The sequence below is a fragment of the Arachis ipaensis genome, chromosome B7 (genome assembly GCF_059453495.1).
Source record: "Arachis ipaensis isolate K30076 ecotype BB chromosome B7, ASM5945349v1, whole genome shotgun sequence".
Lineage (NCBI taxonomy): Eukaryota > Viridiplantae > Streptophyta > Magnoliopsida > Fabales > Fabaceae > Arachis > Arachis ipaensis.
In genome coordinates this window covers 28673663-28745751 of record NC_142442.1, presented here as the reverse complement: position 1 = coordinate 28745751, position 72089 = coordinate 28673663, and the positions used below count along the sequence as shown (strand labels likewise).

The 72089-nt window shown below is 35.0% G+C and overlaps 3 protein-coding genes across 4 annotated transcripts; 2 read left to right on the top strand and 1 right to left on the bottom strand.

The window, feature by feature from the left end:
• Positions 1-33042: 33042 nt before the first annotated feature.
• Positions 33043-34555, top strand: LOC107606971 (ABC transporter A family member 8-like). Its single transcript, XM_021106687.2, has 4 exons — positions 33043-33103; positions 33274-33408; positions 33483-33595; positions 34345-34555. The coding sequence occupies exons 1-4, from the start codon at positions 33094-33096 to the stop codon at positions 34363-34365; spliced, it is 279 nt and encodes a 92-aa protein (XP_020962346.2). The 5' UTR covers positions 33043-33093; the 3' UTR covers positions 34366-34555.
• Positions 34556-52035: 17480 nt separating this feature from the next.
• On the bottom strand, positions 52036-53989 carry LOC107608333 (uncharacterized). The gene is made up of 3 exons (XM_016310152.3): positions 53726-53989; positions 53122-53290; positions 52036-52139 (listed from the first exon to the last, which is right to left on the bottom strand). The coding sequence occupies exons 1-3, from the start codon at positions 53987-53989 to the stop codon at positions 52036-52038; spliced, it is 537 nt and encodes a 178-aa protein (XP_016165638.1).
• A 13278-nt stretch (positions 53990-67267) lies between these two features.
• On the top strand, positions 67268-69575 carry LOC107609530 (Quinone reductase family protein). Of its 2 annotated transcripts, none has more exons than XM_016311530.3 (5): positions 67268-67400; positions 68158-68254; positions 68397-68490; positions 68612-68877; positions 69151-69575. In XM_016311530.3, exons 2-5 carry the CDS (start codon positions 68229-68231, stop codon positions 69374-69376), a joined length of 612 nt encoding a protein of 203 aa, XP_016167016.1. In that variant the 5' UTR covers positions 67268-67400; positions 68158-68228; the 3' UTR covers positions 69377-69575. The 2 variants fall into 2 exon arrangements, with proteins under 2 accessions (XP_016167016.1, XP_016167018.1); XM_016311532.3 differs by lacking the exon at positions 67268-67400 and adding an exon at positions 67582-67606.
• Positions 69576-72089: the final 2514 nt, after the last annotated feature.

Sequence of the window (72089 nt, the reverse complement as noted above, 5' to 3'; positions counted from 1 at the left end):
GAATACTGAAACTTGGAGGAAGCTGACTAGTTGAATTTTGAGGGGCTGCCTTGATTTTGAATAAATAGCTTTGGTCATTACGTAGAAATCGGCCAAGGTATAGTTTAGGTTTCTTGCATTTAACATATAATGTTCTGTGAAAACTTAGGCTAGATGACCATAGGATAAGTTGGAATGCAGGTGTATATTTAATGTTTAGTAATTGGTTGATGAACATGCTTGGTTTGGTTTGGTGATTTTGTTTGTAAGATGATATTGGTTGCTAGATGGATATTTGAAAGGATATGTGATTGAATTGTTAATTGTATGGCTATATTTTAGTTTGGTTGAATGGTGATTGATGAAAAGATATGGAGCTTGTTGAGGATTGTTGTTGGTAATTTGAGTTGGTGGTAATAGGTTTGAAAATGATTGGAATGGAAATTTTGAATGAAAAATGAAGTTTTGAAGAATTTACAAAAGTTGGTTTTTGGCCGAACTTCGACGAGGTATAACGTGGCCTTCGGACCTTCAATTTGTTTCTAACTTGTTTTAAAATGAAAATTGGGTTCATGATGTTTATGCCACTCGAAGAACGGTTGAAAAATGTTGCAAATCGAATAAGTTATGTTGGTTGGAAGATTAACTTTATAAATGGTCCCTTAACAGGATTTTGCAGCTTTGTTTCCTCAACTCTGCTACTGCATCTGCTTCTGGGTTTTTTCAAAGAACATATGCCCACGCGTACGCGTGACGTGGAGTGGATTTTCAGCGATGCGTAAGCGATGAGTCCATGCGTGCGCGTGACATGAAGATTTCACCTACGCTTACGCATGACGAGGGACACGCACGTGAGCGGCGTTTTTACAATTCCACGCGTACGCGTGGCACCTTTTCCAGCAAACTTGATTTTAAGGTTTTTAAAACCTATTTCAAATTACAAATCCTCTATTTTCATTCCATTGGTCATAAATAATTGTGTTAAACTTGATAATCAGATGAAGCTAGGAAATGGGGATAACTTGAAGGTGAAGTAAAGTTGAAAAGAGATTAATTGATTATGAAATATTATGGATAAGTCATATATGATACTTGAATGGATGTTCTGATGAAAGATTATGTATGAAATTTGGTTTGAAAGATTTAATGATCTGAGATACGAGATTTCCTGGATAAAGTGCCGTGACTTGCCACCACGTGTACCAGGTTGAAAACTCGATACTCTGTTGACCCTACGACGTAAGTGTGACCGGGAACTATATAAATTTCTGGGAATGTTACCCCCATTGAGTAATATTGATTATTTGAGAAAAAGCTATGCATAGACTCTTGGGGATGCACGTCGGGGGACAGTCTAAGTTTAATTTAGACTTGTCGGGTTGGCTGGATAACCGACAGATGAGCCTCATCAGCCATAGGACAGGCATGCATCATATGCACATTACTTGAATTACTTGATTGTGCTTTAATTGGGTATGCCTAGATGTACTTGCCATGTTAAATGTGTATTTGTTACTTGTAGTAGTTGTAACTTTCTTGTGCTTGCCTTTATCTGTTTATTTGTATGTGAAAATGCATGATGGAGTTGGAGGTATGGAGGAATGACAGTATGGGACTTAGATTTAAGGTTAAGTTAAGTTAGGTTTAAATATTCTTAGAAAACCACCTTTTATGGCTCCTGTTTAATACTTTAAGCTCTATAATCTGAGTGTCAGCGTTCTAGGATTGCCCCTGGCATTCCTAGGACCTTATATATTATGTGTGTGGTACCTTTACCATACTGAGAACCTCCGGTTCTCATTCCATACTATGTTGTTATTTTTTAGATGCAGGTCGAGAGACATCCCGTTAGGTATCTGGACCTCTGAGGCGAAGTGGTTATTGGGTTATTTTGTTGTGCAGTGATGTATATATATGTACTTAGCTTTCTCTCCGCATAACTTATTCTTTTTATCCTCTTAGAGGTTTATGGAGAGACAGGATTGTGTATATGTACTTTTGGGTTTTGGATATGTATGTATATATATGTAAATATTCTCCGGCCAGTCTTGACTTCGCAGGCTGAGTTAGGAGCTTGTTATTTTGTATCTTTGGCACTCTATTCCTACTTCTGCTACCTTATATTTAATAGTTATAGTTTTCTTAGCACGCAAGTTAACTCGTTCCTTGAGCGTTGCACTTTTATTTCGCGATTTCTATTTCCTCTATTCTTCAAGCCTCCTAGCATATTATAATTCTTCTACTATTATATGTACTCATTTTATTTTAGAGGTTGTAATACCACACCACCCCTGTTTTACGAGTTAAGCATAAAGCTTAGTGTGGTAGGGTGTTACAGCAGCAGCCTTAGAGTCTCCTATGTTAGCCTTCTTTAGCAAATCATTAATGTACTTCGTCTGGGACAATAGTAGGCCCCCGCAAGATGTTCGAGTGACTTCAATGCCCAAAAAATACTTTAATTCTCCCATATCTCGAAGTGAGAACTTGGAGTGAAGTTGTTGCACTAATTTGGCAATAGCCTCTTTTGAAGTTCCAGTGACGATAATATCGTCCACATACACAAGGAGGAACACTGTGGCTTCACTAGTGTGTTTGAAGAACAGGAAGACATGTGATTTGGTAGAAGAGAATCCCAGAGTGTATAATGCTTCTCTTAGAGTATTGAACTAAGATCTGGGTGCCTGCTTTAGACCATAAAGCGACCTAGTTAGTTTGCACACAACCTCCGAGCCACCAATTTCAAAGCCTTGCGGCTGTCTCATATATACTTCTTCTTGCAGGCTCCCATTCAAGAATGCATTATTATTCACATCAAGTTGAGTTAGGGGCTAGTGATTTTGCGATGCTAGAGTGAGAATAACCTGAATAGTGGCTGGCTTGACAACAGGGCTAAAGGTCTCCTTGAAGTCTATGCCTAGCCTTTGATTGAAGCCCTGAGCAACAAGCCGGGCTTTAAATTTGTTGATGGAACCATCTGGATTCTGTTTAACACGAAACACCCATTTGCTACCAATTGCACGTCTGTTCGGAGGCAGAGCGGTGAGCTGCCAGGTACTGTTCTTCATCAATGCTACATATTCGTCTTCCATTGCTTGTCGCCAATGTGGTATTGTCATGGCTTCTTTGGCTGTTTTGGGTAAAAGGAAGGAGTGTAGTTTAGAATTGAAGAGTTTAGGTTTGGTGATTCCGTTCTTGGCACGGGTAGTCATGGAATGAGTGTTAGATGGTGCAGAGAGTATGGAAACAGCTGCAGGTCTTGAAGGGTTGATGGAATTAGTGGTGTTAGCATGTGAATTGCTGACTTGACAGGCCAAATCTGTAGATTGGGGATTTGAGTTAATAGATTGGTGAGGAGAAACTGAACTGGGCAAGGTGGAATGAATGAGAGGGATAGTTGGGAGAGTGGAGGATAAGAGTGATTCTGGAGAAGGTAATGAACGAGGACTAAAGCCAAGAGTTGGGTCTTTGAAGGGAAAATGATCTTCTTGAAATATGACATTTCTTGTGATAAGAATCTTGCCATCTGTTTTGAGGCATTTGAACCCCTTGTGGTGAATTGCTGGGCCAAGATAGACACAGGGCTCAGACCTGAATTGCAGCTTGTGTTTGTTGTAAGGGCAAGTGTTAAGGAAGCATAAGTAGCCAAATACTTTCAACATTTGAAGAGAGGGAACTTTGCCAAACAATTTGTAGCTTGGAGATTGGAAATTTAACACTGGTGTAGGTAGTAGGTTTATTAAGATTGCAGCAGTCATGAAGGCATCAGGTCAATACTGAACAGGCACTACTGCTTCTGCCAACAATGTGAGCCCCATGGTTGTGATGTGCTTGTGCTTTCTTTTTGCTACACCATTCTGTTGGTGAACGTGTGGACAAGAGAACCTATGCACAATTCCTTCAGACCTCAAGTAGTTAGATAAATACAAAAATTCTTTTGCATTATTAGATTGTAATGCTTTTATCCTAGTACCTAATTAGAGTTCCACCATTTTCTTAAAAGCAAGGAAGACAGAATAAATTTGTGATCTATTTTGAAGAATATAAATCCATGTAAATTTGGAAAATGCATCAATAAAGTGAATGTAATAACGTGAGCCATTTATTGAAGGGATAGGGGAGGGACCCCAAATGTCTGTGTACAATAATTCTAAAGGCGCAAAAAAGTTGAGGAAGAAGTAGGGAAAGGAAGCTGTTGGGATTTCCCCATACAGCAAGAGCTACAAAGTGATGAGGGAATTTGATAGGGTATTTTACAATTATTAAGAATCTTGGACAGAATTTGAGAAGAAGGGTGACCTAATCTCCTGTGCCACAGCTTGAAGTTGGATAATTTCTGCACATGGGCAGTAAGTGCAGCTGGACTTAGGCTTTGTGCTTTAGCTTGGCCAAAATTATATAGACTCTGCTTAACAGTTCCTTGGAGGAGCGTCTCCTTGGAATCCTGACATTTCTCCAAACACTTGTTAGGATGAAATTCAAGCCATACATTATTATCACAAACGAATTGATGAACACTTAAAAGATTCTTCGTGAGTTCAGGAACATGTAGCAATTTGTTTAGCGTAAAAATGTGCTTTGAAGAAAATGGTTTTAAGACGGAACTTCCAACATTAGATATTTGTAAGGCATTACCATCACCCACAATTACTTGCTCATTGCCATTGTAGCCTGTAAATTCAGAGAAGTTGCTTCTGTCATGAGTGATATGGTGTGTTGCGCCAGAATCTGGGTACCAATTTGGATCATAAATTGTTGCTTGATCTAGAGGAATGTTGCTCGTAGCAATATTAGCACTAGTTCTGCCAGTTGACTGAGTGCTTCCACCTCCACTACTGTTCTGATTATTGTATCTATACCAGCAATCACGAGCACTGTGACCTGCCTTGTCGCACACTTGACAAACTATTCTATCATAATTTCTTCCATAGCTGCCATAGTTTCCTCTTCCTCGTCGCGGATTTGCTCGACCAGAGTTCATTCTGCCATTTTCTCGTCCTCTTTGCAAGAAACTGCCTTTATTGCTTGAAAAATTCCTATATCCTTCTCTATTACCATAGGTAGATTCAGAATTGTATCTGCGCTATTGAGACGAATGAAACTTTGCGACGTTTGCCATCATTGGTTCTGGTTTCTTGAATTTCTCTAACCACTCTTCTTGTGCCATCAGCATTGCTTCTAACGCTCCAATTTGAAGAGGCGTGTCTCTGGTGTTGATTGATGTGATAAAGGAGCTATATTCTTCAGAGAGGCCTTCAAGAATGGCTTTAACATGTGCTGATTCATCAATTTTAGCTCCTACTGACACTAATGCATCCACAGTTTTCTTTATTTCTAACAAGTAATTTGCCATTGTACCTTCTTTCTTTGTGTTGCTGAGCTTTGCTTCAATTGCCTGACCTTGGCTTTCATTTGTGCAGCGAAAAAGCGCTGAAGTCTCTGCCAGATCTGATGAGAGATTGTACATCCTACCATTCTTGTTGCAAATGACGGAGTCATTGAGGCTAGGAGTCAGGTTTTCAAGAAAGAATCTTGCCTCTTCTAAATCTTGAATTCTGCAGTTACTATGCCATTTTTTTATCTTCTTCTGATCGAAATTGTGTTGGAACATTCACTCCATTGATGAAATCCACAAGCTCATGAGCTTCGATGGAGGCTTCAGCTTGATCCTTCCAAGGAAAATAGTTTTTCTCATCTAACTTGATTGAAATCAGAATTGAAAAACTATGTACCACTGCTGCTGGTTGATTTATAGCAATGCTTCCACTTACTGGTGGTGGAATAGCTATGGCTTGAGATGTTTCTGTCATTGAACCCTAGAGCTCTGATACCATGAAATGGTATCGGTAACTCAGAGTGTTGAGAGAGAGAGAGAGAGAGAGAGAGATGAAGCTTAGATGAATAAATGAGAGAATGAGAATGTGATTATTGTGTAGCAGCTACAACTAATAGGAGTTTATATACATATGTTAAAACACGTGACTTGCTGCACTTGTTGCCACTAACTAGTTACTAACTAATTGCTAAGTGACTCTAACAAACTTCCGTTATTCTGTTCTATTATCCTATCAAGTATATAAGAAAAGGCGAGTCCGTGTAATCCGCTAAAAAAGGCGAGTCAGGTTGGAAAATTGGGACTGCTAAAGAGGAAAAGCCTGCCTAACTCGCACCGCTTAAATCGCAGGCTTTGACGGGGTGGGCTTTCCCGCCGGACTTAGTTTTTTTTTTGCAAGAGAGTATTTTTGTAATTTTTTTTGTCAAAATCCAACTTCTTCCAACCCAACTTACAAGAGTATGAAGATAAAAATTGAGTGTTTTGGATTATGTTTATGTTACTTTGGAGTCAATATTTATAATTATGTTTTGGATTATGTTTATTTTGCTTTGGAGACAATATTTATAATTATGTTTTGATGAAAATTTGGTTTTATAATTATGTTTATTAGATATTTATAATTACAAAGACTTTAGTGTTTGTGAATATAAAAAATATAAATTTTTTATGCCTTTAGAAATTATAAATTTATTAATATGATTGTAAAATTATATATATTATTTAGTAGTTAATAGTAAAAAAAAGAGAAATTTTGGCAGGCTTAACCCTCCAATCCGCAGTTAGGCGGGACGAGGTGGGATTTTAGAACCGCCTCACTAGACGAAATGGGGTGGGCCAGCCCGCCAAAAGACGAGCTTCTGGCGAAATGGGGCAGGCTTTCTTGCTTGCCACTCCTAACTGTATGCATTATTATCAATGTTTTGAAAACCGGTTCGGACTGGCTGGTCAAACCGGTCGAACTGTGAACCGGACTTAAAAACGACTCGGGCAATCAGCAAAACCGCAAAATCCAAAAACCAAAATTGAACCGATGAACCGGCCGGTAACCGGTCGGTCGAACCGAACCGTTACCTAGCGGGTTTTTTGGCTGGCAACAAAACGCTGTCGTTTTCTGCCTTTGAAACCCTAAATATCTAAATCAGTTACCAAATGTCCAAATCCCTAATTGCCTTCTCTGCTTCTCATTCATCGAGCTTCACTGAAGCTGCTTCAGAGGTGAAGTGAACTGAGAACTTGAAAAGTGAGAACTGAGAACGCCTCACTCTCACACGGGTCGAGCCACCACTGTCGAGCCACTGCAGCAACCGTCGAGAACTGAGAACGCCTCACTCTCACCATCGAGAACTGAGAATGCCTCACTCTCACCGTCGTCCCTTCGCTGTCTCCCACTCTCCCTATTGCATATTCTGTTGAAGCCTTGAAGGTGCCTTCGAGCTTCCAAAGTTCCAGGTAATATTTTTTTTAGTTATGATTGTTTGATTCCTGATGAGTTTGATTGAGTATTTCTTTGAATCTTTGATTTTGTGAAGCTCTGTGACAGTCACATGATGAACACCGAAACTGTAAACTTTGAAACTCTGTCTCTCTATTTTATTTTTCTTTGAACTGTGTAGTGTGAAACTATGACTTGATTCAAGATTCAACTGATCCTGCTAAACTGAAATGTGAACTTTGGTTAATAATTTTTGTTTACTGAGTAGTGATTACTGAAACTGAACTGATTTTGCTTTGTTTACTGAACTGGATTTTGTTGTTTGTTGAATAATTGTGAATAATTTTGAATAATTTTGGATGTTGTTTGTTTACTGAACTGATTTTGCTCTTCCTTTTCTTCCCGTTGGCGCTCTCCCTCTTCCGTTTCTCTTCTCCTTCCCATTCACTCTCGCCTCCAATCCAGTAACTATCTAACTAACTACTCTCCAATTTTGTTCTACTTATTTATTTATTATCATAATTTGATTGCATGTTGTACTTTGATATTATTTAATTGAAGCTAGAACTATGCTTTTGGATTGTTCAGATTCTTAATTTGATATAGGATTAGGTGAAATTTGTGTTAATTTTTTGCCTTTATTCTATTTGCTACTGCACCTTCTGCAAATGGGGATATTGGAGTTGAATTACCTGGTGATATATTCACGGGGACTGGAACTAGTGAAGGGATACCTAGAGTTAGCTGTTTGACTAATCCTCTGAAAAAATGTTTGGTACAATGAAGAAAAAAACAATCTTTGTGGAAAAAATAATTAAGATTTTGCTGCAATGGAAGTGAATATTCAGGGTTTTGTTAAGATTTCTATATTTCATGATTGTTGTAGGTATGTTCAAACTTCAAAGGCTGCTCAGCCGGGCAATAAGAATAGGAGACTTAAACATATAAAGACTGCTCAGCCTGACAAATTGGTAGAATATTTTTTAGCATATAAAGACTTGCTGGAATACGTACTGGATTACAATAAGCAGACAATAGATAATTTAGTTAAATTATTTGGGATATTTTGATACAGCAATGAATCATATTAAAACTTTAGACCTATGCAGGTAGTAATTAGAATAAGTGAGGTAACGGTTGAGAATTTAGGTTGGGAATATAAGGTGCTCCCAATGGCCTTTAGACTATAATTATATTTTAATGTGTTTATTTATATTTTATTTATTATTTTATTAAAAAACGGTTTTTTCGGTTTAACTACGATCAAATCGGTTGAATCTATGAACCAATAAATCAGTAACTAGAACGGTTTGATGACTGGTTCGATTTTCAGAACCTTAATTATTATGACATAATACTAAATCGTACTACTCTCCATGGAGAGAAAGGAGAGTGGGGACAAACTCCCCCTTTTCTTTCTTTTTTTTTTATTTGTAAAAATTGTTATTTGGGAGTTTGTTTTTATTCGATAAAATGAGATGTGTAAAACTCAAGATTTTAAAAATCAAATTTTTGATCCAACCATTTCTAACTATTATTTTATTAATTCAAGATTTAGCCATGTTTAAATCGAAATAATTAAATTATAATAAATTATATATAAAATTATAAAAAAACTTAATTTATGTTCGTATATATTCCATATAATTTTTTATTGAAAATTTTAATTTAGCCATAAACTATACTCATATTATGAATTTATTTTGAGCACATATATAGTATTGATGAGCATTACTAAATTGATATTTTGAATTAGCTTTACATTTATTTTGAGTATGTAGTATATTTTTATTTTATGTAAATTTATAAATATTTTATTTATAATATTAAGTTTATTTATGATTATTTACAATTAGTGTACAGCAAAGTAACCAAATTATTAAGAAAATATCAGCATAGTTAAACAACGTGTTTATTAATTTTAGAATAAAATTTATTCGAAAAAATATTCTTTATAATTAATATACTTGAAAGTGAAAATTCATTATTCTTGAGTCAGATAGTATATATATGATAGAGACTTTTAAGTTTCAAATATGATAAATATAGAATTTATTTGTATGTTAGTATATTATAAAATTTATCTAAAGTGAACTATGATATAATGTGTTTTGTAATATGAATATAGGATCAAATTAATATGAATATTATATGATTAAATTATAGGTATTTCGATTCATGGACAAACTTTATTTGTTATAATGTTTAATGGTTTAAATTTTTTTGAGTGGAGTGAACAAGTGAAGTTCCATTTAAGTCTTTCAAATCTTAATCACTTTTGAAAAAAAATTTATTGTCACTAATGACAATGATGATGAGAATCACAAGCATGTACTTAAAATATTGGAACGTTCTAATAGATTAAGCTTTATATTTATGCAAATAATTATTGCAAGTAATATTATGAATTTTCTTCTACAAATAAAAAATGCTAAAAAATATCTTGTGTTTATGAAATGTCTCTTTTAATATGTTGATACTACTTGTTAGTACACTAATGCCATAACTCACAACCATAAAATTTGGTAGGTCTAAAAGCATGCTAGAACGTACTATTATTTAGCCTCAAAACAATGTCAACGAGTGACTTAACTATTGGATGATGATGATTTGTCAAGAACGGTTACGTGGTAGTTATGCTCAATTAGAGAAGGAGAAAGGGAGGAACTAAGAAGAGAAAATGAAAAAAGTTAAGGTTGCAATAGATGGTGGTAGTGTGGAGGTAGAAAAGGATGGTGGCGGTAGCAAAAGTGGCAAGTAAGGAAATGAGGTAGATAATTGAGAAAAAATAGAGAATGAGAAGGTTATATGAGAGGTGTTAGTCTACTACTAGTTATAAGTTGTAACTTACATGAAAATTATATATGTATACCAAGTTGCAATAGTTCTATTGATAAAATAAGATTTATTTCGCGCATTGAGTAAAACTAAAATAAATTGAATTTTATATATGAGAAGTTTTTTATTAAAAAACCTTTAAATTAATATTTTATATATATATATATATATATATATATATTCGTCAAGTTATTTGAAAAAATTATATGTAACTAGATTTATTTGTATATATATATTAACTAATTGCTTACTATTTCGAGTAGTTATTTTCATATAGTATAATTATTGTTATAATTATATTTTATTATTGTAAAATATGAGTAATTTTTAAAATATCTAATTTATAATTTACATAATAACATATAATATAAAATTCTATTTTTTAGATTTTATATTTTAAAAAAATGAGTAATTTTTTTTAACAATACAATCGAAATGTCTCTTTATAGATATATATATTTCAAAAATTTATTTTTCATACAATTAAAAGCAAACTCTTATTATTCATAGTTGAGCAAATTCTTTCAATTAATGCAGTTGCTATGAAAAAAATTAAAGCAATTAAAAAAAGATAAATAATACTCTTTTGAGTGAATTTTTAAAAAAAAAAATACCAATTTCATTTAAATTAATAATTGATCATTCTAATAAACATCTAATATAAAAATTTTTAAATTGACTATTAAGTATTAAAAGTTGAGTAAAAATTATTGTGGTATTAAATTCAATAATTTAATGAAACAAATAAATATTATTATCGTATTCTACCAAAAAAAATTCAAATTATAGTGGAAGTTCTGTTGATGGCAAAGTTTTATATTTAAAATTAAAAGATACAGTGGTAATTTTTATCCAAAGAATATATTAAGCCATTGTAGAGAACTCTCTTGTTTAAAATTTTTAGCATCATAATTGTGCTAAATTGTTGTTCTCTTGTTTGAGTCTTTTCTCTTATGTTTTTTTGACAATATTCAATTTAAATTTTTAAAATAGTTATAATTCTTAAAAAGGAATAAATCAGCACATTGAAATATGAAATAGTTATAATCTCTTGTGATTTTTTAAAATCTGTTTTAAATAAAAATTATACTTTGTGTATACTAAAAATTAGTTATTAAATTTATTATTTATATAAAATATGTATTAAATATAAAATATATGTTGAAAAAATATTAAACAACACATGTAAATGTATATATGAATATATAACAATTGATTTGGTGGTTCATTTTTTATGTATTTAACATTTTTGTTTGAATAATTATCTTTTAAATTAATTTTAATAAATATTATCAATGTTAATTTTTTTCATAACCTATCATCCTTAAATGATTTAAAAGAGTAAATGGTGAAGAAAAAAAGAATATTAGTATTACTATGTAGATAAACGAATACTATGCCACTTAAAAAAATTACTATGTGACAAAATAGAATAATATTAAATATGTAAATTACTTTGAAATTATTTTGATTTTTTCATATATTATAAATTAAAAATATTATTCGTAAACTAAAATCAGTCATCAATATATTTGTGTATAAATACATATGTAGTTTAATTTATTTTTAATATATATTTATATTTTAACATGTATTTTATACTAGTGATTGACTTTAATAATTTAGTAGCTGATTATAAATATAGATGGGATAAAATATTACTTCTATAATATTATTATACATATGTAGAAGATTAGACTAACAGAAATTACTATAAACAAGTGTATTGTATGGGATACTCTATTATACAGATTGAAATTGTATAGAGAGAATTAAATTCTTTTTATAGTTATTTTTTATTATTTTATTAATGTTTAAAATATAGATCTTAGTATTTTCAATTTCTCTTTCATCACATAAAAAAAATCTGTAAATTTATATCTTTACTGTATAATTCACCGTATTATATATGTAACTTTGCATAACTCATGACCTTAAGAAAGGAACAAGTGACGATAATTTCCGCTGGAAGATGTGCAGAAGGTTTAAATCATTGTACTAACCCTAAACCTATCGTATAGAGGAACATAGAGTAAAAAATTAATCCTAAATTCTGAGAAAATTTCTTGAGGAAGTGAGTTGATTTTAGATTAGAAGAATAAAAGATTAGGCTCGGCCATAAAATATCAAAATTAATGAAAGAAAAAAATATTCATTTTGGTCCTTGAAGTAACTCTCAACCTTAATTTAGTTGTTGAAGTTTTAATTGTCTCTAATTAGTCTCTACACTTTTTAATTGACTCTACGACGAAAATTATCGCAGACACTAACATGATTAAAATTTAAAAGGTTTAGAGACTAAATAAAGACAATTAAAACTTCAAAAGACTAAATTGAGACTCAAGTATAACTTTAGGACCAAATTGAGTATTTTCTCTTAAAGAAAAAAAAAAAAGCCATTAAATTCCCTACAAATATTCTTGCAATTTAGAAGTTCTAAGGTAAAAGAGCAACCACATGTGTAATTTGTTCACAATAACAAATCAACAAGACCAGAAACACTAGCATAAGCAAACTTAATCTAGTAGCAAATTTTAATTACTTTTTTAGAAGCTGCAATAATCTTGTCCAAAGGTACAACCTTTGAACTGGTTATGAGAAGAAGAAACAAACTCCATAAAATCTGGCAACTTCTGTCTCTTCACTTCTAAACAATTCGTCTTGTTAAGGCTTTGATTCCCATAGTCACATAATCCAAGTGTTGATGATGAAGAAGAACTAGTTGTTGCTGCTACATTGGAATAATAATCATCCTCTCTTGAAAGGAAAAGACTATCATCCAGTTGCATGATATTGTTCTTATTATTGTCATTGAGAACCTGTTCCATGAAGAGTAGCTCATTGAAAACAGAATCATTAGAAGGTTCTTCAGATAACACAATAGTATCACTATCAGCAGAAGAGTTTGTTTTGCTTCTTATGTAATCTTCAAGTATAGAAGATCAGTGTGTAGTATTTTGCTTCTTTTTATTCTTTCTCAAAGAATTTTTGTCTCGTTTTTGTGGCATTCCAATGATTCTTTATAGCATTTTCAGTTCTTCCAGGAATAAACTTTGCTATCTCAGCCCATCGGTTTCCAATTTTTGCATGTGTTTCTACTAATATTCTCTCTTCCTCTTCACTCCAATTAGTCTTCTGCTAAAATTAAAATAAGTTTCCAAGAAAAGTGACGGTTAAATGTTATTGCATGGAGTTTATATTAAAACTATATACTAATATATTAATGAAACCATGCATATAAATATGAAAAGTAGCTATTTAGAATAAACATGCAAGTTAATACACACTTTTTTCATATATACTCATGTTATTATAAAATGTACAACGACAAGTTACCCGTCATTTTATGTATGAAATGTGTGGCATTTGAATTAGTTTTAAATTATATAGAGCTAACATAACGTAGGACACATGGTAGAATATAATAACATTTTTTATCTATATATTTAAATTTATCTAATGAGATAAGATTTTATTATTATTATTATTTTAGCATAACATATTTTACATCTAATTAAAAAAAAAACAAAAAAAAGTTGTTAAGGTTTTTTTTTTTCCAAAGATAATAGGTTATATTTCATTAATTATTAAAAAATGAAATACAAAGATGTCCAAAAGTAGGACAACATAATAAAAGGTGGGGATTTTCCAAAAACACTACACTGAAGGTATTCATCCAACGGTGCGTGGTCGAAAAACGAAGAAAAATCTTAAAGAAGAAATAATGATAAATCAAATTGAATGCAACTAAGAGCTTGTCTCATGGAGATGACGACCTAAACTGGGAGTTCTTTGTATTTCACGGAGCAACTTGACAGAGCTTGCTAGAATGGCAGACGGCATAGAAGTAGAACCTTCAAAAATCAACTGGTTGCGAGCTTTCCAACAGTTCCAGCAAATGATAGCAAGCAATTGAGGATTACGGTCAGCATTCTTCAACGGGTTAAGTATCTCTGTTGATGCAGTCCACCATGTCCAAAAGTCGTTAGAACTCTGAGGGGGAAGACAGTCACGAAGATAACTCTGAGACCAAACGTCTTTAATTCTAGAGCAATCGATCAAACAATGAGTGACTGTTTCCGTTGCTTCATGACAGCAAGGGCATATTGGTGATATAGATGGGATGCGGTGATGAATCTGATCAAGCACTGGAAGTCGGCCATGGAGAGCTTTCCAGATAAATAGCTTAATTTTGTGAGGCAAGTTTAACTTCCATAGATCAATCCACGGCTTTTTCTGCTGCATATAATTAGGGCAAAGCTCCAGAGGCGGATGGTAAAATAAATAGCCAATTCTGTAACCTGAAGCTGTATCATATTGCTTGGATTTGTTCAAATCCCATTGCAATTTGTCCCTACTCTGCTGAATTTTAACTGACAAAATCCTGTTTGCAACGTCTTGGGGAAATAATTCTTGAATGAGATTCTGATTCCAATTTCTATCTTCAGTAATTAGATCTTTAACTCTTGGAACTAACTCAGAAATAGCCTGTCTATTTGGCATGTCAGAAATCATTAAAGGATACGGAGGAGGCAGCCAAGGATCCTCAAAGGTTCGGATATTCTCACCAGTACCCACAGCCTAATTAAGACCCTTTTCAACAATCTTTCGGCCTTCCAGTATGCTCCTCCATCCCCAAGAAGGTAAGACTCCAATTTCTGCCGTTATAGCATTACCATTGCTAAAGTATTTACCTCTTAAGATTTTGGATAATAAGGAAGTAGGCTGTGTTACAAGTCGCCAAAACTGTTTGCCTAAAAGTGCCAGATTTTGGATTATGAGATCTTTAAATCCAAGGCCTCCTTCTTTTCGTGGGCGAGTCATAGTGTCCCAACTAATCCAAGCCATCCTCCTTTCAGAACCTTTTTGTCCCCACCAGAACTGAGAAAGTAGAGAGTGAATTTCCGAAATTAAACCATCAGGCAACTTGAAGCAAGACAATGTATAAATAGGAATAGCTTCTCCCACTGCCTTAAGCAATACGTGTCTACCACCTGACAAAAGAAGATTGCGCTTCCACCCTTGGATTCTTTTCCGAACCTTTTCTTTGATCATACTAAAAGAAGTCTTTTTCGATTTAGAGACTGTAGAAGGCAAACCAAGGTATTTATCCTGAGCCCCAATATGATTAATATTCATAGAGTTAGCCAGTAGTGTACGAGTAGTGGACGGAGTGTTGTGGCTAAAGAATACAGCAGATTTATTAAGATTTACCCTCTGGCCACTGATGCTTTCATAAGAATTCAATAAATACAGGATATTTGAACATGCTTCAGGATTAGCCTTACAGAATAAAATGGAATCATCAGCAAACAGGAGGTGGTTGACCTTGGGACATCGCCTATGTATCTGAAGACCCTGAATTAGTCTGTTTTGTTCTGCCTTGTGTAGCAAGAAGGAGAGACCTTCTGCACAAAAAAGAAAAAGATAGGGGGATAGAAGATCTCCTTGTCGAATACCTCTATTTGGTTTGAAGAAACCATAAGGTTTTCCTTCCACAATAACAGAATAAGAAACATTTGTCACTAATTCTCGAATCCACATGATCCATCGGGAGTCAAAACCAAACTTCTCCAATATAAACCAAAGAAAGTGCCATTCCACCCTATCATATGCCTTACTCATATCTAATTTTAGCGCCATTTCATTTTCGAGACCCCTTTTTTTGTTCTTCAAGTAATGCATACACTCGTGAGCAATTAGGATATTATCAGAGATTAATCTGCCTTTAATAAAAGCACTCTGCGTAGGGCTAATTAGTCTATTCATCATACCCTGAAGCCTATGTACAAATACTTTGGAGATAATCTTGTAAAAGACTGAAGATAGGCTTATTGGTCTTACCTGAGTCATATCTTTAGCATCAGAAATCTTGGGAATAAGACAGATCTGAGTGTGGTTAAAACCCTTCAAGATTCTGCCCCCAGAAAAGAAGCTCTTAACTGCTCGAAACACATCGCCACTAAGTATGTTCCAGAAGCTTTGAAAAAATTTTGTTGTCATACCATCATCTCCTGGAGCACTTTGAGGATGAATGCTAAATGTTGCGCGTTTCACTTCCTCCATAGTCACTGGTCTTTGAAGCCTACGGTTCATGTGAGCTGTAACCTTAGGTTCAAAATCAGTAAACAGAGGTTCAGGGTTCTCATGACAAGTGGAGGAAAAGATGTCCTTGAAATAAGATTCAGCCACAGAAGCAATACCAGCATTTGAAGTAGCCACTTCACCATCACTTCCAGTTAGTTGTCAAATTCTATTCCTTCGGGTTCGATTTCTAAATTTCTGATGGAAGAAAGCTGTATTCTGATCACCAGATTTGAGCCATTTGACTCTAGACTTATCTTTTCAATAAGATTCCTCATTTTGCAATGCTTTTTCAAGTTTGTCCTCTATTTCTGAAATGATGTCGCCTCCATGAATTCCTGCTAAACGAAGTTCCTCTAATTCCGACTGTAGTAAATCAATCTCCACCTTCGAATTAGATCTGTGTTCTTGCTGCCATATGACAATCTTATGCCGACAACGCTTTATTTTTTGAGCTAAGATATACATGGCTGAACCATCAATCTGTTCATGCCAAACCTCTCTAACAATCTGCCTTATTTCATCATTGGAACACCATCTTTCTTGGAATTTGAATCGGCATTTAGATCTCTCAGTTCTCGGATTAGAGTCTAGGAGAAGGGGGCATGATCCGAGCCTGATTCTGACAGTCTAAGAACCGTTGCATTGGGATAGAGTTGCTGCCAATCAACTCCTACCAGGAATCGGTCCAGTCTTTCCTGTATCAACTCATCATCCCTCCGTCTATTTGACCAAGTGAATGGTCTTCCGACCATACCAATATCAATCAGGGAATGATCATCAATAAAACTATTAAAGGTTTCAATAGAAGAAGGAGATTTAGCACCCCCACCTTCTTTCTCCAATTGATTAGAAATGGCATTAAAATCCCCCATTAACACAACCTTACCATCGAACTGTTGGGTGACTGAAGTTAATTCATTAAATTGAGCCATTCTATGTTGATTATTTGAACTGAGATAAACACCTAGAATACCATAGGGATCATTAGAACCAGTTGTCAGAACTGATGCCGCAATGAAAAATCTACCATGCTGTAAAATCTGAACAGTGCAACCATCCCTCCATGCCATTGCCAAACCCCCTGATAATCCATCCGGATCTACAATAAACCATTCCTTGAAACCACAAGATCTTAGTTTTTCTTCAACTTGTCGAGATTGATTTTTTGTTTCACAGATAAAACCAACCTCGGGGGAGTAGGATTTGCAAATCCCTTTAAGATTGTGGATTGTCAGGGGTCTCCCCAAGCCCCGACAGTTCCACGAGAGCAGTTTCATATTTCTTTGGGTGCCACTTAAAGGCTGGCACCCTCTACCGTCATAGCAATTATATGAGGGTTATGAGTCTCTGATTTGTTGCTCATGGTGTAGAGAAAAGCAGAATTGGTATTCAATGATTCCAAAGAGACATAAGATATATGGAATGAGTGAATTAGAAAACGGAATGAATTAAAAGAGGAATGAATTGGGAGAGAAAACGAAAATTAGGGAGCTAAGTGGAAAAGAAATTAAGAAAAGAAAGTATAAGAAGATGAAAAAGAGTTTGACGAAGAAAAGACAAAGAAAGGTGTAACCATGGAGGCGGCGCAGTGAAACCCTAGCAGAGCGTCGGGCGCTAGATGAGGAGTACGTACTCCCACGATAGTTTCCAATTGGATCAAATTTGTTAAAAAAGTTGTTAAGGTTGTTCAAAAATATTATAGACCTTTAATTATCTAATAAAAAAAATTTCTATTTTACTTTTTTTTATTTGTAACTAATTATTATTTTATGTTTTCATATTTAAAAAAAAGTTAAAAAAATTAAAAAATTAATTATAACATAAGTCAATTTAAATTAATTTTTTTATTTTTAATTTTAAAATTTAAAAAATTAAAATAATGAAAGATTTTTTTATAACAGATTTATTTTTTAATTAATTAATTTTAATTATTTACATTTCTAATTGATTTTCTAGTGGAACCGAACAAAATTCTTTAGTAGACGGTAGCTCACCGGCCTTCGCTCAACATCCTATCTTTTACCTATTTAATACTCTATTGTTGCGTATATGTCCTTCTTTCAAACCCTAAACAAAAACATTCATATATATTCAAAGAACAAATTAAATAAATGAACGAGCACTTTCTAACATATTCAAACTAAAGAAATTAAAATAACTGATAATCCTTTCTTTGGCATCATCTTCCTCGACTCTTCCATAAAAGACCTTATTCCCATATCATAATTACTCTCTTCCGAATTCCACGAATTTTTAAAAATCTTAATTTCTGAATTGAAATATTTAAAAACATTTTACTATTGATCCCGACATCCAAAGCAACACCACAATCAATCATTTCTCTCCATAAGCAAATAGTCATGTTCATACCCTAACCCAACGCTAAGGCCCAGGTCTAGACGAAAGGCCCAATCCAAAGGATTGAGCCTCACCCTACACCGACCTTCATCCTACGAAGTCGGTTCTTACCATGGCTTGCTCTAAAGAAGTCGGGAACGACGATTAGCTGGCAGATAAACGCTCATTCAAATGGGTAACTGCCCCTAAAATCTCTCAACCCACTTCCAGGAGCCATATCTCAACTTCCCTAAGATAAAGGGATGATTATCCACCTTAAAAGGTGGAACTACTTCAGCGGTGGTTATTGGTTCACCACTATAAATACACTGACACCCCTCAGGTATCTCTAAGTCCCAATACTCCCTAGACCTGCTCACACCCTTGCTGACTTAGGCATCGGAGTGTCTTTGCAGGTACTACCCCCATTCGTTCATACTCACAAGTCGGACGGAGGCCCCCAAGGCGCAAACCCGCTCGAAGGCTTCCTTCCTCAGACGATTCGGCTAACCGAGCGAGTCCAGCCCAATAATCTCCGGTTACCCAACGTAACATTGGCGCCGTTGTCGGGGACCCAATAGATCAACCAGTGATGACGGACGGATCACCAGAAGATGGCCACACGGCGTCTGATTCCGAACAGGAAAACCTGGATACCGGAAACAATGACGTGAACCCAACTCACCACCAGGAAGCTAGTGATCAACATCGGGAAGGCACCTCCGGGCTTAAAAATTCGAAGGTGAACTCCTCGGATGGACGTGAATCGGAAAAGGATGGACCACCCCATGCGACTGAATTAATGAGACTAGTCCATGGCCACCAAGGTCGCTTGGAACAGCTAGAACAGGAGCTGGAGCGACAAAGGGAGACGGAGCGAAATCTCAGGGAAGAGATAGAGGGACGAAAAGAGTTGGAAGAAAAACTCTTAAAGCTAGAATCCTCCCTCAGAAATCGGAACTCCCGTGGCGACCGAGAAGAGTCGCCCTTAGGAGGGGAAGATCCATTCAGTGAGGACATTATGAGGGCAAAAGTTCCAAGAAACTTCAAAAGCCCTGATATGAACCTCTATGACGGAACCACAGATCCGAAGCATCATTTAAGCAATTTCAAAAGTCGGATGTATCTGGCTGATGCTTCCGATGCGACTCGCTGCAAAGCTTTTCCGACCACCTTATCAAAAGCAGCTATGAAGTGGTTTGACAGCCTCCCACCAAGATCGGTCACCAGCTTTGAGGACCTCTCGAGAAAGATTTTGATGAGGTTCTCCATTCAGAAGGATAAAGTAAAACACACACCGAGCCTCCTGGGAATAAAGCAGGAGGTCGGAGAACCTTTGCGGGACTATATGGAAAGGTTCAATAAAGCGTGTTTGGAAATTCAAGACCTACCCACCGAGGCAGTCATCATGGGATTAGTAAACGGACTCAGAGAAGGTCCCTTCTCACAGTCCATATCAAAAAGGCACCCCACCTCCCTGAGCGATGTACAAGAAAGAGCAGAGAAGTACATCAACATGGAGGAGAATGCCAGACTACGAGAGCCGAGTTGGCGGTCCGGGCACGCCCACTCGACAAAAGAGAAAGAGAGAGAGCCCAAGAAGAAAGAAGAACTCAGTCTCGACAGACTGAGGAAATATCACTCTTATACTCCTCTAAAGGTTTCCATGGTGGATGTATACAGAGAAATCTGCAACACTGAAAGGCTGCCGCCTCCCAGGCCCATTAAAAATAAGGGAGGAAGCCGCAGCGATTACTGCGAGTACCATAAGATCTATGGTCATTCAACAAATGACTGCTACGACCTTAAAAATGTGATAGAAAAGCTGGCCAGAGAAGGTCGGCTTGATAGATATCTTATGAAAAGGTCGGACAACCATGGGAAGAGAAAGCGAGAGGATGGCGACAGAAGAGACCCACCGCCACAAACCTCTGAGAGACACATACATATGATCTCGGGAGGATTCACGGGTGGGGTACTCACCAAGTCCTCTCGCAAGAGACACCTCAAGCGAGTTTACCAGGTCGGGAGCGAATCGCCCGACCTTCCCACAATCTCATTCACAAAGGAGGATGGGCAAGGAGTAATTCCTGGACATGACGATCCAGTTGTGATAACCATGATCCTAGCCAATGCCCACCTCCACAAAACCCTAGTAGACCAAGGGAGTTCGGCAGATATCCTTTTTAAGCCCGCGTTCGACAAACTAGGGTTGGATGAAAAGGAGTTAAGAGCCTACTCCGACACCTTGTATGGGCTAGGCGACGCGCCAATAAGACCACTGGGATTTCTACCCCTCCACACGACCTTTGGGAAAGGGGAAAAATCCAAAACTCTGAGCATAGACTTCATAGTCATCGACGTGGGGTCAGCATATAATTCCTTGATCGGCAGAGCTACCCTGAATCGACTCGGAGCGGTGGTGTCCACCCCTCATCTGTGCATGAAATTTCTGACACTTGCGGGGATAGCAACGGTACGGGGAGATCAGAAATTGGCATGAAAATGCTACAATGAAAGCCTGAACCTAAGGGAAAAAGGCAAAGAAGTCCACACCATAGAGCTCGGCGGTGCAAGGGCCAAAGAAAAGCTACGACCGCAGCCAGGAGGAAAGACTGAGGAAATACAGGTCGGCAAAGAGGAAGGAAAAAATACCAACATAGGTGCCAACCTAGAGGAAGCCTTAAAACAAAGGTTGACCCAACTCTTAAGGGACAACTCTGACCTCTTTGCCTGGAAAGCCTCCGACATGCCAGGGATAGACCCCGAGCTTATGTCCCACAAGCTCTCGGTATATCCAGGATCTCGACCTGTACAACAAAGAAGGCACAAGCTCAACCCGAAGCGAGCCCTAGCGGTGGAGGAGCAGGTACAGGCACTCCTAGAAGCCGGCTTCATCAGAGAAGTTAAATATCCAACATGGCTAGCGAATGTAGTGCTAGTCAAGAAGCAAAACGGCAAGTGGAGAATGTGTGTCGACTACACCGACTTAAATAAGGCATGTCCCAAAGACCCTTATCCACTCCCAAGTATTGATACCCTAGTAGACTCTAGCTCGGGATATCAATACTTGTCATTCATGGATGCCTACTCGGGATATAACCAAATCCCGATGTATAAGTCGGATCAGGAGAAAACATCGTTCATCACGCCCAGAGCGAATTTCTGCTACGTGGTCATGCCATTTGGACTAAAAAATGCAGGGGCCACATATCAAAGACTGATGAACAAGGTCTTTGCTCCATACCTCGGGAATCTAATGGAAGTCTATGTAGACGACATGCTAATGAAAACCAAGGAGGAAGCCGACCTCCTCACGGACCTCTCGCAAGTCTTCAACACTATAAGGTTACACGGGATGAGGCTAAATCCCGTAAAATGTACCTTCGCAGTGGAGGCTGGAAAATTCCTAGCGTTTATGCTGACACAAAGAGGGATCGAGGCAAATCCCGATAAGTGTAAAGCTATACTGGAAATGAAAAGCCCGACTTGCTTAAGAGAGGTTCAACAACTGAACGGCCGACTTACAGCCCTCTCCAGGTTCTTGGCAGGATCAGCATTAAAATCCCTTCCACTGTTCTCTTTATTAAAAAAGGGATGCCAATTCGAATGGACTCCGGAATGCGAAGGAGCATTCCAGGAGTTCAAAAGATTCTTGAGCCAAACTCCAATCCTAACCCGACCTCTAGTTGGGGAAGACCTCGTCCTATATTTGTCCGTAGCAGACAAAGCTGTCGCATCAGCCCTGATAAGGGAGGACGAGGTCGGACAACATCCAGTTTACTTTATCAGCAAAGTTCTACAGGGCCCCGAGATAAGATACCACAAACTAGAGAAGTTTGCTTACTCCTTAATAATAGCCTCACGGAGGCTAAGACCTTACTTTCAAGCCCATACAATAAGAGTCCGAACCAACCAACCCATGAAGCAAATCCTCCAGAAGACGGATGTTGCAGGGAGAATGGTTCAATGGGAAATAGAGCTCTCCGAGTTCGACTTGAAGTATGAAACTCGGACAGCAATCAAAGCCCAATGCCTCACCGACTTCATAGCAGAGTACGCGGGAGACCAAGAGAAAAAGCCAACTACGTGGGAACTTTATGTAGATAGATCCTCAAATAAGACAGGAAGCGGTGCAGGCATAATCCTGGCCAATGAGGGGGGAACACAGATAGAGGTTTTCCTCAAATTTGAATTTCAAGCTTCTAACAATCAGGCAGAATATGAAGCCCTGATTGTAGGATTAAAGCTAGCAGAAGAGGTCGGCGCAACCAAAGTGCTGATATTCAGCGATTCCCAAGTGGTGACCTCCCAAATAAATGGAGAGTATTAAGCTAAAGACCCAAATATGAAAAGATACTTGGAAAAAACTCTGGAGCATCTCGGGCGCTTTGCAGAAACCGAGATCAGACACATAACTCGGGATCTTAATAGCAGAGCAGACGCCCTCTCCAAGTTAGCAAGTACCAAACCAGGGGGGAATAATAGAAGCCTGATCCAGGAAAATCTCCAAGAGCCCTCCGTGGTGAAAGCAGAGGGCAAAGAAGATTTCCTTGAGGTAACCGGGTTAAACCTCGGATGGATGGATCCCTTGGTCGAATACCTAAAATTCGACATCCTTCCCAAAGAGGAAAAAGAGGCCAAGAAAATCCGGAGGGAAGCACAACATTACACGCTGGTGAAGAATATCCTCTACAAAAGAGGAATATCAATGCCATTGCTGAAATGCGTACCGACCTCAAGGACCACTGAAGTACTAGAAGATGTTCATAATGGGATCTGCGGGAACCATCTCGGAGCCAGGTCGCTAGCCAGAAAAGTAATCTGAGCTGGATTCTACTGGCCGACCTTGCAGAAAGATGCCACAGAATTTGTGAAAAATGCCAACCATGCCAGATGCACGCCAATTTCCACGTGGCTCCCCCCGAGGAGCTCATTAGTATAACTTCTCCATGGCCCTTCGCAAAATGGGGGTTGGATCTATTAGGACCTTTTCCCCAGGCCCCAGGACAAGTCAAATACTTAATTGTGGGAATAGACTACTTTACAAAGTGGATAGAAGCAGAGCCATTAGCCACCATCACAGCCCAAAAAAGTCGGAGGTTCCTCTACAAAAATATCATCACAAGGTATTGGATACCTTATTCCATTACTACAGATAATGGAACCCAGTTCACCGACTCTACTTTTAGAAGCTTAGTGGCCAGTATGAAGATCAAACACCAGTTCACCTCGGTGGAATATCAACAAGCAAATGGACAAGCCGAGGCGGCCAACAAAGTCATACTGGTAGGGCTAAAGAAAAGACTACAAGATGCAAAAGAAGCCTGGACAGAAGAGCTCCCACAAGTGTTATGGGCCTACCGAACGACGCCACAATCTGCCACTGGCGAAACACCTTTCCGTCTTGTCTACGGCGTAGAAGCCATGATACCAGTAGAGATCAGCGAACAAAGTCCAAGGGTGATCCTCCATGATGAGGTCGGAAATATACAGGGGCACAAAGAGGAGCTTGAATTGCTCCCCGAAGTCCGAGAACAAGCCCATATAAGAGAAGCAGCATTGAAACAAAGGATGACTACCAGGTACAACAGAAAAGTCATTCGAAGGAGTTTCACCCCAGACGACTTGGTCTTGATCAGAAACAACATAGGAGTCAACAAGTCTGGGGAAGGAAAGCTCGCTGCCAATTGGAAGGGACCATACAAAATTAGTGAGGTCTTAGGAAAAGGTTATTATAAGGTGACCGACCTAAGCGGCACTGAGTTACCAAGGTCGTGGCATGCTTGTAACATGAAAAGGTACTATAGTTAAATGCGAACTCTACTCCCTGATGTACTCTTTTCCCAACTTCACGATTTTTTTCCCAAAAATCAAAGGGTTTTTTTTCTGAAGAAGGGTTTTTAATGAGGCATCACAGTAGGGACTAAGGGAGAATAGATTATCAAAAACCCTAGTAGCAGCGAAAGTACCTTCCCAAATAAATAAAGATCTTTTACAATATCTCTTATAAATTCCTTCTCGTTTGTCTTTCTTTCTACGAAACACGCCGATTTAAACTCGACAAAACGTGAAAATCCCATGAACCGACCTAGATGGTCGTCAGGATAAAACGACGAGGTACAAGTCGGTGTAAAGAGGTTATAAAAGTTGGTCGTGAAAAACTCGGAGACATTCTGACTCATAAGTCGAAGTGAAAAGCCGAGTAGCAAAGAAAACGCATCGCAAAAATAACCTAAGTCATAGGAACTCAATGAATCAAAAAATTGAGTATAAGGAATACCAAAAAGAGATCAAAAACCTATAAAAATGCCAAGCTAAAGAACTGTCCTAAGTCCTTAAAGCGAAAAGGCTCAAAAGGGACAGGCAGCCAAGAAAAAGGTTTTCAAAAGATCAAAGGGATTTTTCAAAAAACCAACATCAGAAAAGCATGCATGCAAAAATGTAACTTAGACCATTATCCAAAAAAGGGTATTTTTTGTTAACTTAAACCCTTATCCAAAAAAGGGTATTTCTAAATATTTTGTTTACGGCCTTAAAAGGCCAAGGAAAATGTCAACAAGTTACCACAACAACATAAAAAGAGTTTAAAAAAAAAGGGGACCCACAGGCCGGGCCCCCATATAGCCAATATCATCTTTTCTCAAAGAACATCACCACCAGAGTCAAAGGGAGTAGTCAGATCACCACCAGAGTCAGGAAGAGTAGTCAGAGCGCCATCAGGCCCAGGGAGAGAAGTATCCATAGGAGACGGAGAGGAGGTTCTGTGAGCCTTCGAGGAACTCGGAGCATCCTTGGAACGAGGAGGGGACTCAATTATCCTCTGCCCCCGAGTCTTTAAATCTGAATCGGTGACATACTTGGGAGAGGGAGGAGAGACTATAGCCCCATCAACGACGACCTTATCAGGATCCAAAAGGGAGAGATCCAGGTCGGGAGCAAGGACTCCGACCTGCTCCTTAAAAATCCTCCAGGCTTCCTCAGCCCCGTCAGCAATGGAATCTTCCAACTCGGCATAAGCATTCCGAGCATTCAGCAAATCTTTCCTCGCCTCCACAAGGTCCTCGAATAAGCTTGAATAACTCTTCTGTGCCTTCAACCTTAGGCCCTCCTCCATGTTGCACTGAGCCTGTAACTTCCTTTTCCTCTCCTGAAGGCTATCACTCTCTTCCTTCAATTTGGCGACCTCTTCCCTCAGCAACTTCTCCTGCCCTTGATATAAGAGGAGCCTCCCCTCCAACTCTTCAACCCTCAAGGTTGAACCCAGAGAGCTAAGAGGAGTCTTCTCAAATATATCAAGGAACTTTGTGCAAACCCCCGCCGCCCTGATACTCTCCTGGGCCAGAATAGTGAGGTGGTTCCGAATAGAAACATCATCCATACCTATATGGGTATGAGGATAGATGTATTTCCAGACAAATTGAGGTGCATCCACCTTAGCCTCACCTTCAAAAGAAGAGTTAGACTCTAAAGTCTTATGCTTCTTCTTCTCTGGCTCAGGGGAAGATCGGGGAGGAGGGGACGGTTGAGAAGAAGCCGAGGAGGAAATAACAATAAGTCGAGAAGGGGTCCCCAAATTTTGGGAAGAAGAGGGAGGAGGAGGAAGAAAGGAGCTAGTTACCCTGGCGCCGCCAGTCCTGGCACGAGACCTTGCCTTGGCCTCCTGAACTCTCTGGTACGACTCCTTGGAATTCTTCTTCGCCATCTCTGTAAAAAACAATTGATAGCCAAAGTCAGCAAAATAAGTCAGAAGAAATGAATTCAGAAAATATAAACAAACCAAAAGCTACTTAATTGTGTCTGGACGAAGGTCGGAGCCCCCTGGAGAAACTTTTTGGTATCCAGATAGGGGGCCCTCCCCCACACTTCTCGGAGGAACCCCACAATAGCCGCCTCCATTTCATCCATATCATCCAAACCATATTTCTCACAGGGGGAGGCCTCTAACCAGTACAGAGGAAAACGAGGAGAAGAACTCTCATCCAAGAAAAAAGGGGTGGTGACCCTCTACTGCTTGAACTTTGAAAAAATAATTCTTGAAGTCATGAAAAGATTCATCAAAAAGGGTGAAGACTCTCCGACCTTGTATAGCTCGGAAAGACACCCATTGTTGCTTGTTATTTTGCCCACTGAAGGGCTTAGTCATATGAAAGAGGAAAAAGAAAACCCTCAAGGACGTCGGAAAATCTAAAGCATGGCTGATAAACTGGTAGATTTTCAGAAAATCCCAAGAGTTTGGGTGAAGTTGGGTCGGAGCGACTCGGCAGTGACGTAAAACAGTCATTTCGAAATCAGAAAAGAGAAGAAAAATACCCAAACGGGTAATCATGCTCTCATACATGTAGAAGAAATGAGGGGCTGCCTCAGTAGCCCTCCCGAAACAAACCCGGTCTTCAGGACCCGGGACAACCAACTCATACTTCGGCTCCTCCTCATCAGAAGTACAAATTCTGTGATAAGTACAGAGGTTGGTGATAAAATCGGTATCAACCATAGGTTCCTCCCCCAGAACGATAACATCCACCCATTGAGCAAGGACCTCTACGGAAGACATTCTTTCCTAAAAAGGTATGACGAAACCTACAAAGGAAAAAGAAAAAGATCAAGAACAGGGTCTCTAAGGGGCACAGACTCAAACAGAAGCCTACAAACCAACTCCTCTCTCTAAGAAAGTAAAAGCATGCAAACAGAAGCACTTCATAAAAGAGAAGAGGAGAAAAAACTAACCTTTGCCTGAAAAAAAAGGTAGAGGAAGATGAAAGCCTTCAAACGAAAATTCCCCACGAACAGATGAGAAGGAAATTTGAAAAATCGCAGAAACGAAATAATGAAAGAGAGGGAAAGTATTTATAGACACGTTAGGGGCATAATGGTAAAAACGGAAAGCGGTCATTAATGGGTGCACCGTTACCAAGGTAATTAATCCCTACGCGAACATCTAACGGACGCGGCGTTTGATTAGACGCGACTGTGAAAATCAAAAGTCACGAAAAGTCACGTCGGTTCCGAATAATCACGTCGATTCCCTCACAAGTCGGCTACGACCCCGAGTAGAATACTCGAACCCAAGTCTTGGAAAGAAATTGGGCTCGACTAGGGGCACTGTTCATACCCTGGCCCCACGCTAAAGCCCAGGTCTAGACGAAAGGCCCAATCCAAAGGATTGAGCCTCACCCTACCCCGACCTTCATCCTACGAAGTCGGTTCTTACTACGGCTTGCTCTAAAGAAGTCGGAAACGACGATTAGCTGGCAGATAAACACTCATTCAAATGGGTAACTGCCCCTAAAATCTCTCAACCCACTTCCAGGAGCCATATCTCAACTTCCCTAAGATAAAGGGACGGTTATCCACCTTAAAAGGTGGAACTACTTCAGCGGTGGTTATTGGTTTACCACTATAAGTACACTGACACCCCTCAGGTATCTCTAAGTCCCAATACTCCCTAAACCTGCTCACACCCTTGCTGACTTAGGCATCAGAGTGTCTTTGCAGGTACCACCCCCATTCGTTCATACTCACAAGTCGGACGGAGGCCCCCAAGGCGCAAACCTGCTCGAAGGCTTCCTTCCTCAGACGATTGGGCTAACCCATCGAGTCCAATCCAATAATCTCCGGTTACCCAACGTAACAAGTCACATTCTAAATTCTCAAATTTTAAACATACTGATATAACCGAAAAAAAAATAAATAAATAATGAACAATACTTCTTCCATGAAAATATGTTACTCATGTTTTTAGTAGTCCTCTATCAAGGCATCAACTACAAGATAACAAATATTTTCAATGTTCTTATTGACTTAGCTTATATGGGAATTTGTTGATTAGGATCTCATAGTTGAAACTATTAATATTGTTGCCGCACTAGGACATGTCCATGGTAAAGAGTAGTTGATATATTGTGGTGGTTGGACAACGAAGGAACAAGAGAGATCAAATATATAATGGAGAATTTTGTGCAATTATTTATTAAATATTTAAAATATAAAATACTTTGTTATAAAATTATTTTTTCACATAATGAAAACTTTATATATAAGCCATTCTTTTCAAATTTTGCCTTTTTTTTAATATTTGTTTTATTATATTTTGTAATAATCCAACATAAATTCAGGCTTAACAAATTTTAAATAAAAAATTAATAATAAAATAAACATAATAACAACTTCTCATATTTTTTTAGGGACTTCCACAAAATCTCAAGGTCATTGAATTAAAAATTCTCTCCCTAATTTTGTCTCTTAAATCCAAACTCATAAACAAGAAAATAACATTAAAAATCATATCAACTTTCTTGATTTTCTTTACATTAAAATAGAGTATTAATTGTCAATGAGTTATAGTTCAAGTGGCAAACATAGTCTCTACATCCTCACCTAAAAATTTTGAGTTCGAGTTTTATTGTTAATTAAAAAAAAAGAATATTAATTTTAATTAAATATCAATAATATTAAATTCTAAATATGATTTTAAGATGGCTAACGAATTATAACTCAAATGGTATAAACTTTTTATTCTTATCTAGAGGTCTTAGAATCTCACTCCAACTTAAAAAAAAAAACATGATTTTAGGATTCTAATAAGAAAATAGGAAGATAGATCTATGATACTCTCAATCTAAATGTAGATACTCTATATAATTGAAGTAAAAAAAAAAAAAAAACCCTATAATTGAGAAAATATTCAACATAAACATCAAGATAATTTTTCAAAAACTTTGTCAAACTCAAATTAGTTAATTAAAACATGCTACATGCATAGACATATGAGAAATAAAAGCATAGGGTAAACTGAAGAATATGAAAAATAAATAATATCGAATAGGTCTAACATGATAAAGAAAGAAAGAATATCATCATAGTACAGCAAATTGACCAAGAATATAAGAAAATATTTTATTAATAATAGTAAAAAATACCTTGATATCAGGACGCAAATGATTGTCTTTCTCTACATTGTTTGCCTACTCTTCCATCCAATTTCCCTGCTATTTGAGCCCATTTTCTTTCACCATATTGTTTCACCAACTTAATCAATTTTCCGCAAATTTTACCAAATAAAATTCCAAGTATAAGATTACTCCAATTGCGTAAATATATCAATCAAATTACGGTTTCGCTACGTTACCAACAACATATCTGCCAACTTCTGCCAACTCTTATTTATAATTGTGTTTCATGGAAGTGTGTTCGTGAATGTGTCTAATAAAAATGTCTGTGTTTAATAGAAGTGTCTTTATAGATATATTTTCTGGATGTGTCTCTTTATATATGTATTTAAAATATATTAATTATTAGACACATCCACGAGCATACTTCTATAAAACACAATTATAAATAAAAATTGATAAAAGTTGGCAGATAATATGTTGGTACCCTATACTTTTTCATCATATTATTTATATTTAAATAAGAACATAAGCGAGTACGTGAAAGAAGAGTAAACTAAAAAACTTGAACTCTAAATAATTTTTTTTCAATTTTAATTAAAAAAAAGCGGTTTTTTCATTTTAAATTTGTGAAAATGATTAATTAAAAACTGATTTTTTAATAGAAATTATTTGTTTTAGCTAGAAGGAAAAAAATTGAAGGCAAATATTTTAAGAGGTTTTTATTATTGTTTTTTAAAATTGTTCTAAATTTGTAAAACATAATTTTTAAATTTAAAAATAAATTTATTATAAAAATAAGAAAAAATTCCACTCCCCTCCCCTGCGAGATGCTAAAATGACACCCTTCTCCCCTCTATTTTATAAATGTACATTTTCCTCCTTTCTAATTTTTAAAAAGCATCATCTTTAATCCATTTAAACTTTTTGTATTAACTAATGTTAACTTTATCCATTTTTTAAGAAAATTAAATTATTTTTTTAAAAAATACCCATTAACAAAAATTTTATTTTTTATCATTAAATTTTTCTTACCAAAATATTCTTTAATAAATTATTCTTTTATTGATTAAATTGTATTTTTTAAAAAAATTAATAATTATATTATTTTTTTCTAAAATACCTTTCAATAATTTTTAAATTATTAAATTATAATTTTACCAAAATTTTCGTTAATAATTTTTTTATATTTTACTATTAATTTTTTGACATCTATATATATTATTTTAACATTAAATAAAAATTTTTAGTAAGATTATTTTTCAATATCAATATATATTAATTGTTATACATATTAACAGTGGTAAGGTTTTTTTATTTAATGTTAAAATAATATATTGATATTCAACAATTAATAGTAAAATATAAAAATAATTATTAACAAAAATTTTGGTAAAATCACATTTTAATATTTAAAAAATTATTGAAGAATAGTATCTTAAGAAAAAAATAATTTAATTATTAATTTTTTTAAAAGTATTTTGGTAAAAATATAATTTAATCAATAAAAGAATAATTTATTAAAAGATATTTTAATAAGTAAAATTTAATGATAAAAAAGTAAATTTTTGCTAATGGGTATTTTTTTAAAAAATAATTTATTTTTTCTTAAAAAATGGATAAAGTTAACATTAGTTAACACAAAAAATTTAAAATGGATTAAAGAGGAAGTTTTTTAAAAGTTAGAAGAGAGAGAAATGTACATTTATAAAATAGAGAGAAGGGAGGTGTCATTTTAATATCTTATAGGGGAAGAGAGTAAAATTTTTTCTAAAAATAATTTAAAATAAACACATCTACAAATTAAATGAAAAAATAAACACATCTACTCAACCTGTCTTCATCTTCGGTCCATTGTCCTTTGATCCACCCAAGACAAGACACTCTTTCATACTCTTTGATCCTTTAGCATTCTTATTCAAAATTTGCATATTTTCTTTCATGCTCAATGTAGGGTTTTGGTGCATGCTTCTCCACTTGAAAGTTTGGATGATGTCTGATTAATGTGCCTTTGAATGTATGTTTTTAGCTTACAAGTTTGGTTTGAATGTTTTAGATTAAAAATTTGGCGAATTTTTCTTAGTTTTAACGTGTATTCTTTGATGTATTATTACTTTTTCAGTGTTGTTAAGTGTTTGGTTAGCCAATGAGTAATAGCTCAAATGACATAATCTTCCCATATTCAATTAAGAGGTTGCGGGTTCGAATCTCGTATCTTTGGTAAAAAAAAAAGTGTTTGGTTAAGTTATTGTTCTTAATTCTTTATTTTTAAGTATGAATATTGTTAATTTAGAACTTATACTGTTTGGATGTAGTGCTTAATTTATATAGTCTAATTATGTTTGGGGAAGTTGAGGGTATTGAGGTGAGCCACCAGAAGGGATAAGCAACCAATTTATGGTGCTATCCTTCTCTAAGATCCCTGTTTTTGTCTTTTGGACCAGGATCTGAAGGTGAGGTATCCTTTCTGCTGTTCTGCTTAATTTTAATAATTTTGAAAGACCAAAAATTCAGCTATCTAACATGCTATGTATGATGTTAAAGGGGGTGAATAGTTGGATTGTTAAAAAATTAGCAAGCTAACTGTCTTGGGTACTCTTTGGTAAGGGGAGTTATTTTTATTTTTTAAAATATAACATTTAATTTTTACTATGAGTACTTTGCACAAATAATCAATTTATAAGGAGAATGTCCAAATCTTTTTTGGTGAGGTATTGATGCATCTTGTCTCAAGGCAATAAATCAATAAACGCCTTATGGAACTCTTTACCTTTGACTCTTCAGCTTTCTTTTAGTATGAATTATGTCACTTTATTATTCTTTGACAAAGTGCCAAGTTATGGTACTTAAATAATTATAAATAAAAATAATTGATTTTTCTGTAAGATAAATAGAATTGATAGTGAAAAATACATTAGTGTAGCATTTTAATGTTTGGATTAAGCCATGAGTGGCCTAACCAATTGATATCGCTAATTGAATCATTACCTCAACTAAATATTTGATTTAACTCTGTCAAATCACCAATTTATCTAAGTAGCTTGTGTATTAGTTGTAATGTAAGTAGACTATTAGGTAATGTGTTTAACGGGAGTCTTGTTGATTTCATCTTATTTAAATATCCATGGCAATTTCGTAAATCTGAAGTAGTAAATGAACTCCAAAGACATAATGCCATACTTAGGGACTGAAATCATCTAGAGCTAGTCTTTATAGAACAGATAATTTTTATTGTTGCTTTTCTTTTTAGAAGTGCTGTAATCTGTAATATATCATTTTAATTTGGTTTCGTTCCAGAAATTCAGGCTGGGTCAACTCCAAAACCAGACTCAGGTTTAAAATTTATGCAATCATAAAGTAGTTATATAGTATCTATTGTACAATCATTAATCTGAAAATTAGTAAGTGGCCATTAATGTATTGATCAGCAAGAGAAAATAACAAAAAGAGAAATATATAAGTGAATTATTTAATTTGGAGATGAGATAAGCTCATAATGTGGTTTCCTAGTTGCTTTCAAGAGAGTCACTAGTCAGATATTGCTTGCTGCATTCAACCAAACCAAGTGATTATTAAGAATATTTTAAAAAAAAAATTAATAAAATATTTTTTTACAAAGTTACTGAACTATAGAACAACAAGATCAATGTAAGGTGAACTCTAGTTTCTCCTTTAACTTCAACGAGGGAGACTCCAAAATGATCCCAGGTACTGAACTATAGAACATGACATGTTTCTTATAATATTTCTCTTACTATTATTTGAGCATGTTGCATTGAAAACCTTGATAAACACTCTTTTCTTACTCTGTTAAATATCCATGGCTTGAATCAGATGCCTTGAGCTTTTATCACTAATTAAAAGTTTAATTTTTTTAGATGTTAAGGTGAATTGTACTCAGGCTTTTACCTTATGGCGCAATAGTTTTTCTGATATATGGGATGAGCTACAACTTGAAGATCGTGATGATGATACAACAGATTACAAGTTACACAAGAATCCTATCAGTGGAGGTACTTAATATACCATTATGTTTAAATTTATTTAATCTATGGAAAACAATACTAATTTAATGTTGTTTTTGCAGCTTTTGACTTTCTAAATTCGAATAAAAATATTTTTAATGTTAGCTTTTTAATTTACAAACGTGACAATAGAGATCAGATCAACATGAGCCGCACTCCTCGTTCTGTAAATATGGTATGTGTCTAAATCTTGTTATTGCTTATCTCTAATTGTTTTCTTTGGACATCATATCCCGTTTTCTAATAATAATGTATATAACATAATTAAGCAGAAAAATCTTTCCAACATTTTGTTTTATCACGCAAAGTAAACTTTAGAGTCCAAACACGTACTTCATTTATTGGTACTCTAGTAGATTTGAACAGCAGAAACTTGCTTTAGTCATTACCATTTAAAAACTAACTGCATCAGTAAATTTTACGAAGTTGGTATAGAAATAGCAATTCCTCTTTAACCACACTTAATATTCCTAGTTTTTGCTGAGTCTTGAACCATTTTCTTATTTAATCATGTCTTAACTTGCTTGATTTAATTATTTGTAGATTGAAAAAAGAAATGAAAAAAAATTCCCAACTTAATTAAAAAGAAAAACCAGCTATTGTACCTATAGCTTATACCAAAGTTGAGCAGTCACAATTCAAATTTTTGTCAATTTTAAGGTCAGTGATAATTAACTAACTTTTCTATTTACCTATGTTAGAAATTGGTTATCTTCTTTCCTAATTTTTTATGTCCGATGCTGATATATTTTTAATTTATCCATTTTAATTATCTTATATATTTTAATTTATCTATGTTAGAGATTGGTTACCTTATATATTTTCTTGAAAGATTATAGTTTCATCTATTATTGTTTGTTGAATCCAGCACTAAATGATAAATATTTTTATATCTTATATTAATAGGTTTTTGTTCATTTTCAGGAGAATCAAGTAAGCAAGTAAAAGTTTGATAAAGAAATTTAGGAGATGAATTTCAATCAACAAAGTATTTTAACAAGTATAGTTTGTGTGGCTACTAATGTTTTTTTTATGTTCGGATGACATCGCATAATACACAGACATATTTGAGTTTGTCTCTATCTGCTACACACATTTGATTCAGATGGATAAATATAGAAAGAACAACAGTAGTATTTCATTTTCTGTACTGAATGGATGTACTTTGCCGAAGTGGCATGCATTTCAGGATATTGCATTTTCTGTACTGACTGCTCACCTATAAATATGATAATGTGTTTCCGGATCAAGTTTTCTTAACCCTACATCCTATAACTCTCTGCTACTTCCATAGGATACCTCTCAAAGATTCTTATATTACATTTTCATTGCCAAAACACAATTAAGCTAAATGAATGTAATTTAATAGTGCAAGAGCGGAGCAGATAAGTATTACTTAAAAAGAATAAATACATTTCAAACGTAATATTTGTTTTTTTATTAATAAGATTTATAATAATAATAATAATAAAGTTATGTAGAAATATAATAATAAAGTGAGTATAACTAAAAAAACGTCTTTTAAGATTTTAGCGGCAATAATAGTGGCAGTTAAAAGTAAATAATATTACAATTTAAGAATTTTTTAATGGCCATATAAATTGCCGATAAAATGAATTTTAGTAGCAATAGTAATGGCAACTAAAAGTGAATAACATTGCAATCTTAGAATTGCTTTTAGTGGCCATATAAATTGCCATGAAAATGGCCGTTAAAAGTTATATAGTTTATGCAGCCATTAAAATAGTCTTTACTGGCAAATGTTATAATGGCCACTAAAACCTTTTAGCGACGAAGTATAAGACGGCTAATGTCTAATTACCGATAAATGTATTAGCGGCTATTTTTATTACCGCTAAAAACAAAATAAATAACTGCTAAAAGTGATTATTTTTGTAATGCCATGAGATTAGTATTTGGTGAGGTAACCTGTTGATGAGGAAAACAATGGATAAGAATGTATCATCCCAGTATTAAAGATGAAGAAGCAGTTGCTAACATGCATTGCTAAATTGGTTTCAGTAATATGATATTTTCACTCAATCCTTCGATTTTGTTGATGAGTTAGGGGTAAGAGAAAGGATGAGCAATGCTTTGTTCATCAAGATATTAAGTAAAGGTATGAGAGAAAATTTTCTTACCATGACCTATTTGAAAGGCTTTTATTTTTGAATTTCACGGGAGATAATGAAGAATCTTGACAATGTGTACAATAGGTTTTAAATTTGACCCAATATAAGAAAAAAAAATCAAACAGTTATTTCAAAAAATTAACCATTTTAACTCTAATATATCAAAGGAATTTACCCAAACACCCTCCCCAAACCGTCTACTATCCCACCCTCATCAATCATCCCACCTCTCCGGCGTTAGAAGCTCCTTCACCGGCCATAATCATCTGACTACGTAGTGAAATGACTATCTAATATTTGTTAATTGTATATATTTAAAATGGATCAAACATAATAACCATCCAATTAAGAATTAAAATAACCATCTACATATAAGGATGGCAGCAGTACCCGTACCCGCGGGTACCCGCCCCGCCCCTACCAACTCGGGGCGGGTTTAAACCCGACCCGGTGCGGGGCGGGTCTGAACCGTGGCGGGTTTGATGAGCGGGGCGGGGCGGGGTCGGGTTCAGGGTAAACCCGCCCCTACCCGCCCAGGAGTACATATATATATATATATATATAACTTTTTAACAATTAGGGTTAGTAGGTTAAGGTTCTCACTTCTGATTCTCACCCACCGTCACTGAACTCCCACTCTCCCAGTCCCAACCCTCGTTGTCTCTTCCGCGTCTCCTTCAAGGTTCAAGCCGCCTGTCGCTCCTCCTCCGCGCCGCCTCTTAGTCCCATATCCTCTGCGCTCTCTCCGGCCTCCACGTCGCGCACTAGACGAGCCACCCCCGTGCCTCCTCTGCATTGGAATAGAGCCTCGTCCGCGCCTCTTCTGGTCCCCAAATGCGTGACCTCCACCAGATTCTCCCCCCATCGAGCATCGGTACTGTTCTTGCCCCTATCCCAGCCTTTCTTTTTTTTTTTGAATGATTTGATATGTTTAATCTCTGGCTAATTTTGGATGTATGATGAGAATAGACAAGAAGAAGCTCTTTTGTTTTTTGGGTGATAACAGGAACAGTATGTTTGTTGGTTCAATTTCTCAGACTTAGTTGGAATAAAGCTTGAAAAATTGAAGTTGTTTTAGCTTCTTTGTTGATTGGTTATATGTAGAAGTTGTTTTGGCTCATAGTGTTCTGTTTTTTTTGTTAAGAAAATATGCTCATGGTGTTCTGTTTTAATTTTGATTTTATTCTGACTTTGATGTGTGGCCAAAGTTGGTGTTCTGAGTTGGGGTTGTTGGTGATGTGATTCTGAATTTTGCGTCTAATATCAATTTAGGGTTTTTAATTTTTATTCTTTTGTCGTAATTCAGGATAAGTGGAGAAACCTTAGCAATGGCGCTCAAGGGTCCACAAGTGGAAAGCCCTCTGAACTAGAGGCACACGAGTAAGTTTTTTCTTTCTTTTTTTTCACCTGCTAATGCAGTTCTTCGTGATGGCACTGGAATTCAACTTGTACTCTGATTCCTAACATGTCGTAAAATATTATTGTGAAAATCGGAAATACTTTTGATTTGGAGCATTATGCTGTTACGTGCTTTTTCAGGCTTCACAGAGTGAAGCTCTAAATGAGAAAGAAAAATTAGCAAATGAACTAAAATGCCTTCGTGAGGAGTTAAAACAAATCAGAGATGACCGTGCTTGTCAACAGAAGCAAGTAAAGGATTTAATAGCAGAAGTAGCAAAGTACAAAGAATTGACTGTGGAATCAGATAAAGAATTGAATTCCTTGAGAGAAGAAAGAAATGCCCTTAAGGTTTGTACAGATTTTCAACATTGTAATTTTTTATCCTTTTATCAATTATGCACTCCTGTAATATAGTAATTTTTTATCCTTTAGAGTAAATATTTTTACATAGTTATATAGTAATTTTTAATTTGCATCATCATTAGAGTTATTTTGTTGGTTGACCATGGAAACTATACCTATGCAAATTGTTCAATTCTGAAATAAGTGTTGGCTGCTTCTATTTTTGTTACCTTTACTTTGGAATTTTAATTTGGTGTTGTTTTCTTCTCAATGGTATTGCTTTTATTTCTGAAAAATTATTTCAACTTTTTTTTTTAAAACATGGTACCAAGTTATTTGGTAAAACTTTGTGTTTACTGTTTACTAATCATAATGCTTAACTTAACTAGTTTATATGTTGTGTTTTTAATGTAGGTTTGTTAAATGGTGGAAGAACAAGAATAATGATTGAAGACTCTTTTGATGCAATTTCTTTATTATGCTGTTAAATTTGTAGTGATTAAACATTAATCTTTTTTTAATTTCAAGTTATTTGACATTGTATGAATCTTATGTTTGTATTTTAATTTAGTTATGAATTTTAAGTTTTTATCTTAATTTATATATGAATATGTAAAAATTAGAATGTTATTTAATTTTTATAGGGGCGGGGCGGGTTAGGGTAGAGCAGCCTACTACCCGCGGGTAGGGGTGGGGCGGGTAGTAGTGGAGTGCAAGGACGGCGGGGCGGGGTCGGGTAGGGCAAAAACCCGCCCCTACCCGCCCCACTGCCACCCCTATCTACATACCTAGTGAATTAAACATCCAATTACGGAGTTCGTTGATTTAATTTCACTGTAATAATTATACCTTAATCTTTCCGAGCAGCCACTTCATCAGCTTCGTCTTCTCGCAAGCTAACTCTGTCATTGCTGGCTTCACTTCGATCAGATTCTATCATTGCGAGCGTCGCGTAAACTGTAGCAAAGTCGTCAGGATCAGAATTGTTAAGTCGGTGGAGAATCTGCACCAGGAGCTCGAGAACACTGTTCTCTATCAAAGCATCAACTAAAACTTTAGCCGGTTCATCGTTGTTGTCGAGGACATCCTCGTCAGTGAGGTCCTGGAGGAGCTGAACGACGTCAATGGCGATGTTAGTGTTGTCGTGGTTGAGGAGGTCGACGATGGAGGGGATGACGTTGAGTGCAACAAGGTCAGGGTAGAGTTCAGGGGCTCCGGTGAGGATCTTCAATTTCTAGAGTTCTTCGTGGAGGTCCAATTCCGAATCAACGTATGCATAAAATAGAGGAATTCGTAACTTTCTCATAACCAAATCCTTATTTATTTAAAATTTAAAATTTAAAATGATTAGAAATTAATTATTAACTAATTATAATTTCAATTTTATCCCTATTGTACACATTGTATACTAAATTTATTGTCTCTCCATACTTTCTCTTTATTTTTAAAACCGTATTTATGCTTCTCAATTTCATTTTTGAATTGCTCCAATGCTTGAAAAGTTTGGGATGTTATATGCTATAAGTATATTATGCATATATATAAAAGAGATATAATAACGAAACCATGAAATTATGTAATCGGGGTAGACCTCCATAAATCAGAATATATCATGTCTAGTGGAGCATTGAAATTAAAATAATTCAATTTGAAAGTGTTAAGTTTGAAGAAAAACAATAATAATTTGATAATGACAAATATTAGTAGTTTGGGTTGAAAGTCTAAAAATTGTATAATGTGTGTATTTATTATTCAGAAAAATAAAATGTTTAAAACAAGCTTAAAACTTTTTTGGCAGCACTTATATATTCTCTTCTCTGATCCATAACTAAAGTGTTCAACTCTTTAACTAAGTAATCACTTTTTTCTTCTGACTATAACTCATGTGACTAACCTTAAATCAAAGATGAAAAGAAGTTTCACAAGCAAAAAGATTTGTTTAGATTGGATTCAAACAAAGTAAAAAAAGTGGATCAACAAATTCATGCACTAAAAAGGAAAAAGAGAAAAAAGTCAAAGATTGGAGCCAAAAGAGAAAAATCAAATCAGATTTAGTTCAGAGGTAAATCAAAGAAAAAAGTTGCCATATTTGTGCAACCATTATAGCCTGTTGAAGCTACCATCTTCCAACTGCATGCACATTTTCGGATAAGAAAAAAAATGGAGGTTGTTTTACTCTGCTGTAAATCAAAGGTTACAATTGAAACTTGGGGCCAAAAAATAGATCAATGATTCAGATCTTTAAAGTCAAAGAAAAAAGGAAGAAAGAGAAGCAGCTAGGTTAGGATCCAAGCCAACTCTACTGTCTATGAAAATACTTCTGCTGTCCCATCTCTTCTCTACATCTTTGATCTAATTTATGGGGAAGAAGAACAAAGTCAAATGTGTTCAACCAAACTCAAATTTTGGAAATTTCACTCCTGCATAAAAGGGTAAATGGCCAAAAATTGAAGCAAGGAGAGTGAGCCCACTATTGGGTCTTCATAGCTTTCGAGCTAAACCTTCTTCTCCTTCATAGTTTCACATTAAATTTTCTATTCTTCAGTTTTATCTTTTTTTTATTTAAATAAATGAAAAAAAGGAAAAATATGAGGTATTAGTAAAAGTCATTAAGAGAAAAGGTAAAGAGAGTAATCTTGAAAAAAGCCAAAAATTATGTCAAACTCTTTTGTAAATTGTTTCTATTTTGTATTCATGAATTTGAGAGATTTTTCTTACTCAGTTGGGTGAGCACTTAGTCTCGAGAGTCTAGGAAGTGAACTTAACCTAATCAAGTTTGGGTAGAAATTTGGTTAGTTCCTGATATGATTGGGTAGAATCCTTGGGAATTGGAGTTTGTAATCTTTGAGAAAGATAGTGGAAATTCCACCACAGTTGGGGTGGAGACTAGATGTAGGTCACATTGCACATGGTGGTTGAACCAGGATTCATAGTTGTGTCATTTACTCTTCTCTACTTTGTTTCTGTTTTCATTCGATATGAGACAAAATAAAATTGTCTCCTACATAATCAATCTTGTAGACGTCACAGCAACTCAGTGTATTCAAACATAACTTGTTTGCTCTGTTACTGATCAATCATTAAGAGATAAAATAAAATTGTCTCCTGCATAATCAATATTACAGACTCAACAACAACTCTGTTTTAAATCTAGTTGGAAGTGAAAGTGTATAAGTTAAAAGAGGCCATAGATTCAACTCCCATTTTCTAGTCCATAGAGAACCTTTTGAAAGGTAACAAGATCATTTTAGCTTGGCAACATTATTCATAAAATACCAATATTTATTATTCTTGAAGGAGCAACAACTTTACAATTGTTCAAAACAATCATTATAGTTTTAGATGCACAATACCTAAATGTCTATGCCACAAAGAGTAAGTGTTGTATGAGTTAAGTCAGATTGAAGCACAATAGCACTATCAAAGTGCATACTCCATTCCTAAAAGTTTTTTGGAGTAGTATATCATTAGTGATCAGAATTTCACTAACAAACATCAAAATAAAATTTAAAAAATAGATAATATCCGAAGCAAATTTATGGACATTTACCATAATTCTTGTAATATCAAGAAGTAACAACAATTTATTAAGAAGGAATTTTTTGTGTGTATCAAAATCCAAAAGATAAGAGAAACCACATTTAGAAATCATATTCCTTATGTTGTTATCTAAAAATAGTTGATCATGCCTTGATATTCTGAATAGTGCTAGAAGATTATTTAGGTTTGAGGTTATATGGTGACGACACCTATGTTTGGCATCAGGATGAATCAAAATGAGTGGATGGAGTAGCCAAACAGACCCTTGGATTATGATAAGAAAATGAATGTGGGATTTGTGGAGAGAAAATGAATTTTGAGTTGTGGCTGTAGGGTGTTGAAATTGTTGATCAAAGATGTGAAAACCTGAAAAAGTAGTATGTCTTATCCTACCACACACTTGACCTTAAGGCCATGATGAGTTAGATGAATTGAATTTGCCTCCTCTAAAAGAACATCCTCCTCTGCCTCTTTTACCAGAAAAAGTATATTAAAGGAAGGAAAAATCATTCGGGAATATGTTTAAGCATAATTATCCTGAATTTATCTTAATTCAATCTTGTGAAAATATTCATACCACTATAAAAAAAGGTTTATGGTCACGGTAAAAAACTGTGACCATAGCTAGTGAAAAGGGTGACCATAAGTTTATGGTCATAATTTTTTACCTATGGTCATAATTTTTTACCTATTCTGTCATGGCCAAAGACCTTTAGTCCACATTTTTTTACCGTGACTATAGGTTAATCTATGGTCACGCATAAAAACCGTGACCATAGGTTGCTCTATGGTTACCCCTTTATTAAAACTGTGACCATAGCCTAATCTATCCATGACCATGGCTTCTATGGTCACCCTACTTAAAACCGTGACCATAGCCTCTATGGTCACCCCACCTTAAAACCATGATAATAGCCTTATCTATGGTCACGGTAGCCTCTCTGGTTACTCCACCTTAAAACCATGACCATAGCCTTATCTAAATCGTGACCATAGCCTCTATGGTCACCCCTCCTTAAAACCGTGACCATAGCCTTATCTATGGTCACGGTTTTTACTGTGACCATAGCTTATCTATGGTCACCCCACCTTAAAACTGTGACCATAGCTTATTTTGTTTTATGAGATTTAATTTTTTTTAAAGCATAATTATATCCCAAAATGATGATAATCACAAAACAAATCTAAAAATGAGAAATTCAAGACATCTAAATAATAAAAGTTACATTATAAGCTAGATATATTTTTAGTCCAAACAACACAAATCAAAATAGAGTGTAATTTATCCATTACATGTAATATCGGGTAAAGTCTCTTTTTAAAAATTACAGAACACATCAAAAGATTACATTTAGATAACTAAAGTCGTTATAAGACCCATCCCATATTTGTATCACTACAATATTTTTGGCCTAAGGTAACCCTTATTCGAAGAAACATTTAACAAAAGTTGCCTTAGATAGAAAAAGACAACATTTTTGACGAGTTGCTTTTGAATAAGGCTAAGATAACAAAATTTTTGGCGACCCACAAAAATTATTGCCTTTGATATCTAAAACAACACTAAAAAAATGTTACAATATAAAATATTTAAGGCAACATTTTTAAATAAAAATACAACATTTTATAAAGGTTATAAAAAAATTGAATAAATAATATTTATAAAAAGTTGCCTAAAATTATTCACAGTTACAAATTTTAGAAGAAAACTTTTCATATTCCCACCAATTATTTTTCAATCAAATAACTTAGAAAAAAAAGAAAGAAAAGACATAATTGCTTCATTAGTTTATCACTTGCTTCATCACTTAGCTTCATCACTTCATCACTATACCGTAACCCTAACATTTGAAACGAACCAGACGGCCACACACCCTCCACCGATCGCGGCTCTCCTCCACAACGACCGCAGCTCTCAATCGCAGTGCTGTCCACCCCAAATGGTGACAGCGCGGTGCTCCCTTCCACGGTCATCGGCACGTTGCTCTCCTCCACGGGCTTCTCTACGCGTTGCTCTCCTCCACGGGCATCGGCGCGATGCTTTCCTCCACGGGCGGCGGTGCTATGCTCTCCTCCACGCACGCTGTGTAACAACCTCCCTTCACTCCTTCTAAGAACAAAATTAAATTCGAAATTTGAAAATCAGTTAGGAGATGGGCATAGAATTTTGAAATATGGATAGGAATCTAGTAACCACCGTCCATTTGAATTTAAAATTATCCCAACCACCCTATCACCAAATGTATATAAATAGGGGTGCACATATAGGTAGAAAATCACTTCTCTCAAATACTAATCCTCTCCCTTTTCTCTCTACAAAAATATATTCTGTGTGCAAACACAAGAGGCAAGCTCATAGGCAATAAAGAATCGTTAGAAAAAGAGTAGGGAATTATGCTTTTCTTAAATTTATGTTGTCATGTAGTATGTTCTATTTTATTTCCTTCCATCCATGCATGTTTCATGTATCTTATGACATTAATTATCCTTCACTCATCTTTCATCCACATTAATCATGATTATCTACTATGTCAATCATGCCCTCTTGATCCATTAATATATATCCCATATTTTTCTATGTGCATTTACATGACCTTTTAATTATTATTCCTTTAATGTTGAGAGTACATGCCCTTTTATAACGTTTTATTTAATTATTTAACATGCCCTAATTTTACTATGTGCCCTTACATGACCTTTGATACCATTACATTATTATTATCTCTTTAATGTTGAGAATATATGCTCCTTTTTGTGTCTTGTTCAATGTACCATGTTTTATTATGTGCAACTAAATGACCTCTTATATCATTATATCATTATTACTCTTTTAATTTAAGGTCAAGGGTACATACTTCTTATAATATCTTATTCAAGTATTTCAAATACCCCCTTTCTTACTATATGCACTTAGATTATATTTTATACATTATATTATTAATATCTTCTTAGGGTCAAGAGTACATGTTTCTTATAAATTATTTTATTCAACCAATTAATATTCCCTATTTTATTACGTGAAATTATATTGACTTTTATACCATTGGATTAATAATATTTCTTTGAGTTAAGAGTACATGCCCTCTTATAAATATTTTATTCAACTATTTAAAATATCCTATTTTTTTTAGAATGTACATTTATATGATATTTAATACATTATATTATTAATATCCCTCTAGGGTCGAGAGTACGTACTTTCTTATAACATCTTATTCAACATGTTCATTTTATCATGGTATATGTTTTCTCCCTCTTGCATGATCTATTCTTGCATAAATCTCTTCTTGTGCATGCCTAAACAACCCTAATTATAAATTGAACTGAGGAAATTATTCTTCTGTAAGGGAAGGTGACCCCCAAAGACAAGATATCGGGATGATCCCTCGGTAAGGGAGGGTGATCGATCGAGATGATCCTTCGATAAGGGAAGGTGATCGCCAAGACATTCGAGATAAGAACCTTGAAGGGGACTCTCATCTTATACCGGTTTGAGCTCAATACCTTCCATGAAAGTTATAAGTTAAGAAAGGAGAAAGTATAAATGAAAGTTTGATTTTTATTATGTTTTAGATTTATATATGATTATGTTGAGGTTACATAAGATGTTATTCTTCTATTTTTTTCTATGTTCTTTCCTTTTTACCTATATGTTTTACGCTTTATAAGAGGTTCATATTACATGCCATATCGTACTACCCTTTTTAAAATCCCGCACGTGGGTTGGAGATAGATATGGAGGTGTCGCATAGCACTCCTACTGAGACTTTAGGTTCTCATCCCTTTTCTTTTCCCATACTATCTCCAGAGGAACATGGCACAGCGGATAGAGACGACGTAGTGCCCCCCGAAGGTAACTTCTGAGTATGACCCCTTGAAGCACGCGTGGGTAGTTACGACCACTACTACCGTGCTCCAAACTATCTACTTAGGTCGAAAGTTCGTGGAAAGAGAACCCCAGCTGCCCGTCGTAACCTTCCTAGATAAAAATGCTTCAGCATTCAAGAAACAGCCATCTGAGGTGATGCATCTCGAATGAGATTCCGAGACGGAGGAAGAAAAGTCCAACAACCCTGGCCAGGAGGAAGATACCATGGAGGAGAATCCAGAGGAGGAGTTGAACCCTTGCGGAAGTCCGAGGGTGAAATACGTACGCCATTCCCCCACTTCGGCACTCCGTCAAGTCTTAGTTCATCCCACACAATGGAATCGGATCTTCACTGCGCGAAAAGGTGTTGGAGGAAAATCACTGGTACCTCGATTTGTGAATAACTGAAGGGTCCTGATCAAGGATAGGATAGGACACAAGTATGGGAGCCTCTTCGACGAAATTAGTTATGACGTATTAGTTTCTTTTTCTTTGTTTAATTTTCTCTAAGCATTTTATTTTGAACCGTACTCATGGATAAGTTATTATTTCATATTTCTTATCGTTTTAGTACTACTTGTTTTCCTTTTCACGCGCACTTCCTCATTCCTTACATAAAGATTAAGTTCATTCTCTTTCTCTATCGAGTGTGGCACCTTATTTAAAGACCTTCAAAGATATGATATAACTTAGGGTGTTACATTATTGGTATTAGAGCAAAGTCGATCCTAGGGATCCTATCTTAGGAGGTACGACTAATAAAACTTCTCCCTATGGTTATCCTTGAACAGGAAACCTATGGCAAGCCGTGGACGCCCACGTGGCTCGGGCTCGAGCTCCTCAAATCTAGCAAAGCACATGAAGGAGATGGCCAAGGAAATGAAGGAACAGGCCCAAGCCACCACTCTGATGGCCCAACAACTGTCCACTGGGGACAGGGATTCTAATCTTCTCAGGCTGGACATGGAGCAGACTCGTACAACTTTTGCTGACTTCAAAAAGATTGGTCCGCCTGAGTTCCGTAGAGCCCTCGACCCTGATACAGCAGAAGAATGGCTGGCAGAAATGGAAAAGGTATTCACAATCTTTCCATGCACTAAGGAGCAGCAAGTGAGCTACGCTACCTTCATGCTCAAAGCTAATGTCGAGTTTTGGTGGGATGGAGCAAGACGATTGTTGGAGGATGCTGGAACAGATATCAGTTGGGCCACCTTCAAAGAAGCTTTCTACAAGAAGTACTTTCCCTTTTCAGTTCGAGAGTCCAAGGAGATGGAGTTTCTTCAGCTGAGGCAAGATAGGATGAGTATTGCAGAGTACACAGAGAAGTTTGAGAGACTCTGCAAATTTTCCGTCATGTATAAGGCTAATCCAGATGAAAAGTGGAAGTGTATGAAGCACCAAGGAGGGCTCAGGGCAGAAGTCCTAACTGCAATAGCCCCACTGGAAATCCGAGAGTTCTCCTCCCTCGTTAGCAAGTGCCAGGTGATCGAGGAGTGCACCAAAAAACTAGCGTCGGAAAGAAGCGAGGCTTTCAAGAAAAGGCAACTGAATCAAGAATCATCTCAGCAGCCACCGTAGAAGAAGGCCTTTCTTGAAAAACCTACAGGAAGGCAACCTCAACAGGGCACGGATCGCCAGGAAACTCCCACTCATGCCTCACCAAAGACCACCGAACTCAAGGAGTGTGCTTCATGTGGGAAGCAACATAGGGGTAGGTGCCTTGCCGGACAAAATGTTTGCTTCCAGTGTTTTCAGCCGAGGCATATCGCCAGGGAATGCCCAGTAGTCCCCCCACCCCTGCCAATCCACCATAGCGTCAGGGGCGAGTCTTTGCCCTCAGCAGCGAGAAAGCCCACGAGTCAGAAGATCGAATCGAGGGTAAATGCACAATTAATGGAGTTCCTTTAACTATTCTAGATGATACTGGTGCTTCTCATTCGTTCATATCTCTCTCCGCTACTAGTAAGATTAGCTTACCCATGTCCAAATCACCATGCATCTTACTAATGACCTTTATTGAATAATTTAGGATGTAGAATTTGGGGACAAATTCTTTTTTTATGGGGGTGGTAATGTAACAACCTCCCTTCACCCCTTCTAGAAATAAAATTAAATTCAAAATTTGAAAATCAGTTAGGAGATGTGCTTAGAATTTTGAAATATGGATAGGAATCTAGTAACCGCCCTCCGTTTGAATTTAAAATTATCCCAACCACCCTATCACCAAATATATATAAAAAAGGGTGCACCTATAGGTAGAAAATCACTTCTCTCAAATACTAATCCTCTCCCTTCTCTCTCTACAAAATATATTCTGTGTGCAAACACAAGAGGCAAGCTCATAGGTAATAAAGAAGCGTTAGAAAAAGAGTAGAGAATTATGCTTTTCTTAAATTTATGTTGGTATGTAGTATGCTCTATTTTATTTCCTTCCAACCATGCATGTTTCATGTATCTTATGACATTAATTATCCTTCACTCATCTTTCATCCACATTAATCATGATTATCTACTATGTCAATCATGCCCTCTTGATCCATTAATATATATATCCCATATTTTTCTATGTGCATTTACATGACCTTTTAATTATTATTCCTTTAATATTGAGAGTACATGCCCTTTTATAACGTTTTATTTAATTATTTAACATACCCTAATTTTACTATGTGCCATTACATGACCTTTGATACCATTACATTATTATTATCCATTTAATGTTGAGAATACATGCTCCTTTTTGTGTCTTGTTCAATGTACCATGTTCTATTATGTGCAACTAAATGACCTCTTATATCATTATATCATTATTACTCTTTTAATTTAAGGTCAAGGGTACATGCTTCTTATAACATCTTATTCAAGTATTTCAAATACCCCCTTTCTTACTATATGCACTTAGATTATATTTTATACATTATATCATTAATATCTTCTTAGGGTCAAGAGTACATGTTTCCTTATAAATTATTTTATTCAACTAATTAATATCTCCTATTTTATTACGTGAAATTATATTGACTTTTATACCATTGGATTAATAATATTTCTTTGAGTTAAGAGTATATGCCCTCTTATAAATATTTTATTCAACTATTTAAAATATCCTATTTTTTTTTGAATGTACATTTATATGATATTTAATATATTATATTATTAATATCCCTCTAGGGTCGAGAGTACGCATTTTCTTATAACATCTTATTCAACATGCTCATTTTATCATGGTATATGTTTTCCCCCTCTTGCATTATCTATTCTTCCATGATCTATTCTTGCATAAATCTCTTCTTGTGCATGCCTAAACAATCCTAATTGTAAATTAAACTGAGGAAATGATCCTTCGGTAAGGGAAGGTGACCCCCAAAGACAAGAAATCGGGATGATCCCTCGGTAAGGGAGGGTGATCGATCGAGATGATCCTTCGATAAAGGAAGGTGATCGCCAAGACATTCGAGATAAGAACCTTCGGTAAGGGAAGGGGACTCTCATTTTATACCGGTTTGAGCTCAATACCTTCCATGAAAGTTATAAGTTAAGAAAGGAGAAAGTATAAATGAAAGTTTGATTTTTATTATGTTTTAGATTTATGTATGATTATGTTGAGGTTACAAAAGATGTTATTCTTCTATTTTTTTCTATGTTCTTTCCTTTTTACCTATATGTTTTACGCTTTATAAGAGGTTCATATTACATGCCATATCGTACGACCCTTTTTAAAATCCCGCACGTAGGCTGGAGATAGATATGGAGGTGTTGCATAGCACTCCTACTGAGACTTTAGGTTCTCATCCCTTTTCTTTTCCCATACTGTCTCCAGAGGAACATGGCACAGCGGATAGAGACGACGCAGTGTCCCCGAAGGTAACTTCTGAGTATGACCCCTTGAAGCACGCGTGGGTAGTTACGACCACTACTACCGTGCTCCAAACTATCTACTTAGGTCGAAAGTTCGTGGTAAGAGAACCCCTGCTTCCCGTCATAACCTTCCTAGATAAGAACGCTTCAGCATTCAAGAAACGGTCATCTGAGGTGATGCATCTCGAATGAGATTCCGAGACGGAGGAAGAGGAGTCCAACAACCCTGGCCAGGAGGAAGACACCATGGAGGAGAATCCAGAGGAGGAGTTGAACCCTTGCGGAAGTCCGAGGGTGAAATACGTACCCCATTCTCCCACTTCGGTACTCCGTCGAGTCTTAGTTCATCCCATACAACGGAACCGGATCTTCACTGCGCGAAAAGGTGTTGGAGAAAAACCACTGGTACCTCGATTCGTGAATAACTGAAGGGTCCTGATCAAGGATATGATATGACACAAGTATGGGAGCCTCTTCGACGAAATTAGTTAGGACGTATTAGTTTCTTTTTCTTTGTTTAATTTCCTCTAAGCATTTTAGTTTGAACCATACTCATGGATAAGTTATTATTTCATATTTATTATCGTTTTAGTACTACTCATTTTCCTTTTCACGCGCACTTCCTCCTTCCTTGCATAATGATTAAGTTCATTCTCTTTCTCTATCGAGTGTGGCACCTTATTTAAAGACCTTCAAAGATATGATATAACTTAGGGTGTTACACACTGCTCCACGGGCTCCTCCTCTTCCTGTCTCTGCTCTAGGTACACTGTCTTCTTCGAGAAACCCCTCTCCTTCTCCTGCTTCCTCTTCTTCCCCTGTCTCACCTTCTCCTCTTTGCAAGCTCTCACAACACTACACGCAGCTATAACCCCCCTCCTCCTCCTCTACTTATTAGTAAGAAAGCTTCTAAATTTTACTATGGAATAAAATTTCTGAATGCATTGATTGTGAATGAAGATTGGGAATGTTCTGAATTTTAGTATGAAAATAGAATTTTTGAATGCATTGAATCTTAATTTTTGGGGATTCTTAATAATTCTGATTTTAGGGGTTTTATTTCAATTTTTCTGAAGTTTTCATGGTTCTGATTGTTGCTTCTTAGGGTTTTCTAAATTTTTCTGCATTTTGATTATGAATTTCTGAATGCATTGACTCTTAATTTTTGGGGTTTCTTAATAATTCTGATTTTAGGGGTTTTATTTCCATTTTTCTGAAGTTTTCATGGTTCTGATTGTTGCTTCTTCGGGTTTTCTGAATTTTTCTGCATTTTGATTATGAGTTTCTGAATGCATTGAATCTTAATTTTTGGGACTTCTTAATAATTCTGATTTTAGGGATTTTATTTCAATTTTTCTGAAGTTTTCATAGTACTAATTGTTGCTTCTTAGGGTTTTCTGAATTTTTCTGCATTTTGATTATGAGTTTCTGAATGCATTGAATCTTAATTTTTAGGGCTTCTTAATAATTTTGATTTTAGAGGTTTTATTTCAATTTTTCTGAAGTTTTCATGGTTCTGATTGTTGCTTCTTAGGATTTTCTGAATTTTTCTGAATTTTGATTATGATTATGTGTGGGACATATTTTTCTGCATTTTTCTGCCTTTTATATTGTTAATGAATTGGATGTATACATTAGTTATGCAAAGCTAATTCCTTTATCATGTTAAATATAGTAGTCTGGTGTATTTAGTGTGTTTTATGTCTTGATCTTAAGAGATTGTTTTGAGGTCTTCCATGTGGATTTCTTCCATGATATGATTATTTGTTTGCCTTTACCTTGGGGTTTGGGGATTGAATATCTGAATTTTTAGCTTCCGAGTTTGAGTTTAAAGAGATCTGAAACTAATAATTTATGAATTTTTTGCTTTATTAGGTTAATAGCATGCTGCTAGGTTAGTAGCATTAAATTTGGTTATGTAAATAAATATTGTGAAAATCTAGAAAAGATATATTGAAATTGATATCACCTTGTAATATGTGATGGTGAAAGTATATGAGAGAATTAATAAATAAGTAGTAAATATTGCAAAACTGATTTATGATGAATGGACCTTTTCTTTTCTTATGATTAGTTTGGATTTGCCATATAACCTACCTTAGAATCCTCCAACAAATACTAGTGCATGAGCAAAATTTATATTATATAAAGTTTAAAATTTTGGTATGAAAAATTGGTTAATTATGTGGTGCTAATTGGTGATACATACTAGTGTTGATTGGTTATACATACTACTGATTGTGTGGTTAATTGTCACTCAAACCTAACTAAGCTACCAATGTGTTGTGGTAGGTTTCCAAAGAAAAAATGAAATGCTGATCCACGTCAGAACTCTTAACTTTAGAAACTTGATGAAATTTTTATCTTCCATGTAGCAACCAAATTCACCTATTATATATCCTAAGCCCAAAGAGAGATCAAATTTTATAGTATGCTTAGTTTGATTATTAATAAAAAAATTTCTTCTCTTTGGGTCATCCATACAGAAAAAAAGATCCAAATTTAGTTCCTCGAAATTTTTCTCCATCGACTCATATACCAAATCATGATTAGGTATGTGTACTAAATTGTTGTAACACTTGAGTATACATGTTATTGTATAGCTGATGTTTTGACTATAATTTTTTTGTTCATTTAAATTTGACTGCAGCTTTCTTATTGTTGGATGAAATTTTCTGAAGACATAAAGGCAATTCTTGGCACAATGCTGAAGCACAAAGTCTTTTTGGTTTCAAGTGGACAACTTAGTTTCTTTTTTGTTTAAGTTTATCATAAAAAAAATATGTATTTTGCTTACTTATGTTTATTATTTATTTGACTTGGTAACTTAGCAAGTATGTTAATTGGCACTTGAAAGACCTTTCTATATATATGCAATATATATTATTATCTTATTCAAATATGGATGTTATATATCCTTCAAATATCATATAAATATAACAAAGATAAAAATATTTTATTTTAGATATTAAAAAAGAGAACCTAATAAGAAAAACTCAATAAGGTGTTGCTTTAGATATTAAAAAAAGACAACTGCAAATAAACTTACATAAGTGTTGCATTAGGTCTATAAAAAAAAGCAACTTAAAAAAATCTGGACAAGTGTTGCTTTAGGTATATGAAAAAGGCAACTTAAAAAAATCTGGCCAAGGGTTGCCTTAGGTATATGAAAAAACAACTAGAAAAAATTTGCACAAGTGTTGCTTTAGGTATATGAAAAGGAAACTTAAAAAACTCAGTGTTGCTTTAAGTATTAGAAAATACAACTCGTAAAAAGTGTTGCCATAACGTCTCATCTAAAGCATTGGATTTGGGTGCTCTAAGGCAACTCTTTCGCGGAGTTGCTTTATTTGCAAAAAGACAACGTTTTTTTAAGGTTGCCATAAAAAATGGTTCCCTTTAATACAGTAATGGACGTATAGCCAACCCCCCCCCCAAAAAGCGTTACTTTTTGTCAGAAAGTGTTGCCTTTTATCAAAGACAACACTTTTCCTTATTATAGGAAATGTTTTTAAAGGGTTGTCTCAGCCCGAATTTGTTGTAGTGTATGGAACATATTTTCTTCACATCATGTCCTCCTGCTAGCAAAAGAAATAAACATATTAGAACAAAGCAAAAATACTTTTGATGATGCAGTACAGTTGAGTAATGAATATGCAACACAAGTTTAATAAGTCAATCAACGTTAAAGTTTCAACCACTAAACAGCAATGAGCATTTGCTAGGATTTTGAGCCACATAAAAAGAAAACCTTAGCCAAAACCTATACATACATATAGTCTAGTATATGCTAAGTACAATAAGAACAAGCAACCTTCTGCTAACAAGCTAGATTCTATAGCAGATTTGCTTAAGGCCAATAAATCAACAGTAAAGTTAGAGTCAACAACAATCAGCCACTATTAATTTAACTACTAATTTTGAACAGTACTTACTTCGATATCTTTTAATACATGGTTCGATCCAAGTGAAGGAGGAATGCTTCGCCATGTATATTTTTCAGAATTAGAATATACCTAACATGAAATTACTACCCGAGTATATTTTTTCATAATTAGTATACATGCCTTAAACTCAATGTTTGGCTGAGTTGAATCTGATCCCCTTAATAAATTATTCTCTTCAATTTCAATTTTGATTAAGTCATAGTTTTTGTATGATAATAAAGTATACAATCCAAAGAAGGGTTTAACTATGAGTATGTATAGATTAAAAGTTGTATCTAAAGCAAAAATTGGTTGCATTATTTTGAGAAAAATCAATTACCAATCGCCAAAGTATATAGATTTAGATTTTCTCATTTAAAGCTCTAAACGACTCCACCATTTAACAAACATCACTGACAAGAATAAATTCAGAAACAGATTATTTTGCCAAACATATGACTGGATGAAAATATGTATGCTCGCCATCTATCAATTGTGTTCTACATGTGTATATAGAACTAGTTACTGTCTCATATATAATCACAACCAACAAGGTTATAGTAGTTAGTATATCAGATAAAGTAAATCTAAAAATTATATTTTACTAAGTTGTGTCAAATATGCGATACATTACCTGACAGCAGCTGGCTACTACATCTCCTCAGCACATTTTGCAGTGCATCAAATAGCTTATAAGAACCTATTACATTTTCCAGGCCATCAACTGATAAAGCTGCTAGAACAATTGTCATATCTTTATCATCAAACTGTCTCAATATGGCATCTTCAATGTTTACAAGACTCTATTCAACAGGACATGAATAGGGAGTGAAAAACGGATATAAGCCTTAAAGATTTAAAGTACATTATGAAAATCATTTACTTTAGCAAACCATTCATAAAATTTTGCTCAACTCTGATGCAGCTCAACTCAGCGATGTTATCCAACAACAAAATTTAACTCAATATTCAATAAAGTTATCCAGCAACAAAAAACGAAAGCTCAGTGATATGTTCAGCAACAATTCAACATACGACAACAAATTCATCTCAAATCATAATTTGCAACAATAAATTCAACTATGATAATTTTTAAATCCCTAGTATTCAGCAAAACAAAATTAGCTAAATCAAAATTTCAACAACAAACTTAACTTTCAACAACAAATTCAAGATGTACTAATGATTTATAGGGATGAAATTGAAAGAAGAATAACAGGACCGAAGCCGAAACTCACTTGCTCAGAGACCAACTCACAGCGAAGGAGGCGTTGATGGCTGAAGTAGGAAGACGAGCTTGCGACGGTGATAGAGCGTAACAAACCTTGCGACTGTGACAAAGGGAGACGAGCTTGCGACGATGACAAAGCGCGAGGAGCTTGAGGCGGTGACGAAAATGGCGACAATGATGAGGCGGGTTGGACGGCGGCAGCAGTGCGACTCCTCCCTTTCTCATGCGCATCTTTCACCCTCAAGCTCGATGGCTCTCTCGCATGCGACATGGATGGCGACGGCAGCAAGATGCGGCGGCGACGAAGCAGCAGGATGCGGCGTGGTCTTTTCTCTTCTTCGTTCCCGAGCTATCTCCCTTCTCCCCTTTCTTTCTTTCTTTTTGCTGCTGCTGGGTTGTATTTGGAGAGGGGGCTAGGTTTAGTTGGGGGTGTGTGTTAAAAAGTGAAATTAGGGTTAGGATTAGTGTTTTAATTTAGGAATTTTTAGATTAATTAGGATAGTGTAATTTAAATAAAATTAGGGTTAGAGTTTGGAAATTAGGATTAGGATTTGGATTAAGATAGTATAAGAATTTAAATAAAATTAGAAGGTAGAATAGTATTAATCATCATTTATTTAAATTATTTTAAAAATATAATATTTATTTGTCAACTTATTAATTAGTTTTAAATTTTAATAATTTTTTAATTTAAAATTAAAAGTATTTTATTTAATTTTTTATTTATAAAATTAAATTTAAATTTTAATATTTATATTAAATCATATAAATTTTCATTAGTTTTCAATTATTAAAATTTTTAAATTTTAAATATATGAAATACTCAAAATTATACAAAATATACAAAAACTTTAATTAATTTAAATTCAAATGATCAAAACTTAATTTAGTTACAAAAATATACTTGAATAGTAATTAGGGTTAGGGTTAAGGTTAGGATTAGAGCAGTATAAAAATTTTAATAAAATTAGAAAGTAGAATAGTAATTGAAATCAATTATAATTTATTTAAATTATTTTAAAAATATAATATTTATTTATTAACTTATTAATTAGTTTTAGGTTTTAAATGTTTTTTAATTTAATATTAATAGTATTTTACTTAATTTTTTACGATATTTAAAGTAAATCATATAAAATTCTCATTAGTTTTCAATTATTAAAATTTTTAAATTTTAAATATATGAAATATTTAAAACCGTGGTTATAGACCCCTTTAAGCCACTCACTAAAACCGTGACTATAGACCCTTTTAGGTCACCCTTTCGTAAAACTGTGATCATAGACTCTTTTAGGTCATTCCCCAAAACCATGACCATAGATACCTTTAGGTTACCCCACAAAACTATGACCATAGATCCTTTTAGGTCATCTTCCAAAATCGTGACCATTGACCCCTTTAAGTCACCCTCAAAACTGCGATCATAGACCTTTTTAGATCATTCATTCGAAAAACCGTGACCATAGACCCTTTAAGGTCACTCTCTAAAATCGTGACCATAGATACCTTTAGGTCACTCCCCAAAACCGTGATCATAGACTTTTTAGGTCACTCCCAAAACCATGACCATAAACCCCCTTTAGATCACCCTCCAAACACGTTACCATAGACCTTTTTAGGTCACCCTTTCAAAAAACCGTGACTATAGACTCTTTTAGGCCATCCCCAAAATCGTGACCATAGATACTTTTAGGTCATCCCCCAAAACCGTGATTATAGACCCTTTAGGTCACCCCCAAAATCGTGACCATAAACTCTTTTAGGTCACCCCCAAAATCGTGACCATAGACCCTTTTACGTCACCCCTAAAACCGTGACCATAGACCCATTTTAGGTCACCCCCAAAACCGTGACCATAGACTCTTTTAGATCACCTCCCAAAACCGTGACCATAGAACCTTTTAGGTTACCTTTTTTTAAAAAATTGTGACCATAGACCCTTTTAGGTCACCCTCCAAAAGCATGACTATAGACATGTTTAGGTCACCCGCAAAATCGTGACCATAGACCCTTTTAGATCATCCTTTTCTGAAAAACTGTGACCATAGATTTTTTTGGTTATCCCTAAAAACTGTTATCATAGATCCTTTTATGTCATTCTCTAAAACTGTGATCATAGGCTCTTTTAAACCACTCTTTTTTTTTAAAAAACCGTGACCATAGGTACTCTATGATCACCTTTTTTTTAAAAACTGTGACTATAACTTTTTTTGTCACAATAAAAAACCGTGATTATAAATCTTCTATGATCACGGTTTTTTATCGAGACAAAAAAAATTGTGATCATAGACCTAAAATGTTGTAGTGTACATATCCTCATGAGTAAGAAGAAGAGTCTCAACCTCTGTCAAAGATAACGAATTGGACTCAGCCATGACAGATGGAGATGAACATGGCGTATTCTTTAGTGAAACTATCAGTAATGGCCGAAATATGATTGTCAAGGGATAAAACATGTCTAATAGATGCAGAAGGAATCAAGCATTCAAGTTTTGAAAGAAGCCACCATGTCATGAGCGAATGATTCTTCAATCTCCAATCTTTGTATATTACAACTGAATATTAAGTTTATGTTATAATAGACTTTAACATAACCTGCAATATATGGATGAGTACCTAACTATTACTAATACATTGCTTACACTCTAAGTTACTGAATTACACGAGTATTCTAGTTGTTCTGCATGATTAGTATAAACCTTTCATTAGCTTTCCATCCAAGAACATAGTTGCAATGGTGGTTCCTAATTCCTACAAGTTTTCCCATGACTACCTTTGGCCTTTCTAAAATCATTTTATTATTAAATTTGCAAGGTCTAATTGGGTGGAACTAAGCTATGTATTATGGATCAACTTTCGAAATAAGCAAAATGAAAGTGTCATCAGCAGTAGTGACAACAACTTCAATATTAGAAAAAAAACATTTATAACCACCATTCAATTAAGGTGGCCAAGTCTTAATCTGATTCCAGTTATATATTACTCTTATAGAGCATATATAGCCGGTAATTCATTGGAGTCTCGAACTTTCTTGCTCCTCGCATTCTAAACATAGTTGTTGTATTATCTTTCCAATAATAGCCTCCGTTCAACCAGCCTCCAAGAGTCTAGTTGAGTGTAAACATGCATCAAAAATGCTAGGCGTCCAAACATATTTTGAATTAAATTTTAAAAAAATATAAGTAGACAATGAAAAGAGTAAATAATGTGAACAATAGAATAAAAAAAATTAAAATTATAAATTAAATTATTAATTAATTATTTTTAATTTTAAATTTTAAAATTTAATAAATAAGAATTAGCAGTTACACTCAATTTAAATTTAACTTCCTTCCTCCATTTATCATTTTCGGTCTGCAGAGGCACCCCAAGAACCGCTTCACTTCCCCTCTCTCCGATTTGACGCCGCCACCCAACTTCCAGCTGATGCCCCCATCCGCCTGTTGACGTCACCCAAACATCTCCGCGAATGTCCAATGGCTCCGTGCATCATCTTTCGCGCTGCCCATCTGCGAGCCAACCGTGCAACCCTGCAGCCCACTTTTACTATTGACAATAACGACAACTACCTCGACGCCAACGCATTGTTCAAAGCCATGCAGAATCTCCACTCCGTTCTCACCTCCCATGACTTCAATTGCAAGATTTCATAGCGGTTCTCACTTCTTCTTTCCCTTCTTTCTCTGCCATCTTCACTATTGTTGGGAATAATACACCATTCCCCCTTGAGAAAATACCTTTCACAGAGAAATAAAATAGACACAATCACAACACAAGAATTTAACGTGAAAAACCCCAATTACTGGAGAAAAAAAACCACGGCCGTTGTCAAATGACAACCAAAGAATATCACTATGTGAAAATTATTACAACACATAGACTTCTTTCTCTCTAACACCGGCACCCCAGTACACCCACACTCTCAAAGCAAATATTTAACTACACCTCACAACACTCTCTAATCAAAGAGTATAAAGGAAAAGAAAAGTCAGATACAAGCTTTTAAGTGTTTCCGACTGGTGCAAAAAATATGGAGAACTTAGCCTCATATTTATAGTCTAGGCCACCCACTCCATTTGCTATCCTAAGCAATGTGGGACTAATTCAACCAAATCCTAACAATCTTTACCTTGATTGAAATAGTCACACATCTTCAGCTTCCATAGTCAACACGACAATTCTTTGCTGCCATTGTCTATACCGACAATCATAGTTCAGAGAACTATCATACTCCACCATGAAAGTATACTCACTTGAAATTAGACTACTCCAAACATTTCGCCTTGGTACAGATCAAAACCTTGCTGAAAATTCATGGTGCAACTTCCGAATTGGCTTTTCCTGGAAGTTCTTCAGCCATCGGCATAACTCCGCCACACACCTTGCATCTCAACGCCAACCAATGCCCGTGTGTAATTGTGGACCCGATTGCCACAACTTATCCTTATCCATGGCAGTGTGGTAATACCATGAGGATACTTCTTATCTTCTAGAGAACATCATCTTCTCTCATAGAGAGAGCAATATTGCAAGTATCAGATTGAGAGTCTTTTTCTGAAACCGCATTACCTGGATAATTTCTCTTTACATGCCCAGGCTTTCCACATTTCAAGCATGTTACACTCCTTCCATGATTTCTTTTTCCATAATTGTCACTTCTAGCTACAAGCGCCAAATCTGATGAAGTGCTACTGATGAGCGGATAATTTATACGCTTTTTGGCATTATTTTTACATAGTTTTCAGTATGATTTAGTTAGTTTTTAGTATATTTTTATTAGTTTTTAATTAAAAATCACATTTCTAGACTTAACTATAAGTTTGTGTATTTTTCTGTGATTTCAGGTATTTTCTGGCTGAAATTGAGGGACCTGAGCAAAAATCAGATTCAGAGGTTGAAGAAGGACTGCAGATGCTGTTGGATTCTGACCTCCCTGCACTCAAAGTGGATTTTCTGGAGCTACAGAACTTCAAATGGCGCGCTTTCAATTGCGTTGGAAAGTAGACATCCAGGGCTTTCCATTAATATATAATAGTCCATACTTTTTCCAAGTTTAGATGACGCAAACTGGCGTTGAACGCCAGTTCCATGTTGCAGTCTGGCGTTCAGCGCCAGAAACAAGTTGCAAAGTGGAGTTCAACGCCAGAAACACGTTACAAACTGGCGTTCAACTCCAAAATTGACCTCTCCACGTGAAAGCTTCATGTTCAGCCCAAGCACACACCAAGTGGGCCCCGAAAGTGGATTTCTGCATCAATTACTTACTTCTGTAAACCCTAGTAGCTACTCTAGTATAAATAGGACTTTTTACTATTGTATTTCAGATCTTCGGATCATCTTTGATTAGTTTTATGCTATCTTAGACTTTCATGGGGGCTGGCCATTCGGCCATGCCTGGACCATTATCACTTATGTATTTTCAATAGTAGAGTTTCTACACACCATAGATTAAGGTGTGGAGCTCTGCTGTTCCTCAAAGATTAATGCAAAGTACTACTGTTTTTCTATTCAATTCAACTTATTTCGCTTCTAAGATATTCATTCGCACTTCAATATGATGGATGTGATGATCGTGACAGTCATCATCATTCTCAACTTATGAACGCGTGCCTGACAACCACTTCTGTTCTACCTTAGATTGAATGGATATCTCTTGGATATCTAATACAGGGGACCGAGTCCGAGTTATTAGTGTCTCCGTGGTATAAGTTAGAACTTATGGATGGCCATTCCTGAGATCCGGAAAGTCTAAACCTTGTCTGTGATATTCTGAGTAGGATCTGGGAAGGGATGGCTGTGACGAGCTTAAAACTCGCGAGTGCTGGGCGTAGTGACAGACGCAAAAGGATCAATGGATCCTATTCCAGTATGATCGAGAACCGACAGATGAATAGCCGTGCCGTGACAGAGCATATTGGACCATTTTCACTGAGAGGACGGGAAGTAGCCATTGACAACGGTGATGCCCAACATACAGCTTGCCATGGAAAGGAGTAGGATTGATTGGATGAAGACAGCAGAAAAGCAGAGATCAGAGGAAGGAAAGCATCTCTATACGCTTATCTAAAATTCTCACCAATGAATTACATAAGTACCACTATCCTATTTTATATTTTATTTATTTTCATCCACTATAATTTCTTAATACAATTTAATCCGCCTGACTGAGATTTACAAGGTGACCATAGCTTGCTTCAAGCCGACAATCTCCGTGGGATCGACCCTTACTCACGTAAGGTTTATTACTTGGACGACCCAGTGCACTTGCTGGTTAGTTGTACGAAGTTGTGAAACAGATATAAGATCATGAACGTGCGTATTAAGTTTTTAGCGCCGTTACCAAGGAATGGAATGATCACGATTTCGCACACCAGCTACCCTCATTTTTCATTCTTCTTTCTTCAGCAATGAGCTTACTGGCAACTTCTTCAAAGTTCAGAGTTTTCTTCCCATACATTAAAACAGGTTTGATATACTCATAGGGAGAAGGAAGAGACAATATGAGCCTTAGTGCCTTATCTTCATCATCAATTTTCACTCCAATTGCCTCTAATTCAGAGACAATACCATTGATAGCACTAAAATGGTCGGAGATTTTCACATTGTGATCCATGCGTAGATTATGGAACTGCTCCTTCAATAACAACCGATTTGAGATGCCCTTTGCCTGATACAACCCTTCGAATTTATCCCAAAGTTCCTTGGCTGTTTTCATTCCTTGCACATTTGCAAGAACATTCTTAGCCAAACACATGCGAATAGCACTTGCAGCTCTCAAATCTAGCTCCTCCCATTCTTCATCCTTCATGCCAGAGATCTTCTCCTTCAACGCCTTGTGCAAACCTGATTGTATCAACACATCCTTGACTTGTATTTGCCACAAGCCAAAATTGATTCTTCCATCAAATTTCTCTATTTCAAGCTTCACAGCACTTGAATATCCTGACATTGTTGCAACCGTATACTGAAATAGTATAACTCAACTGTAGACCGTGCACTAGGAAGGGTCCCCAGGAAAGAGAGGTGGGTCACAATGGACACACTTACATACCAAGTCTTTCCTTAGCCAGAACCTTTCCAAACTGCACTCTCAGAGTGTCACACTGCCTTCCAACAACAACAACAGCAACCAAAGGTCAACCTCAAGCCACAAGACAAAATTCTTTTCTGATGTGGAAGGTCAGACTAGGCTGCAACCACAGAGCATAATAAGAATAAATCCCACCGAACCGAAGCTCTGATACCACATGTTGGGAATAATACACCATTCCCCCTTGAGAAAATACCTTTCACAGAGAAATAAAATAGACACAATCACAACACAAGAATTTAACGTGGAAAACTCCAATTACTGGAGAAAAAAACCACGGCCGTTGTCAAATGACAACCAAAGAATATCACTATGTGAAAATTGTTACAACACATAGAATTCTTTCTCTCTAACACCGGCACCCCAGTACACCCACACTCTCAAAGCAAATATTTAACTACACCTCACAACACTCTCTAATCAAAGAGTATAGAGGAAAAGAAAAGTCAGATACAAGCTTTAAGTGTTTCCGACTGGTGCAAAAAATATGGAGAACTTAGCCTCATATTTATAGCCTAGGCCACCCACTCCATTTGCTATCTTAAGCAATGTGGGACTAATTCAACCAAATCCTAACAGCTATGAACCTCACAACGCCGCACAGTATGAATCTAAAAGGCTACATCTACAACAACATACTGGACGTGCAATGAGAAGGTATGTAGCAGAAATTTTATATACGCATGTGGATGTTTATTTTTCATGCAAATGAGATGTTTATTCGTAATGTAAATGGGATGTTTGTTCTTGATATAAATGAGATGTTTGTTTTTAATGTAAATTGGATGTTTATTCTTCATGTAAATGGGATGTTTGTTCTTAATACAACACTTGAGGTTGGTGACGGCGGGAGATGGCGATAGTGGGGAGGGGTTTGGATTAGAAAGAAGTATGATTAGAGTTAAAAGAGATAGGGATAGCTAAAATTTTCAATGGTAGAGTTAAAAGGATTTTTTTAAAACTTGATTTGGGGTGATTTTTTCTTTTAATCCTTAGCGGGCTAAAAAATCAGCCCATTGTTCACGTTGTTTAAATTTCTCATTGTCTACCTAGCGGAACCTTTAAGTTTTTAATTAAGTTTTCGCGTGTTCTTCTCTTTCGGACATAGGTGGACACACTCTTCTTCTTATTCTTCCTTCGTTATTGTTATCGTCGTTATCATTATTTTCGTCTTCTTTTACGTGTTTCTTTGTTCAACGTTATTGACTTCGTCGTTGTTGTCATTTGTTATCGTTATCGTCATCGTCATCGTCGTTATCTTCTTCTTCTTTTGTGTTTCTTTGTTCAGTATTATTGTCATCGTTGTTGTTGTCACTGCTGTCGCTATCATCGCTGCCTCCTCCTCCTCTTTCTTCTTCTACTTCTTCTTCTTCTTGATATTGTTGTTTTAAATTTCTTCTTCTCTTTTTTTTCTTCATCCTCTTTTATTATCATCATCATCGTACTCGTCTTTTTCATCTTCTTCTTCTCCTAACTAATGAAATACGCATTGCACCCAAATAACAAAATACATTTGTAACAAAAATTTATGTATTATATACAAAAGTTTGTGTATTATATACAAAAGTTTATATATTGTACCAACGAAATACGCACAACACATAAATTCTGGTATACAATACAAAATTATTGGTGCATAGCACATAAATTTTGCTGTGCAGTACAAAATTTTTTAGAAAACTACATACCTAAAATATTGACTCACCCAAAAAACAAAATATACTGACAGCAAAAATTTGTGTGCTATGTATAACAATTTGTGTGATATGTGTAAAATTTATTTACTATATCAATAAATTTGTGTTATATATAAATTTTTTTTGCTATATTTCAAAAATTTATGTGTTATATTAATAAATTTCTGTGCTCTTCAACAAAAATTTGCGTGGTGCAGAAAGTACACAAAAGAAGGAGTAATGACATATACTACTCTAAGTATTTTATTTTTGCGTGCCGACAAAAGAACGCTCTTACCATGATTATGCATGTTATGTATATCTTCAGATGGCGCTATCATTTATTTATGTGGCATATCCTCTCGTGCATTGGGCAAGTACACTAGAAGACAAATAAATAAATAAATAAATAAGAAGTTGAATGGAGTCATGGAGATCATATATTTGGCATGAAAAAGAGATCATGATTCTCTTTAGTCTTGTATGCTTCTAGCCGAGGCAACTTCTAATTGCATAAGTGGCTTACTTTTTTATCTGGCTTCCACGAAGCCGGAAGAAGTGGACAACAACCAACTTGAATAATTGAGTTAAATTTTTGTTTCTCTAATTTGTTTTTATTTCCTCAGCCTTAGCGGTATTAGCTGTTGCTTATATCCCTTATATTTTCTTATATCGACTCTGAAAATTGAGATTTAAATGTCTCACCATTGATTTGCATTTTTCTCCTGGTGAGTGCGTATACTTGATTTAGTAAAATTTTTATTTTTTAAAATAATTAATTTTTAAATGTATAATATTTATAGTTGGTAATTCAAATTAAAAATAATTTTTAATAAATATAAATAATAATAATTATATTTAATAAAATAATTTTTAAAATTTAAAATATAATATTAGATACAAATATAAAAATAAATTTAAATATTTTTTAATATATGAGATTATAATATAGTTTTTAATTTTGATAAGTAAGTAAATTTTCAAATGTTCTTCTTTAAATATTTTTAAAAGTATCTCAAATTTTTAAAATCTATAAACACAATAATCTATTTAATATATTAAAATATAAAAGAGGTGTTTGTACTCTTAAAAAAAAGTACAAATATTTCTTCAAAATATTTTACTAAATCTAACCTAATTTTTTACAACCATGACTAAAAATTAGTTACTAACACTACAAGAAACGTGTCGAGTACCGTCGGATTTAGCGTCTCGAGTTATCGTCGAATTTACTGACGAATTTATGGAGGATTTTGTGATAGAATTCATTGTCAAATAACTGGCAGATTAACTTTTCGACGATAAATTCGTGGGTAATACTTGGCGAAAAATAGGAGAAAATAGGCACGAACTTTAACGTCGGATTTATCGTCGATAAAATCCGACGATAAGCTATTTTAACTAAATGTTGCGTTTTGGAGACACGCAAGGAGTGACCGTCGGATTTATCCGACACTAAATCTGACGATAATCAAACTTAAAATTGAGAGTGCGAACGCTCTCCCAGTGACGGATCCAAAAAGTTTTGATAGTGGGGGCAAAATATATATAACATAATAATAATAATTTAAGTTTAACTAATATGTGTCTTAAAGATACATGACAAACTTATTATTAGTAGAATATTTTAAATTTTTTTATTTGATAACTGTAAAATAAATACATTAAAAACTTAAATTTTTTGTATTTCCAACAAAAATATTCTCAATTTGTAATCTTATAGTATGTGCCTTTAGGACACAAGATAAATAAACTCTAATAATTTTTATAATAAAAATACTATATTGCATAAAAATCAGCTATAAAATTATTCATTAACCATTATGTATTTGTGTATAAATACATTTATTGTTTAATTCATTTTCAATATATATTTTGTATTTCAATATGTATTCTGTACAGATAGTTACTTTTTATGTACATATAGTATAATTATTGTTATAATTATATTTTATTATTATAAAATATTATTAGTCTTCAAAATATATAATTTATAAATTAAAATATTAAAATAATAATTTAAATAATAATATATATTTTATAATTCTATTTTTTAGGTTTCATATTTTTAAAAAAACTGAATAATTTTTTTTAACAATACAATCGAAATGCCTCTTTTATCAACTCTCACTGATATCTATAGTTGGAAAATTTTTTTCATCAATTAATGTAGTTGCTATAGAAAAAAAACTAAAATTAATTTAAAAAAAATCTTTTGAGTTCATTTTTAAGAAAGAACACCAATCTTATTTAAATTGAGAATTAATTATTCTAATAAACATCTAATATGAAATTCTTAAACTGACTATTAAATACCAAAAGTTGAGTAAAAAATTATTGTAGGGTCAAATTCAATAATTTAATGGGGCAAATAAATATTATTATCATATACTACTCAAAAAATTTTCAAATTGTAGTGGGGTACTTGCCCCCACTACACAATATATAGATCCGTCCCTGTCTCTCCCCCTTCGTTTTGAAAAGCCTCTCTCTCTCTCTCTGCTACTCCAGTCCTAGTCTCTCACCGCCACCCCTCCCTCTTACGAAAACCAGCCAATCTTCATCACCGCACTGCGCCGTCATCATCATTGTCTAGCAACGCACCGCCGCCGTTGCAGTCTAACACTACCGCCGCTGCATTTCTCTCCATCACCGTCAGACTCCATGCATATCCCTTTTATATAAATTATAATTTAAAATTTATTTATATGTAATTTAGGGATTAGTTATATGTTAATTTAGGAATTTAGAATTTGATTATTATATGCAAATTTAGGATTTAAGGTTAACTTAATGTAGAATTTGCGTTTTGGTTATCATATGGTAATTTAGATTTAATTCGTATTTGTTATTAGTTATTATAAAATAGGATTTGTGTCGATTATATTAGAATTGTGTTTATTATTCTAGTTATTAAAATTGGTTTGATGATGAAGAAATTAAAATAAATTATATAATTTAGTGTTTGTTTATTTTACAAAGTTAGATTGCTTTGAATATCTAATAAATGTACTGTGCATTTGAGTTGATTAGTAAAAATGATTGAAGCCTCTCAGTCGGTGGATTAGGATTTCAACTCTTGTATGTTGGTTTGAATGGATATTTTGTTTGGATGGAACTCTTGAGGAGTGGAGAAATCTAAATTTTAGGGGAGCCTCTGTCAAAATTCTTATAAGATTTTGAGTGAAATTGAATTAAAATTATGTTTTTGAAAGTTTTAAAATTATGTTTAGGGTTGATAGATATTTCTGTTTTGGGTTACTTGTTATAATTATTTGTTATTCATACATTTGTTCATATTTGTTATAATTATTTGTTATTTCTTGAGTTTTTTCTTATGTTATTATTTATTAATGCCTGTTATGTTATTAATATGTTTACTGTATTGAGTGTTTTCATATGTTTAGAGTTAGTAAATTTAATTGTGTTTTGATTAGAGTTAGTAATATATTCGTTGTGCAGACATGACGGCAGGTAGTAGAGGTAGGTGGAGTGAGTCACGTGGTCATGGACTCATGGTAGAGAGCAGAAGTATCGAGAGATTCTTGCACGTATTGCCGTTAGCTCTGACCTAACGGAGAAGCTGGAGCAGCTCGATCGATTGCGATAGCAGATAGATGAGTATAACTAGCAGATGTGTGTTGGAGGCAGCGGCGCTGCTGGTTCCAGCGGCGATGCTGCTGGTGGAGCACCGACGGCAGCACCTCCTCTACTGCTGCAGCAGGGTGACCACAACGCTGCCGTCGACGACGAAGATTACTGGAATCTATAGGATTTAAGGTTGTACACATTTTTGTTTGTCTACTTCATTGTATTCTACATTTGTGACATTTTATTTCTTTTAGACCATTTATTTTTTTAATAAAATAATTTTTTGATTTCTAGCAACGTTAAATTTAGGGTTTATAAAATTAACATTTATTCTATTTGTGGCTTAACTGTACCGAAAAATTTTAGGGTTTATAAAATTAACATTATTATTGAATTTATTGGCCTCTAAATACGTGAAACGGCGCTAAAGTTACTGTCGGATAAATCCGACGGTAACCATCAATACAATCTCGCCAAATCTATTGAAAAGACCGATAAAAAATTTGCCGGTAATTAATGTCGGACAAAATAAATCTGACGGTAAGCAGTTTCTGACAATGTTTATAATATCAACACAAGGACAACAATAAATCCAATCATAAATCCAATAATACTCAACATTTTTTTGTAATGTAAATTACTAATCACATAAAATACATATTAAAATATAAAATACGAAATAAATTAAATAATATATATTTATACATAAATATATAATAATTAATTTAATAATTAATTTTTTATGTATAAATAATATTTTAAAATTTTATATTATCAAATCTATAAACTACACAACGGATATGCAAAATGTGATGCTTAATTTTGAACTCAAATTTTAATTTCAAAAATCGTCAAAGAGCCTATTTAATTTGTATTTGTATTTTTTATTTTTATTTTTAACATTTATATTTTTAAGTTTTGTGGAAAACAACAAAAAGATATATTGTTTTCAATTTTTTTCCAAAATTGTAAAAGTAGAAAATAGAAACTATTAAAAATAAAAGTAAAATAAAAAATCTTGAAGAAAGAAGACTTTTCATTTTGATTCCCAGGCCCCAGCCCTACCCTCAATCATGTCATTTTCCTTTTATAATCTATAATTTATGACACGTCAACAAGCTACTATCAGGCTCTACCTTACACGTAAAGTTCAATTCTTTATCCAATTTTAACTCACCTCAACATATACCGAAAATCTATATTTTTCTTAATTTATTAAAAATTAATATATTTAGTCAAGATCGGTATAAATATTAATTAATTCAAAAGAATATATATCCCGAGCCCTGTGTGCTGCCCTTTCCGAGAATAACCAGACAGCAAAGGTTTGTTTTTCTCTCCCAGTTCTAACTTCGTTTTGTTTTATGATGATGATCCTCATGCTAATGCCCCCCTCTTTTTCTTTTTTCTTTTTTCTTTTTTTTTTTATGATTTCTTTTTTCATTATTTGTTTGTGATGCTTATATGTGTGTGGTGTGTGTGTGTGTGTGTGAAACATCATCTCACTATTGCATGCTCTGAAGTTTGATTGGTTGGGTTTCTATTTTCTTTTGCTTTTCCCAACGAATGATCACTTCTTAACTAAACTTTGTGGTTTATACCATAATTTTCTTGGATGGAAATAGCTTGATCATGCTTTTCTTGTGTTCAACGCACTCTTTGTTCTGTTATATATATATATATATATATATATATATATATATATTGTTCTGGTGTTTTAGATGACACTTGTTAATTTATTGTTTAAATTAATTTATTTGCAAATTTCAGAGACAAATAGTTATCGAGTTCTTGTTCAATTGACATTAAATAGATAACACATATTAGTTCATTTTTAAATGAATTCAATTTAGTTTGTAAAATTCAGAAACCAAAATTTATCAGCTACATTCTTCTTTGTATAAGTTCTTGTTTCAATTATTAGTCAATTAACATTTCAAATGGGCCATGTTCCTTGCTATGTTTGGATTTTCCATTTGCTAACTTTATGTACAGCAATTCTAAAATTTTAATAATCCAAAAAATATTCCGTATTTTGGGGTCTTTTTAATCCCTTCAAATTCATGTCTTTTGGCAATTCAGGGCTAGTTCTATTAAGCAGCTGAGGCAAAAGTGGTTGGTTAGTTTTTTCAATTTGAGCCAACACTTTGAAGATGGCTGTTACCAAGGTCTTTGTTGTGTAAGCATATCTTCAACTGGTTCAATCCAAGCATTCACAAAACAAGATGATGACATTGCAGATTTGAATGTTTTAATTCCCCCCGTCCCCTTTTTTCTTTTGTTGATTTTATTACTCTCAAGTATCACATCAATTTTTACAGGTATTACTCCATGTATGGACATGTAGATACTATGGCCAGAGAAGTTCTCAAAGGTGCCGCGGCAGTTGAAGGTGTTGAGGCAACACTATGGCGGGTGATTAATTTTTCTCAATACATTTGTTGTATGATGATAGCAAAAAGTGATGTCATTTGATCCGTGTATAACAAGTAATTAGATCCCTTTGTTATGATCCTTTTGAGTTTGCTAAAATCAGGTACCCGAGACCCTCTCCGATCCAATATTGGAAAAGCTGAAGGCCCCTCCTAGGCCGGAAGATGTAACGGACATCAAACCGGAACAACTTCTGGAAGCTGATGGTTTTATATTTGGTTTTCCTTCTCGATTCGGCATGATGCCAAGCCAACTGAAGGCATTTTTTGATGCCACTAGTGAGCTATGGGCCTCCCAAGCACTGGCTGGCAAGCCTGCTGGAATCTTTTGGAGTACTGGCTTTCACGGTGGAGGCCAGGAACTTTCAGCGTGAGTAAAATGAACCCTAAATGCTTCCTACTGTTGTTATCATTTCAATTTAGAACATAACAAACTTGTTCAGTTGTTCTATCAGAATTGTTTTGATCAAACAGATAATTCTCATAATGTTGCATGTCATGACTCTGTACAATTGTATCTTCACTTTTCCAATAGTGACCAAGACTATGAACTATATTCACTAGTGACTAATGATTCTTGTGCTATGAGATTATGAATTTATTGAAGTTAGTTTTCAATTTCCCTCTAAATCTTTAATTGCAGATTGACAGCCATAACTCAATTAGCTCATCATGGCATGCTTTTTGTGCCCCTTGGATACACATTTGGAAGTGGCATGTTTGAGATGGATGAGGTGAAAGGAGGCTCAGCATATGGTGCTGGAACCTTCGCCGGAGATGGAACTCGGCAACCTACCGAGCTAGAACTGCAGCAGGCCTTTTACCAGGGTAAATATATGGCTGAAATTGCAAAAAAGCTAAAAATCTAACCTTCTGCATAACAAATTTATTCAAGAATGTCCTGTAGAGCATATTGACAAACCATTAGTTTGTGTCAAACCTTGCAAGACATATTAGCAACGTGTATATATATATGTTCTCATTTCGAAGTAGTTTGTGCTTCAAGTTGGTGAAACATGAGTTAGACGAAGTTCTATGTTCAGATATGAAGAAACAAGTTCATTAAAACAACTTGGTCATGTTCATTTTTAATAGACCGTACCAATAGCAACAATTTCAATGATGAACTTATTATTTACTTGTTTTACATTGATTCAGAGGAAAGAACAACTCCAAGAAATACGACCCCAAAAAAGTGTAGTTATCAATTGTTACCCACCATATCACCAATAAGTTCTCTAACAGCATTGAAAGATGATCCACCATTAATAACAGTTTTCCTAGCTATCTCTTTCATCTCTTGCACCTTCTTGTGCACAATATTATTATCTCTATCCATCAATTGTTTCAACCCTTTCTATATCTCATTCGCCTTTACAACAAGACGTTTGAACTGATTTGGCTTGTTTGGGATGGACCAAAGCTTCCTTTGCTCCCAAAACACAGAAAAACAATAGAAGAAGTTTCTTGGTCATCAAGAAATCTCAGTAGTTTCTCATGCTGTAATTGGTCTAGATTTGACTGATGGTGACCTTTGAACTTTGAAAGAGCTGAATCGTCGGCTTAGAATTTTTTTCTCGATTAGAGGAAATAACTTCATTGCAAGTATAGTTTCAAACCGACAAGTAATGCTCAATCAAAGTTTAATTTTTTGTTGTCACAAGTCCAACCCAATAAAGATAACCGAGAGTATTAGTTCCGGGTCATTCTCCTTAGTTATCACAATCGAGTACTCAACTATTGGTTATGAGTTTTGCCGGTTGGATTGAAAAGGGCAAGAAGATAAATGACAAGAAATTAAAGAAAACAACTAAAAATAACAAATACTAAAGAGAGACATTCAAGGCAAGGATTGAGAATCCATGTTTTCTATCCTAGTAATTAATTATCATACAATAGTTAACAAGAGCTAATCCTATTTAGTCATTTTCAACATAGAAAGAAGGTATAATGTTATTTTCACATTGAGAGAAAGTCAAATAAGACTAGTTAATCTCAATCCAAAAGTCATAATCAACTCACTAATTGAATTAGCAAGAGATTAGAGTCAATGAAAATAATATTAACTAACAACTCTAGATCACCAATCTAAATTGGGTATTGATGACTCAAGATTGCCTAATTTCTCTTTCCAAACCAAGAATGCTCAAAAAGTTACTCTAACATCCAATCAAACATTTTATCAAACACTTGAAAGGCATAAAAGAAAAGTATCATAAATTGTAAGAAATAATAAAATCTACTACTACCCAATGCAAGAAATCAACAATAGCAACTCAATTAAACATCAAAGAAACATAAAACATAAATTGCATTAAAAGGAAATCCAAATCCAACTAGAGTTTATCGACATAAAAAGAGGCATAAAGGGGAAATTAACAATATAAACTAAGAGAACAAAGATGTAGGAACAAGAAATTGTAAAGAAAACAAGATGAAAACAAGAATTAAAACCTAAATCTAAGAAGAAATTAAACTAAGAACCCTAATTTCTAGGGAGAAGAGGGAACTTCTCTTTCTAAAACCAACCTAAGGCATGCTTCCTACACTAACTAATTGCTCCCCCTTGCCCAATCTTGAATTCTGCATCAAATAACTTCAAAAATGAGTTGGATTTGGGCCTGGTTGGCTCAGAAATCGCCCCCAGCGTCTTCATTTTAATGAGGTCACGTGACCAACGTCACGCGTGCGCGTGGGTGACGCGTGCGCATCGCTGGCAAATTCCCTCCTTACGCGTACGCGTGAGTGACGCATGCGCGATCCTCCAATTGCTCATTTCTTCATAAATTCTCCACTTTGCATGCTTTTCTCTTCACTTCTTCCATCCAATACTTGCCTTATGAACCTGAAATCACTTAAAAACATATCAAGGTATCGAATGGAATTAAAATAAATTAAAATTTAGCTATTTTAGCTAAAAAGCATGTTTTCACTCTTAAGCACAAATTAGGGAGAATTACCAAAACCATGCTATTTCATTGAATAAATGTGAGATAAGTTGATAGAATTCCCTCAATTCAACACAAGATAAACCATAAAATTGTGGTTTATCAAACCTTCTCACACTTAAACTAAGTATGTCCTCATGCTAAACTTATGAAAGAAACAAAGGGTATCGCAATCTACCTATATGCAATCTATCTAAATGAATATAACTACTTGGTCAAAATAAATCAATTCCCAAGAAAGCTTGTATGAACATGAGTGCTAAATGACTAAATGTATTAACAACCAAATCAAATCCACAATTGAATTGAGTTATTGAAAAGATTTTAACAACTTACAAGAAAGGAGATGATCATAGGTGAAAACATGTAATTGAGCAATCAAACCCTCACCGGATGTGTATCCGCTCTAGTCACTCAAGTGTATAGGGTTGATTCACTCAATTCTTCCCTAATCATGCTTTCTAAGATTTGTTTTTCATCTAACAATCAACAATTATTTCATGCATGCATACAAATATCATGAGGACTTATCCATGGGTTGTAACGGGGCTAGGGTTAAGGTAGGATTGTATTTGGTTAAGTGAGCTTGAAATTTGAATCTTTGATTAAGTTAAACTTCCACCTAACCTATAAC

Coding starts and splice junctions, on each gene's coding strand:
- LOC107606971 (XM_021106687.2), top strand. Junction 33,409..33,482: donor CAAGAATCCTATCAGTGGAG/GTACTTAATATA, acceptor TTGTTTTTGCAG/CTTTTGACTTTCTAAATTCG. Junction 33,596..34,344: donor CTCCTCGTTCTGTAAATATG/GTATGTGTCTAA, acceptor GTTCATTTTCAG/GAGAATCAAGTAAGCAAGTA.
- LOC107608333 (XM_016310152.3), bottom strand. CDS start 53,989: ATGTCGCATGCGAGAGAGCCATCGAGCTTGAGGGTGAAAGATGCGCAT. Junction 53,291..53,725: donor GTGAGTTGGTCTCTGAGCAA/GTGAGTTTCGGC, acceptor CCTGTTGAATAG/AGTCTTGTAAACATTGAAGA. Junction 52,140..53,121: donor TAGTAGCCAGCTGCTGTCAG/GTAATGTATCGC, acceptor TTTTGCTAGCAG/GAGGACATGATGTGAAGAAA.
- LOC107609530 (XM_016311530.3), top strand. CDS start 68,229: ATGGCTGTTACCAAGGTCTTTGTTGT. Junction 68,255..68,396: donor GTTACCAAGGTCTTTGTTGT/GTAAGCATATCT, acceptor CAATTTTTACAG/GTATTACTCCATGTATGGAC. Junction 68,491..68,611: donor TTGAGGCAACACTATGGCGG/GTGATTAATTTT, acceptor TGCTAAAATCAG/GTACCCGAGACCCTCTCCGA.